The sequence below is a fragment of the Trachymyrmex cornetzi genome, unplaced genomic scaffold (genome assembly GCF_001594075.2).
Source record: "Trachymyrmex cornetzi isolate Tcor2-1 unplaced genomic scaffold, Tcor1.1 scaffold223, whole genome shotgun sequence".
Classification (NCBI taxonomy): Eukaryota; Metazoa; Arthropoda; class Insecta; order Hymenoptera; family Formicidae; genus Trachymyrmex; species Trachymyrmex cornetzi.
Genome location: NW_017296881.1, coordinates 173287 through 245375, shown reverse-complemented (window position 1 = coordinate 245375; position 72089 = coordinate 173287). Strand labels below are relative to the sequence as shown.

Below are 72089 nucleotides of genomic sequence, written 5' to 3'. Positions count from 1 at the left end.
ACGCGAATATTTTTTGTGTGCCTTGGTCGATGAAAGTACACGAAGTTCACCATCAGCCCGTAAGGTATCGACACTGCGATGTCCGAGCGAATGCAGGACGAACGCCGACTTCGAGCTTTCATCTCGACTTTGCTGCGAGAGGTGATCAATCGGTAGGCTTATGTGCTCGGTTTGGTTCGAGCGCGAACTTTTTAAACAAAAGATTAATACATCTTTTGAGTAACAGAAAAATAGAGTTTCAATCTATGAGAAACTTAAAAAATAAACTGCGTTTGATTTGGATACTCAAGCGCTTCAAAAGTGTACATTAATATTTCTACTTATTTTTTGTGAATCCTGACTACCTGATTATTTTGGAGCCTCGCGTATTTTTCGCTTAGTGTGCATTTACCTCTCCAAGAATGATATACGAAATTGAAGCGTCACGTAAAACAGGTTAAGCCGATGTTTCGTTTATTTTATTATCGTACATTTCGCTATATGTATCTTACATGTCTTATTCTGGATGCTATCTCATCATATCATAAACGTCAATTGTGTCGTCGTATTAAAAACTTAAGGGGGTATACATTTTGAAAATGCATTTTGTTTCGAAGATGAGGAAAGAGGAGGTGTCGATCGAAGTACCTTTAAGGGAAAGAATGATTCGGCAATGTGTGAATGAGAAGACGAAGACGTTTGACTTTCATGTTGCCCTTCTACTCGCAAATTATCGCCGCGATGAAAAAAACCAGCTGTTAAACCATTATCTTTTTTTCTTTCGTCTGTTCGTTATAACTATTCTTTTGTTCTCTTGTTCTCGTATCTCGCGTTTACTCAAAAATAAACTTACACACACTTGAAGTTAAGTTTATAGAAATATTCACATATTAATTTACAGAACTATTTTTCTTAAATTATGTTATTAACGTGTACCAACATAAAAATGCAAATATGTTATCAAATTATAAAATATATTATTGTTAATAAAATTTTCCGTTTAATATAAAGATATATTTACACAATTAGAGATAAAAGGACTAATTTTTATAAATATGCACAATTTTACATTTTCACTATAAATTGTGATTTTTTTACATATTTATGTAATTTTACATATTTTTTTACAATGCAGGTACTTGAACAATATAATCAAATTATTTATTAGCCAGACACTTTCGACAACTTGTATATATTTTTCAAGTATAATAAATCGAAAAAAAAGATAGCTCGAATTTGAATGTTACGAGATTATTACGGAACTTTCAACCCTGACAGTTACAGGGGTCGTAACATCGAAACGACATTCGACGTCGTAATTAACTGTCAAGTCGACATCGTATAGTACAACGATTCGATTAACACTGTAACCGTGTGCCAGTTGCATGATTTCTCAGTAACGAGTCAAATGCCATTTATTCCTATATCATCGGCAGCCATCTACAGCGTAGCTTCTCGGTGCTGCTGTTGTATCGCCGGTGTAATTTACAGCAACGCGAGTTTAAATAATGAAAATTTCCGACTGTCGAAGGGGGCTATCTTCAAGGTTTTTCGTGCCGCAGATAATGTTAACCGGGACTACAATTATCGTTAGCCCGAGAGCTCTCGAATCAAGGATGAATCACGGCATTGGGGATGCCGTGCGGGTCCCGGCGACCGGTTCGACTTTATTCAAATTATTTCGTCCCGATACATCATCATCGAGAGTCAATTATTGTTCGTCCCGTGCTGTATTCCATTTGTAATTAAATTGCACCTGCAATTGAATGCGCTCTGTCTCACTCTGCCGCAAATAAACGATTTTTCACGACGTTGATAATACATCAGCGTCGATCTGCGCGCGTACGAGGCCGCCAATTAGCGACAGTTATGCCTATTGTACACTGAACGTGATGAACGATGAGCGACGTGTGATATCCAATGAGAGCTCAGTTTTACGTCATCACGTGAGAAAAAGCAGAGCTTTCATTGGATATCGTTCATCGTTTATCGCTGATCGCGTCCAGTGTAGGTACAGTAAGCATTAGTCGTCGCAATCTATCGTGCGAATAGCTAAATCAATGTATCGAGATATTTTCTGTCGCAAAAAAAGAAAGGAAGACGGAACCAACGCGGCTTTTGTTAAGGGGGCGCCTAGTTTAGAAGACTGAAAAATAGATAATTTCTTTGTGATTTTTTTTTAAGAAATAGTAATGCTTATTGTTCTAAAACTTTTTGTACGTTTAATATACCTATTATTCAAGAATGTAACTAAATTTTTTGTACACAAAAAAGTATTGATAATGACAAAAAAATTAATATTGAACTTTGCGCCTCGTCGTTGTTTTGTATACATTCTGGCGACTTTAATTTTTGTTTAAAATAAAAAATTAAAAAACATTTTTTATTTTTACATAGTTTTATCGTAAATGAATCTAAAAAATTTTAGAAAATATACAAGAAATAAAATTTTGTGCAACTTTGGAAAAAAGTTACGGTTTTCATTAGGTAACAACTATTTCTTTATGTAAAAAAAATTTTTAATATTGATTTTTTTTTTAACATTTTAGGAGAGAAATTCACTATTATCTAACTTAAATCGATTGATTAAATATTTTTCTTGTAATCGTATACACAAAATTGAAAAAAATGCCAAAAACCGACTTCAAGAAAATCGCATTTAAAATTTTCGTAAAAAAAATAGTAGTTCTTGAATATTGTGAAAAAAAAATCGATTTTTACCTTATATACCAGGTGCTCCCCTTAATCTTCTCGCGCCGCGATTATTCCGGACTTGCGTGCGACTGTGCCGGTAATAAATATAGCTTTACGAACTTTTCCACTGTTAATAAATTAGACCGTTTATGATTTCGATTATCGTTCGGGAGCCAATTAGCGATTATTGGTCGATTGAAAAAGCGGAATGTCACGATGCTGGAATCCGAGAAATACGCGTTCAGTATCGCGAAAACGCGATCACGCATGCAACAGAAGCAAGTTCTGTTTTTGTCGACGTTGATTGGTTCATTATAATCTTTCCTATACACCGCTATGTAAACATTTCGGGCGTAAGCGCAATTGTAGAATAGGCTCAAGGAAACTTTAATCCTACAGCCTATGTTTAACATGTACTCTTTAATTCACTACTGCTACTGCCCATTGTAAATCACGTAAAAGGCTTCTTCCGACAAGAGGATTATCCTTCGCGATATATCATTAAGAGAATTCCTAACTTTGAGATACTTCATGCTTGATATTATTTACGTTGTAATTTATGTGTTTATATTTCAACGTGTACCGCTAATTTTTGATATAAAATTTAATTTGTATTTATAAAAATCCAGATTATAAATATTTTATCACGTTAAAAATGTGAAATATGTATGAAAAATTTATGTTACATTAATTAAGCGTGGCCTATTTTCTTAATGTGTGTAAAATTTCCGTACCGATGGCAGTACATATGTGACTTAATAGCGATAGCACTCTAGGATAATCCTTCTGTCAATTCAAGAGTACCTGGATACGAATTTTGAATTGAAAACAGTGTGTGAAAACAGTTTTCATATTCTCTCTGTTTCTGTCTCCCCCCCCCCTCTCTCTCACTCGTATGAATTTTATTTTTAAAAACTCCTTAGATTCCCACCCTTTAAACAACAAATAGTTTTGCACAGACTTCATCTTGTTTTTATATTTACATTTTTAGCGAGAACCTTGTGACGTGCGATAAAAAAAGTGAAAAATAATGCATTGACAGAAAGATTAAAGTGCAAAATATAATATGTTTGCGTCTCGCCTTCTCGCGTATTCGAGAATAAGATCCCGTTGAATCAGCGTTCGGTATACACTCGGCATCATGAAGCATCGAAATTATGATTATGGCGCACGCAAAATTTTCGTCCTCGACAGAGCGAACAACGGGTGCAACAAAAATATCAAATTACCATACGAAAGTCTTGGGCGACTTTAACAAATTATAACATGATTGTCGAGATTCTTTTATAGTCCTAGTATGCATGCGATAATCAAGAATTACTGCGCTATTAATGATAACCGCTCTCTCTCTCTCTCTCTCATTGGACTACTTACAAAAATATCTTGTCGAACATTTTGTAACGATTTGTTCCGATAATTTCAAGTGTGTGCGCTATCATTATAATTAAGTTCATTAACGACTCGAATACACGTCGTTTGCTCGGGGCGTTACAGATTAAAACCACATTTAAATTATAAATTTTTTTGTCCGATCTCCTTTTCTTTTTTATTCTCCGTCGAAATGTATTCTTTAACGTTCCTCTTTATTATCGCTTGACGCTCAAATTCTTTTCACGAAATTATGCACTTGACAGATAATCAAATATTTTTATTTTTGTTGATTTTAAGCATGATCGATTAATCTCGATCTCTTATTGTTTCACGATGGAACATCGAATGATTTGTTTCGATCTCTCTCCAATCTGAATTCGCAAAAAGCACAACGAGACAACTGGCGCCATGTAACTTTTCTTCGCCTGAACGATACACGTATACATGCAATAGATTATGCTAATTAATTGCTATACGCTACCACTTTCTGCTCACGGCTATTTTCCCTATAGGTGGTCAGGGCTATCGCATTTGGAGAATATTCTATTTTTGAGATTGTATTATCTGTTTTACGATCCGCTTTAAAAATGATTTTTATTACTATGTAATTCTCCTATACAGCCAATAAATATCACTTTTATAGAATTAAAGAAGATAACGTATCTAAGCGACGAAATCACCAGTTAATTTAGTTGAAAGTGCTTTAGATGACATTTTAAATACAAGGCAGCTTATCTCGAAATTTTATTCGATCTTTTATTGCATTTTTCGCAGCCATAAAACTGTGATAAAGAATGATATGATTGCAGATTTGAAAAACGTTGAGATTAAATATTAAGATTATGTGGCTGACATTGATTTTGTTTTAAAGTTTCTCATCTATCATTCATAAATCGAGAAATCGCAAGGCAATCCTCCGACGCGTCACTTTTAATTTTGCTGAAATAAATGGGTTCATGTAATCGAGCATCTTATAAAGTAGATAGGTCGTATATTTTTTGTAACATTTTCTCGTCCCACTTACATATAGGAATGAACGTAAGCTTGTTCTCGCTGATCGTGCTATGCAAATCAAGCTCGTCCAATTAATTCTTATTTGGTATGTCCTTTACTGTGATATGCATTATTATACGTTAAAGACAACCATCTCGTTCAACGTACATCGTAATGAAGATGAGGAAACATTATTCATAGAATGGATAATGACACGATGATTAATGACGAGAAGAAGCGTAGTTCGCGCGTGAACAATCGCAATTAGGACAATGTCATAATACATCTTTACTTTGCCATCTTGGACGTTTAAGAATATTTCTTCTAAATTAAAGATATGAAAAAAATTAATTTATTATCATTAAATATATATAAGGACATATTTAAAAAATTATCAAACTTAATTCTTAAACGTTTTTTTCAGTATGGCATTCGGTATTTATCAATACTTTTTTCGTTGCTTATAACTTTTTTTATTAATAAGTATATGCATTTATAACTATTTGTTACTTTTTTTAGACATTATAATACCATTATTATAAATGCATTCCAACGTTTACTACCAGTATTGAAAATTTATAGTTTACGTTGCATAAATGTATGCTACAGATTTCCAGTATTAACAGTGATTATCGGAATGCAACCTAACAATAAGATATCAAGTACAAACCATATTTCGATATTTAAATTTCTATAAGAGCGCGAACGTAGCATGGCAGACAGCGCACTGGTCTATCATGTCAGAGGTTTCGAGTTCGATCCTGGTAGGAACCAAAATATTTACGCTTCGTGTCTCCTCTCAGGAAAGGCCGGTAACCTCCCGAGAGTATCATTGCTCACAGAAACACCTCTCGAAAAATCCACCGTTTAGAACCGGTATTAAAACTGTAGGTCCCATATGCTTGTGGCAATTAAATAATCAGTGTGCGCATCACAAGCATATGAGAGAGGTGTAACACAACGTAAGAGGAAGAAGAAGAAATTTTTATTGTAAAATATTTCTAGTCAAAAATAATTATTAAATTATAAAGATATAATAATAATGGGCCTATTTCTATCTTGTGTGTATGTAATACTTTACTGTGGCAAAGAGTATGAAAAGGGATGGCGAATCATTTCTACGGGGGAGTTGCATTATGCAAATCGATTGTCGCCGTGTTGTCGGATTTTTTCACAACGTTAAAAAAATCATGTGCAGTCGGTCCGACAGAAATTCGACCCGCTGCTCAGGTCGTCTTTCCCGCGTGATATCGAGGTATAAGTACCGGTTGACCTTGCGAAAAATGCAGATCCGTGCGGCTCTTGTAATGGACCATCCAAATTATGCGGAACAACGCCCGTCACAGAAATTGGATCGGCTACGTCGCAATAATCCTTCGATATCATAGCTTAGCATGTTAATTCCCGCGTTAGATATATAAACATCTGCAGCCAGAAAAGCAGGTTGACGCTTCACGAGACACACGTCAACCAATATTATATGAATCGGTTTCGACGATCAGGGTCGAGAAGACTTATTTGAAATGTACATATACGGTAGCCAAAAGTACGATATAATTAAGCTATAAATTTTGATAAGTCAAAGTGTAATCGGTGTCCACAAATTAAAACATAAATTTATAAGATTTTTTGTTAATTATATTATGTGAGAACATAGTAATCATTTGGTTTGATAAATGTCGAGAAAGGTAAATTGATATGTACTTACGAAATGTATAATATATTTTTTATTATGTCAGGTTGTTTTAAAACATGTTATCTTCTCGATTATATCTACAAAAAATAATGTACAGGACGTCCAACGGTGTGCTGTATTGCGTGTCACACGATGCCCATCAATTCTTCGTAACGAAAGAGTGAGCGGAGGAGCAATGAGAAATAATAAATGAAATATTCATCGAGACTGATGGATGGTTGTCGACAGGCAAAACGAGCTCATGATCGAATAATTGTCTAATTAATCGAGTTGTCGGAATTTGCGATATCCGTCATTCGGATGTATTAAGATTTATAGTTCCGCGTATAATGAATATCGCTCTATGTTAATCATTGACGAAGCATATTAAGTTCGAACAAGTGCGAATATTTGCGAAATCGCGAATATAATTGTTGCATTTTCTACCTCTTCTTTTCTAGCTTTAATCATAACAAATCAGTATGATAAAAGCACGTTATAATAAGCTAAATTTTTTTCACATAATTAAAATTTTTATTTTTGGATATTTTTTTTATTTTTAATACCCTTTTTTAGGAATCTTTTTGGGAAGAGTATAAAACCTGTATTTGAATTTGGTGCATTTATTCTTTGACTTTTAAATGTTATTTACAATTTTTTTCTTTTTATAAAATACTTTTTTTGGTAATTATCTACGTACTTGTATGAACATTTTAAAAATACACGGAAATGTATAAATAAATAACATCAAGTTTCTAGTTCGCTATATTTGAAGCTCATCATCTATTTAAAATAGTTAGTACTGATTTCCAAACGGACTTTTATTTCACTCTGATTACGAACCCTGTGACACTAGATCCTCCTTCAAGAAGATCAATATCATTTTAAAATTTAATATTTTCAGGCTACATTCACAAATTCAGAAATACCAAGAGCCTATTAAAATTAAATTTTACGATAATCCGACTTTTTTTTAAATTTAAATTTTAGAATTGTGAGAGCAGAAAACCTTTAGAAAGCAAGTCTTTCATAAGCAACTTTGTTAGAAAGCTCCAGTCCTCAAAGGGTTAAGAGATATGCAATATAAAGAAGATATGTAAATGTGGATGCTATATATTTAATTCTATCGCTACGATTTCCACGTAAAACCGCGAAACGATCACACGAGACATATGGAAAGCGTCCAGGGTCCCACGTTCCAGGGCCTTGATCAGAACGCATATTGGAATCTCGCGGAATTCTGCGCGGATTTTATTTTAGTCGTCAGGGGTCATCGTATGTTAGAACGCGCGGTGGTTGTTCTTCCATACCGGAGGTGGAGCTTCAACGGACCTAATCGTGAACGTTAAAAGGATCAGAAGAGTGGAGGAAGGTTTATCGATACTTGACCTGATCCACCCCCGACATTCTCGTTCGAACGTCGGTACTATTTATAGAGGGACGAGATACGTGAGAGGACAAAAATCCGGCGCCACGTAAAAGTTGGTGTCACCAACCACGATATGTGGTAGATTCAAATTTCTTGTCGTCATTGGTTTCCATCCCGACGCGTTTTCCTTCTTTTTTTACAAAAAGTATCGTTTTCCAGAAGGGCGTAACCCACGCCTATTAAGTTTAGGATTTGTTGCGCAAATCCTAAACTTAATAGACGTTGGTTGCGCTAAATTAATTAGAGGGATATGTTACTTTATCTTATTTTCCCCAGTGCGTTTAGCAACGATTTTTAACTGAGTGTGTGGAATTATAAGATAGTTTGTACCGGTTGTGTTATATACAGTCAATGCAATAAATATTCATATACACACACATGGGAAGATTTTATTAAGAAGAAAACCATTTTTTTACAAAATAAATAAAATTAGGAAACAATTTATTAACAATTACGTTCTGTCTTAATATAAACAAAAGAGTTTCACGAAAGTAACCATATTCTTAATAATCTTAAAAGTTAAATTTTTCGATTGTACCTTTTCTGTGTCCAAATAATTTTTAAGTTTTGATTATTATTAAGATATATTTCTATAGATTATAATAATTAAAAATATATTTTAATTATTACATACTTTTTTTAATAATTTTGGAAAATATATAATCTATTTTATTCTTTATTAATAAATTGCTAATTAACGTTTATCTTTAAAAAATTTTTTTAAAACTATCTTCTCGGTAGAAATATTTTTTGCACTTACTGTGTGTAAATTTTTTAATATATTATTTGGATCTTATGAAATGATTGCTATACACATTTAATAATATCGTCAAATTTATCGCCACACAATCGACTTTATTGAGATAAACGCGAACTTTAGGGACACTTTGTATTAATGTATTACAGCCTAGATATATTATTTCATCTGAATGTTACGAGTTATGTTATTATCCGGCTATAATTTTAATATCGATCTAGTCGAATTGCGATTAGATTGTCTTATATACTTGATGCCGTTGCACAAAAATATATAATGTGATATATCACGGAAGTCAGACTACGATTTCTGTAGGCATTGCAGATCGATTTGAAAGAGGCATCTCCATTTAAAACGGCCTTGCATGCCCATCCCAATCCGCTCGTTGTGATTTAACGAACTCATTCTCATTTATCATCGATGTTTACCGAAATGACAAGGCCGTCGTGGCATCCTGCCACCTTCTCGACGTACTTACTCGTCGATTTTATTAACTGCTCGTGCAAGTACGTTCTCGATGAAATGCCTTCTTGATGCGAATGACGTTAACCGCGTCCATTACAAACCCGCTCTTGATCTTAATACAGATCTCGGTTTGAAAGTCACCACCGATATACTTACGAATATATCTTTCGAATTCATCAACGACAAGTAGTAGAAGTACTTTTTTATGTACAAACTTGAAGCATTTTGCAATTTTCTGGTGAACAGTTATTTAAAATTTTAAAGGTATCATATTTATTTTAATACAGAAAGATAAAATTAAAAATTTAAAAATAAGACAGTTAGAAAAGATTTAAGACATCAAGTTGTTAATATGTATAATATAATACATTGCCCATGAATTTATTCAAATAAATTGTAATTATTTTAGTAAACCGAGAGTATAATGAATAAAGTTACCAGGTAATGAAAAGCTAAGAATAAACGTTAAATTTTTTATTTCAGTAATTGATAATTTAATTCTCAGTTTTAAAAATCAGATCTTTTTATCGCATCGCGCAGTCAATTACCGATTAACTGGAGTTACTGGTGAAATTCATACGTTTTGAGTTATCAGACATATATATATATATATATATATATATATATATATATACATTTGTATAGTCTGCTAGATTTACGATATTTCAAGATATTCTTAATTTACATGCAAGACTTTTTGTTACGATTATCTATGCGTCTTCATGACCTTGAATATAAACGCGCAAGTTAATATATAACGTCGTTCTATGATGATACAGCTATTCGGTTGAGTGCCGAGCGCCAATCTTAATGTCAATCTCCTGTCTTGGACCCGCTACCGTCTTACGTGGAGATTCACGAAAACATAACGAAGTGTCGCGGGACTAACCGGCGGGGCCGGTACCACGCCAGCCGACCGGCGCGAGGATCCAGTCTTGCATCTCTGCGCCGATTAATTTCAAGAATGCACCGCCATTTATAACAAGCCGGCATCCCGCTCGCTTAATGGTTACAGATAGCCCGTGGCAGAGTTGCTCCGACCTCGTACGTGCAACTGCATCCCGTATGCGTCACCATTTCTCATACAGACTGGCGAAGTACGACGCGTTACTAATAGCGCTCGTAGGAATACCCGTTTCAACTCCTCGAAACAAGGTGGTGACTGTAAAAAAAAAAGCAGAAACATTATTTTTTATACGCGCATTCGTCTTTGACGAAAAGAGTCGAGAATTCGATTTTTCTCAAAGCGTTTCTAGAAAATAATTAATTAGAAGTATGATTAATGTAACAATTATGGGATAGTTTTATAAAATTTAATTTTTATATTCTACTCTATGACGCACTTTAATTTATTCTCTTTATAATCTCAGTTCGCCATCTTTCTTTGATTCTAATCTTCTGTTTATCATATATTTTTTACATATCATTATCTTATACTTCTCTTATTCTACTCCATTTACAGAAGAGAATTTTATTGTTTCAAGCAATGAAAATTATTTTACTAATCGTATTGATCAAAATTTTATTTTGTGAGATTATTTGATTTTAATGAATAAACTGCGTCACGCAGTTATGTCAGATTGGGATAACGCAATCATTATTCGAAAGTGCGGTATGCTGTTTCACAAAAGTTGCTACTATTGCAGACCGATTCATGCAGTTTCGTGGACCATTTGCGGCGAAGTCGACCGTAATTAAGCTAGTTCCCGTTGATTCATCGATATTATATATATATATACATATATAATATTTCGTTGGAAATATCTGTGCCATAATTTCTATCATTCGTATTATAGTCATACTTGCATGTATCAAAATTCACACATGAACCTATGTGTCTAAGCATAAGTATGAAAGCGTTCTTTGAACATACACAGCCGAAGGCGGTAATTTTGATAGATCTCTCAATGCAATCTTCGTTTAAATCAAGAAACATTTATTCGAGATCAATTTCTCAAGGAGATGTAGTTTCTCAGGAAACAATTTTCTAAAATCATTTGATAAAATACTTATTTCTTGTGAGTACATAATTATATGTTACTATCAAGCGGCTTGTTTGTCCATCTTGCGGCGCATATTTTCAGAAAATAAATACATGACTTAATCAATTGCTTTATCCTGATACATCTTGACTGTACATTTAACCAGTATGTAACCAGTTCTTATATCTTACTGAAAATCTATCAACGTTTGTTTTACATCATCCGATCTTCTCGCGAGATCTGCGACGATTCGATGAATGTTCGGCCGCGGCCGTTTAGAATCGAACGGACTTCAAAGTCCAGAAATCACGGTAGATTACGATGATTCAGAGAACGAAATTTGTCGAAATTATTTATCTATCTAGTGAGAGATCTTCCAGAAACTCAATTCTATCAGAGACCTAGCATTTCTCTTTTGATATCTCCACTAATTTAATGTATGCTGTTACCTTGACACACATATTTTCGCTCCTAACATATATAACATATATTATAGAAATAAAATCCAGCCTATAGAAAAGTAGATTTTTCGTGACATGAAAACTCAGTGATATATCCAAATTATTCCGCAATTCGAATAATTCACGGTATGATTAATTGGAAGTAACAGGATCTGTGTGAAAGAGCTTAATTATTCATTATTCAATATTCATTAACTTGATAGCTAATAAATTAATACAATCGTTAATAACCGGCTTATTAAATATTATCTCGTGCACACATAAACAAGAAATCTTATTAAAAGCGGATTTCATTTAATAATCCGTGTCGCGTTTGGACAAAAATAAAGTCGCGATTTAAATTGTCCGGCCACAAGATTTACGACTTCGCGCGCGCATTATCGTCGAAGATTTGTTTGCTCGATGCATCCCTCGCGAATACGAATGTACAATATAGATTGCCTCGAAAGCGTATGTATTTTTTACATAGGTATACATAACACGTAGAAAGAACGACAAGATTTTTAAAAGTCGCACAAAATACACATCAAATCTGACAAATTTGCTTTTTCACATTTATTTATGCCTTATTTAGTATCACACATGTTTCTCCGCATTTTATTTTTATATCAGGATTACATTCACTTTTAATGTAAAATAAGAGATAAATCTCAGTTTATAAATCACACTTTTTTGTAGTCATAAATTACGAATTCAGTAGCAGTGTTAGAGATAAGAGGTAATAAAGTAAACCATTAAATTTATATTTTCCTAAGTGTTGGCTAGTAGGACATTTATTGTCAGCGATGAAAACAACTATTTTTATGGGACTATATATAACAAAGGAAATCCGAGAAATGTATATAACATAGATAAAACTAGCGTTATATGTCAGGATAGCGTACACAATCGTACGCAAAATGTTTACGAATCCCATGAGAATTAAAACCCCGACTTTGTTGCTAGATGAATCCTCTTTCGCGGAGATCAATATTTTTCCCGATCTCCGTGAGAGAGCCGAGTGACTTACAGATACATTGTAGTCGCTGCGGAATGCAATTACATTGTCCGCACGGACGCGAGGAATGCGCCGAGAATAAATACGAGTTTTTACAACGTGGAACTGGACCGTAGGCGAGACTGACGGCCCTTGTTCAAACTTTTCGACGATACCGCGCCGCATGTTTAAACAGGAAGAGATGTTTGTTATTCTTCATCCACCCTCTCTTCTTCGCCCCTCCCACACATCAATTAAAATAAAATTATTTCTTAAGGTCATTTATTCATACTGCATTCACATTGTTTTTTATTTTTATATTTATCCTTGTTGTATTATATTTATTTATACGATAAGATTATTAAGTTTTACCTTTTTGTTCAATCATAAATCGCTTTTTTTTTCGTCCTCTGATAAATTAATCAACGATTATTTTTATTTTACGACACAGACTGTACGAGTGTTTACACGTCTGCAATAATTCATCGTGTAGGTACGGTTAAAAATATTACCGCGTTGCGCGATGGTATCTGAAGCACTCAGCCACCGCGATTTTTGCCGGGCACTTAGAAACTTCTCTTGCTTCACCGGGCGCGAGATGCGGATCCTCGGTCCTTCTGTCTTGACCTTTCACCGGCGAAATCATGAAACAATGCCGGCGCTCGCGCGGGAACAATGCGCGCGTGGATATTCCTAGGTCGCGGCTGACCTCCGATATAAGACCCGTCGCTTGGATTCCTGCGAAGGCCCCGCACGAGTAAATGCACCGGCCCCGGACGAGCACAGGCACGCGAATAATGCAGATAAAGGGAAAATTTAGCAGCCCGCGCGTACGGTATATACCATATAACGCTGCGTACAATCTCCGAAGCAGCCTCAATCTCTCTGTCGGCGCAACGATCTTTGCGAGATACGCCAGCATCACGAAAAGAGCATCGATCTCCAGTATATATCAATACTTTTCTTCAAAGAGACAGTGACTTCAATCTCTAATACCCATTTCCACCAATGTAGATTAACTTTAATCTCGGTTCAACTTACTCTTCGTCTTTTTCTAGCTCTAAAGATTAGAGTTAATCTACGTTGGTGGAAATGGGCATAAGTGACTTAAAATCTTAAACGAAGTTTTTAGGGTATAACATTTTAATGACATTTAAGTCACTAAAATTTTACACTCGGAAAAAATTTCTCCCTCGTTTCTTTTCCACAGAAACAAACGGTAGCTAAGTGAAAATAAAATCGCGAGGCGTCGAGACGGCGCCAATAAAGCTGCCCGTGGTTAATCATCGAACGACGTTCTGCACGATACGTACGTCTCACGTTCACTCACACCATACGTGATCGAGTTAAACGCGGTCCAAAAGCCCGATGGAACTTGAGTCGCGTTGAAGACATTTCGTGATCCGGCGTGAAAAACCTGAAGAAGGCGGGATTATATCCTTGTCTTCGTGAGAGCGCGCCATCACGAAGGTCGTCCCGTTCGTTCGCAAGGTCGGTTATTCATCCGCGCCCGTTGCACAAGGATTTCGTTAAATGTGCTTTATATTCCCCGCCAGTCATCGTTGTCATCATCCTCTATCGTAATGCTCGGAGAAATACCGGAACGAATGACCGTTTCGGGAATTTTACTACGTTGAACCCGCTGCAGTTCCGCATCCTCGACCTTCTGATTTTCCATCTCGTACAGGGTCGCCATATCTGATTCATAAGAAAAGAGTACAGATGTACATTTTTTAAAAAAGGACGAGAGGAGAAAAAAGGATATATTTTTTTTGTTTTTAAATGTTGATATTTAATAAAATAAAATTTCTAGAACATAATTTTTATTGATCCTTTTTAATATAATTTTATAAATATGAAATTTTAATGAAGTCGTTATATATTTACAAAACAAAAAATTACAGTTACATAATAAAGTTATAGTGCCAAAAATGACCGTGTGAAATCGTTCTTGCAATTAGTCATTAAATTATTGGTTATATTCCATCCTGTGAGAAACATAGAACGTTTGATTCACTCACTCGCTTATTTATTACATTTCTTTCGAGATATTTCGTAAGATTTATCATACGTTGCAAAATGACCTTCCAAGATATTTCTTTATTGATGTAATTTTGGGATTTTATATCATCTTTTTCCAAAAATTATTAATCTCGGCATTAAACACATATTCTTGTTAATTAAGGCTCTAAGTTACAATTCAATTAGAATTTAATGACTCATATATGAATGATAAAAAACTGAAGTGTAGTCGTTAAGGGCACGTGAACTGTATTTCCAGAATGCGGAGGTTTTATAGAGAGAGCGTCGTCTGTCTGTGACACCGACGGTTTACTCGTGACCTTCAGTTTACGGTAATGAGCATGTACTATACGACTAATTAACGTGCTTTAATACGCTATTCTTTTTGTAAGCTCGTAAAACCAACAGCGAGATATCCGCAAATCCGGGACGTAAGCGTAACGTACGAAGGCTTGCATTAATATTTATGAATTGTTCCGCGATCATTAATTATCATCACATTTTCTCCGACTGAGCTGACAACAGATGGACTCGCGCACGCTCAATTGTGAAAGAGTATAAACGTTTTTTCGACCAATAATCGTACTTTTTTATAATTTTGTAATGACAGCGACAATTTAAAGTTTTGTGTTACGTAGAAAAAAATTAATTATTAGCATTAGTATAGAAAGGATGGTTAAAAAATGATGAAAATATGCACGATGGCAATTAATTCTGCTAAGTTTGCATAAGATAAATGTCCCAATAATTCATAGTGCCTAGTCATTGAAAAATCAACAATATATTTATAATTATTAAGATATTTATTAATAACAGTAAAAGAAAATTGCATATTTAAAAGTCCTCAAGAAGATTTTTTTTATTGGCTATGGTTAACAGGATATTCATGGTTAAATTTGGGATCTGTTACAGAAAAGCTATGAATTAGGTCATTGACGGTTTATCAAATATATATCGCTTTCAATTTTGTTTATATAAATTTAACGTCGGATTCGTATTCAGCGGCTTAAAAAACCATTAAGTTAGAAAATGATATTTCTCGAAAAAGGTCACTTTTTATCGCGCGCCGAACAGTGCAATCAATAATAATAGAACTGATCATATCTTCTTATTAGTTTAGTCATTGGGATATTTGTCTTGTTAAGCGATTTTTAGTTCAGCGTCCCAAAAAGATATGTATTTTTCAATGCGGTCCGTAATCTTGTCACTGTTATTTAAGTTATTTTTAGAAATAGCAGATTTAAGAATCCTGTCAAAGAAGCGACTCAAACAATTCTTCACTCTAGGAAAAACTCATTCTTAATTTCTAATAAAGATATATATCCTATTAAGATATATTGTTGGAAACTCCTCGAATCTCTCAATAATATATGTATATTCTTCTACTCTATTCGTTGTTTCCAGGTATTCGAGATATTAACATAATCCGAGATCAGAGTCAATCAGGATGAAATCGGGATGAAATCGGAAAGAGTAAAGACTCTATAACAGTGTCTGGTCACAAACAATTTTGTCCAAACAAGACTGAGAAACAAGTATACCTACATATTGTCTCTTTTTATACATGCTATCACATTAATTTTAACTTAAATACCAAAGTTGATAAAAACGACCTGACGGATCGTTAAGTTTGTCATCTCGTAGCCAGATTCTGATTGTAGAGTCTCTAGGGCCCGATTCTACCAATGTTAGATTAACTTAATTTATCTCGGTTAACTTTACTAATTATCTTTTTCTAATTCTTAGACTAAAGAGTAAATTAAACCTAGATTAAAGTTAATCTTACATTAATGGAACCGGGTCTAGGAGGGAGCGTCTGACGGCACGACGGCTACGCGGCGTGGCGTAGAGATTGAGAATTGCACGTTAGAGAGAGGGTAGAGCATGCCCCCTCGCGAAGGAAGGAAGAGGGGGAGGCTGATAGAGGCGATCGGCTCTCTCAGATCAGCTGTGAGAGCGGCGTGGCGCCGTGTGCCGCGGCTCTGACCCGCTGTCAGTTGCCCGAGCCCTGTGCTACGGTTAGGACCGCGTATAATCGTCACCTTTTACACGACGACGCGTCGAACTAGCCACGGGCCATCGCGAACCGATCCGCGTTGTCCTCGACAGAAAGCGTCCTTCACGTCCTCGTTACGAGATCGGCGATCGGGTGAGCGATCGACGGTAATCGGCATCCGAGAGCGGCGAAAGGCCAGCAGCGTGCGGGGAGCAGCGATCAAGAGCGAATGTCGGACCTCCGAGAGAAATAGCTTTGGCGTGTCATTAAATCGTCTGTTATTATCACGGGCTATCGGTCAATTTCCGAACGAGCGTGTCCTCTCATTGGGAGTCGCGAGTCGCGGAAAAGGGCAGTTCGATCTAAGGGCGGGCGTGATTGTCATCCATTTTTTCCTCCCTTCCTCTTTTGTGTGACGTGGAGAAGTGATCATCGGGCTTCGATTTCCGAAGAGTCGTCCCTCCGCGGGTGGCGCGGGTGGAACCTGAGGAGCTGCGAGTTGACGACGCGTCCAGGATGGTCTGGTAGAGGAGAACGGGCAACCCCCTCGTTCGAGAGCGCGAGAAATGGCGTGCGGCATATCGGTCGACGCGGCCGCCACGAGCACGGTGCTTCTCCTGCTGGTAAGCCCCCGCGTATTGCTATTTTACGAGCGATCGGACCCCGAGAGGTCGATAACGCGCTCTTACGAGGGCGTACTCGATGGATCCGGTGGTAGATGAGAGTTTCTCGCCATCGCCTGTTACGAACGTCTATTGCTATTTAAAATATCTGGATTTTACGAGGCTCTGCGGTTGGACAATAAAACGTTTCGTGCAAATTAATGGATACGAAATGTTTTAGCGTGATCTCATCGAGCACCCTGTAAAAAAAGTACTGAGATTTATAATGATAAAAATAATATGCACGGTATATAATGAAATAATTACACGCCTGTTATTTTATTAGCAATAAGATCAATAATGTCGGTTGGCAAACTTGGTTCTCGCGAAAACTCAACGCGTGTGTACCTTCGTATGCAGAGTGGCATTCACAGACGGCGCGTGCAACGACTTGTGTACGTGGCTGGAGTCAAGGATAACGTCGTTATCTAGCCCGCTATACTTACATCGAGTATACCTCGCGGATACGTGTAGATACACAATAAACGTCGGCGTCGCGGGCGAGTGCTACTTTCGTTATGCAAGCGCGGAATGTTAACTTATCGCGGTTCCTGCGAGCGGTTCATGCACTTTTTCTTACGTAATGCGATGTAAGATGAGACCAGCGCAAAAATTTCGTGAGTTGTACATTTTATAGGCAAGAAAGAGAAAGAAAGAGAGAGAGAGAGAGAGAGAGAGAGAGAATTTACATAAGCAAACATCAAGCGAAACATCAAAATGAATCCGTCAATTGATCGCAATCGGAATGTGCCAAATCTGAATTAAATTGTATAAATAAATAAATCTCACGAATGAATAAATCGCTTATAATTAATTAATTTGTAAGTCATATTAGATAATTTATGAATAAGAAAAGAGATATCGAAAGTTGATATTATAAATAATTATTTATACAAATGCATATGTATATATTTTTTATACATGTTAGATTTATATAAATCTCAAGCTATTTTACAGTTTTCGATTCAAGGTATATTAATAAAACAGACATAGATTGAATAGGTCAAGAAAGACCATGTTTCTTCATGACATTGAAAGAATTCATAAAATGAAGATTGTCTGTAGAACAAATATGTACACATGTCATGATTCATGGAAGTACCATGTTAATTTTCTGTGCGCCATACACATAATCATTAGCAGCCCGTAAATAATTAGCGATGCTACTGATGTCTCTTGAAATTAATTTCAAAGAGGTAGTGGCATTAGTAAAGTCTCCCACTGGCATTAATAATATATTAAGCTGTATCAAAGTGGTATAGCTTAAGTGAAATGTTCTGTTTATGAAATCGATTCGATTACTCCTAAGCGAGCATTAAATTTATATGTTCATATAGACTTTCTTTGAAATAAATTAAAATATATTTTTTAAATTAATATCAAATTTTTAAATGGGTGAATTTTGCAATAATATGCAAAGCTTCTTTGCATATTTAATTAAGATTGAATTAATAACCAATATTTACTCGTAATGTGTATGTGTGAATTATGAGCTTGTTATTCATGCTCAAGATTATTTACATTTTCCTTGTCGCTTGTATTGATCTTTTACTTTTTTGCTGGCGAGTTAAAGGTCCTATCACAAATTACGTGTTTGCGCACGATTGAACTTAAAGCGAGAAATATTTCGCATAAGTGTTAATTATCAACTAGTAGGTATACTTCGAGGTAACACTCAACGATCCAATTAATTAAAATTCACGTATGACAATTACTTACGGAACCGCCGCACCGCGCCGATTGCAAAGTGATCCGGTTCTTAACAACTGGTTCGTTCGCGCCAATATTTTTTACGAGGTATGGAAGCGTTTCGAATGCACAACTTCACAATGTACTTGGAACGCACGCCGCGTGTAACTGTCATTTTTCTCAGTAACTGCCTGTCGTTTAAAAATCCTGTACGATAAAGTGGAATTTATAAATGCCTAAAGTACAATTCGGAGCACATGTGTGTGCTCGTAACATTTAAATATAAAATAAATAATTGACTAAATTTGCATTATGATTTGAAGACGGACGTGAGATGTCCGGATGTTTGAAATTGAAAATATGCCATAATATGATATAATGTAGAAATTGTTAGAAAAACGAGTTAATTAACCTGTAATTGAAATATTTGGGTTTCGATAACCCGAAGACTTTTCTAATTTTTAAATAGAAACGATTTGGAATAATTTTATGTTTCACAATCTTACTTTTCACAGTTTTGAGTATTAAAAAGTTCCTTCAAAAGTGAAGTAAACAAAATTGTGTATATCGTTGACCAAAATTGTGTACATTAATGCCTACTATTGTCTAGTAATGCCCAAGTAATATCCAAATTTTATGGCCACTAATGGTCTAGTAAAATCCACTAATGCCCATTAATGCTTTTGTAATGCCCTAGTAATGCCCATTAATGCCTTAGTAATGCCCATTAATCCCTCAAATTTGTACACCGTAATGTCTTCAGCGGTTTACTCCTTGAGTGAAACAAATAACACAAAAATTCTGTGAATTCCAAGAGCCATTGTTTTTTTTCGCAAAAATATGTGTTCCTGTTATAGGTTAAGCAATTTATAAACGGAGAATTTAATGACTAGTTTCAAGAATGTATAGACAATTAAGGTATGCTTTTGAAACACCTTGAAGCGGAGTTTAAAATTAATTTGTAATAAAACGGTTAAAATAAGATTATAAAAGTATATTCGAAAAAATGAAAATTGTTTTAGAATCAGGATAAATTTTTTTAATATAAAATTCTAGAAACTGGATTTATATATATAGCTTTTGTTTGTGACAAGTATTTTGATCCCCTACATATTTTTCACATCCTACTTTTATTCCAGGCATGATATGTTATGTAGGTGAATGTATTAAAATTAAAAATTCAAGATGCAGTAATTTATCTGTAAATATATGAAAAGTTGACCACGTTGTAGGAGAAGCTTATAAGAGAATCATTCGGTCAAAGTAAATAGCATTCAATTAAAAAAAAGTTATGAACAGTCAGTTGTCTCGTCTACCATGGTTACATGCGTATAAATCCTAGTATAAAATGCAAAAATATGCGCCACACGACGCGATGATACAACATTGTGTAAGAAACACACAGGTGCGCTCCTCGGCGTACAAAATCCTTTAGCTTGGATCTCGTTTCAACATAAATACATTTTCCGAAGCCGATTTGCATAATGATCATTAGTTCGGAATCTTTATGGTAGTTAATAAGAAAAATATCTTGTAACACATTTGCAAAAATTACTTGGTGTTATAAACAAGCGATTACACTAAATCCGACATTTACCCGCTGACGTATCGGATTCCGCATTTTTTCCCGCAAACTCCTTCAGTAATTGCTGATGTTAAAACGGATATATGGATTAACAATGTTGAAACAATTTCTTATCTTCCACGCACTCCGCTAATTAAGATGCCCCATAGAAGCACATAGTAGCAATATGAAACTGTACTGACGACACCACGGGATGTCCGAGTCGTTTCTTTAACTCGCAACGCCAACCGAGGCAGTCTCTTTTAATTAACACACCCGCGGTCCGTTAGAAAGGCCTAAGGTAATTGGATAATGAGAGTTTAAGAATTAAGCTACTTGTAAGACACGCGGATTTAATCGGCATCGGAAGTGTCGGAAATCAATGCAGTAGCATCTTCCGTTTAATTAAATATACGTATACCACAGTCGGCAAAAATCAACAAACTCAAAAAAAATAGGAAGAGTTTAAAAATTACGAATGACAGGGCTATTTGAATTGTGTAACGATTTTTTTTTAATTACTCTTTTTGAGTTATGACGATTTGGTAATTTTTTTTATAAAGTTACATATTTTAGTTTATTTTTAACGATTGATATGGTAATATTTATTTAGTTTATTCATGATAATAATTAAACGTCACGTTTTTTTTAATGTGTCAATTTCGAAAGAAGGGAGTGATATATAATTACCCGATCGATTCGCTCTTAATGCCTACACAGCGCGATATTTATTCGCATATATAATAATTAAGTTACGAAATCGCCGTTACACGATAAATTCATCATTAAATTTATCCTACGTTTACATCGAATGAGAGTCACGAAAAGAGGCGGGGATGTGAACTCGATGTTTAAATACCGATTTACGCCATCTGAATCCAGTGTCGCTTGAAAAATTGTTTTCAAAACGAGATACGCCCGCGTACCATACAAGTAGCTTTCCGGCGGGGGGTAGGCACATAAACATACCTCTCCAACAGAGAACGCAGAGAAATTTACGATTTCGCATAACGGACGAAAGACCGTTTTCCACGTGCGCCACGACACTCGTTCGCGGTTATTGCGACCCAAGGTCACGGTCAAGCTGGATAACGCTAGGCTTCCAAGCGATCGGCGTACTGTTTGCAAAATTTATGTTCTACGCCTGTCTTGTTTGCGTGGTGGGTTATTATAAATCATCAATCCCGATTCACCCGATTGACAGTTCTTTACGAATCCATTGCGCTTTGCCTCTCTATTGATGATTTCTTTATTGATTACTGATTTTGTTCAGATTCTTGGAATATTTAAAACTTTTCTATTATAATTGTATTCAAAAGGTATGAATCGCAAGAAGCTTTTATTCTCTATAATTGTATACTCGCTCGTTACTTTCTTGTATATGATATTTTTCTTTTACAAATAATTCCTTTTACGATCTTGATTGAATTTTAATGCTAAGATATGAATAGCTTTTGGAAGCTTTTAAATACTATTTTTTATATTTGTTGAAAAAAATTGACATTTTTCTTAACTTCCCGGAGCTGACGCTAAAGTTTGTAAGATTGATTACGTTTACATCAAAAGACCTTTATGCGACCTGACTTATACTATAAGCCAAGGTACACTGCAATGTTAAATCTATAGTGTCAAATTTAATCTAATTTAAGTCGCTACTGCTCCTATTCAATGTATCGTTATATTAAAACAATGGATAAATTTGACACTATAAAATTTCAAATTTCCATTAGTAGGAGTAGTGGCGACTTAAATTAAGTTAAATTTGATATTATAGGTTTAACGGTGCTATCTAGCCACTAATCATTTATACCGTTATGACTTTACTTTAACGAGAGAATTAATAAGTATTTATAGGTAACGCGCAAGTCTCTCAGAGTTATAAATGACCTATTTTCATCAGATCGTAAAAAACGAAACAAAAAATCAAGTCGGGCTATCTACCAAATGTAATTAAAATATTTGTAATTAAAATATTTTGGTTTTTATTTAGAATGTTTTAAGTTTGAATTAAATATCTCTTAATTTTATGTGACAGATAATATTTATAATAAACGTTTTTTTGCGTATTTAGATTCGTCAATATTTAGATCAACATTTTATTATATTATGTTCACATATATGTGAAATATAACTGTATGTGAATGTAACAGTTTTGGGTGGAAAACGCTTCGATTGAAGATACGAGGTAATCATGATCGCAAGATGACCTGCGCTCCATAAAGGACGTTATCCAGGACTCGAAAGAGAAAGAGGCTTTTTGCACGAACAACCAAGTCGAGGCGCGTGCTCATTGTTACGAGGAGCTATCCACAAAACCGGTCCAATGATATTACAGAAAATTTATCGCTCTCGCCTCTCTCGGGTGCCGCCTCAGACTGGAAGTGCTGCAACGGTACACATAACCGGGCATATCGTGGGAGATTCTGTCAGGATTTCTGAAAGTTTACAGAAAACTGGCGCCACCGTTCTGCAGGTCGCAATCGCTAACGATCAAAAGAAAATCGATGTAAAACCTGCGCGTCAGCCACTGAAACGGTTCATCGTGGAATCTAGGATAATGAGACGTCGCGGTAAAAATTCCATTCTTGGTAAAACGACCTGAGCATTTCCGCTATATTGCGCAGCGTTTTCACGCCCCGCATAGCATTTAAAAGTGTACACACGGCGAAGCATGTAGAATGTTAAAACTTGCGCAAGAAACAGAGCTCATGAAAAATTCATTTTGTAGCGAGATGTGTATTTCAAAATCAAAGTATTATCTCTTTCGCACCGTGATACAAAAAAGTACATTAAAGTATTGTGGTTTTTCAAAGTGAAGTGGGGGGATCAAAAAAAGGTTAAAAAACTTAAGATAATTTATATAGTTCAACACAAAATCTGTTTTCTTTGCGAGAATTTGTACCAGTTAATCCAGTATTTTCATCTCATGAAAAAAGCGGATTATTCAAAAAAGTAAAACGCACGATTTTTCTACTTATGGTTATTTCTTGAATTAAGCACATATAATGTGAATTAAACCTAAATCGTGTCTCAAGAATCTCGCAGTACCTCGCCGCAGACTGCACTACCATCCATGCATTGAAATCACCATTCTTGAGATATCGTGGCGCCGTTGTGTGAATTGAATGTTAGTCAGAAGCGGCGAACGACACGTTAAACCGCATCATCATTTACCACATACATCATTTATCACTGATAAACAAAAATATTTCAGTAAATCAAACTTTTATTTTGAGCTGAGTCAATATTCTTAGTACGAAAAAAGACTTTTGCAACCGTTTACGAAAAAATAATTTGAGATGCAACAACGTTTATTCTGAATACTCTTCAAGCATCGAGTGGCTTTAACATCTCCTTTCTTTCATACTTATATCACTTTATTTTGCATTGTGCAATTGAGTCGATCGTCAATGAATTAGTGTCCAGAGATAAAGACGAATGATTCACTCAATGTACGTAAATTCCGATTAATTTGAAGCGTTCAGCTTCAGTAAGTCAGTAATCTCAGGACAATCGGTCTGTAAATCTCTCGGCATGCAAAAATAAAACCCTTTTATACCAAGATTGTGGGGAGCCGGTACGCAGCCTCGGTCTTGGTTGAAGCATGAAGAAGATAGTTTGAATAATGTGTGTGTTTAAATAAAATTATTTTAAAATAATTTAAGTAATTAAAAATGTATATTCATATTATTGGATCGTTTAAAAATTTATGTTTAATATTTATATTTAACAGAATACATATATATATATATATAATATTAAAATAAACATTACTATATGTATATAATTCTGAATGAATATAATATACATATATATACATATTTTAGAATTGCATATATATTGAGAAATATTTATTTTAATCTTCAATTATAATAATAATAATATTTTGTCTTACATGTATTGTAACATAATTTGACATGTAATATATAATAATTCTGAAATAATTACATATGAGTTTATCGGACAGCTAAATATCTTTTAAATTTTTATTTTATTCTGCTTAAAAAAAAATTTATATTTTGTTTTACATTTATGCAAGAGATCTTTTACAAAAATGTTGGCTCTTTCATAAATATTGGCAAATAATTATCTCGTGATAGGTTTATTAATGTACAAATTACTAAACTATCCAAAATTACATAAATGATATGTTGTGAGTATTCTACCCTGTATTCATACATGACAATATCACATTAGAATGTGATTATTGCAGTCACAATGATAATGTCATAGGTGACTGCGAGGCTGTGATACACGCTTCGCTGATGAAACTAAATCACGATTAACAGAGAAGGTGCATTCGCGAAGAAATGCGGAACCCGTTTCGCGGGAACGATTCGACTAATCGCGCGGTACCGTACGAGTAGAGGAAATACACGAACCGAAAGATAGCTCTGTGCGTCTCGAAATACCGTTAACGGATATAAAGCGCGGAATTCACGTTGCATTGTGACGAAGAGGCGCATTTAAAGTACGATGGTGCTTCGATAACGGTATACTGTAACGTAGAGAGCGTTGTTGGTTGGAACTGCTTGGTGTCATTGTCCCAGCTTAACAAAAAAAAAGTAGAAAAAAACTGTAGCAGTTTTACAAGGTTCTTCGATGGCATTAATTGAATTAGAGATGAATCTTCCTTACCACATCGTAAATTCCATTGACACAAAGAAAGCGAAAAAGTGACCACTTGACTAGTAAGAACGGAGACGAATATTCTATTAAGGAGACAAAAATGTGAGACTATAAAAAATATATAGTAGGAGAAACTTGCCAAACGTACTTAAGTTATTTTTTATTATATTTCTCATACGCAAATAAATGGGAATTGTAACTTGATGTTCAGATATCTGTTATTATATGTCTAATTTTTCACCAATAACAAATTAATTTATTATTATAAGCTTTTTTTACAATATGCTGTAAAAGGTATTACTTATTATTTAATCAATCATCTGTATCGTATCCGTGGGTCTCTTAAATTTCATTGTCTTTGAAAATATCAAATTTATGAGTTAAAATAATTAAAAATATAAGATTGATAAAAGAAATTATAAATTATTATTACTTATATTTTATTAATAACTTATCGAAAAAGGGACCAAATATTTAATAATTAATAAATAATAGTAATAAAAAAATAATTATCAGCACTTAACATCTAGCATTGATTCATAGCCTATCTTTTTTGGCAATTTAGATTTTATAAAAATATTTATTTAATATTTAGTCTTTATAATAATTGCAAATATGTATGTACAATAAATGTGAAATATTTTGCAATAAATCTTCTTTTATGAAAACTTAAAAATTCAGAATAAAATTGTATGATTACATTATTATCAGCTACATTAATTGATCAAAAATTAATATTAGTTGTTAACGTGATTTTTAAATTGTCAGTGCGCACAAAACGAGATGTAACCTGTTAAATTTTTATCTGTATTATTTATTTTTTATTTATTTTATATTTTTATTACTAAATGTTGCTTATATTAAATAAAAATATAAAATATTAATGAAGTACGATTTAGACGACTGATACGCATTCAACAACATTCCTCTATATCAATTACAGTAATATATATCTTTCTCATCGTTCGATGACGTTACAGAAAATCGAGATTGGTAATAAGAAACGGATTGTCCGATCCGTTTATTATTTTTTTCCTTTTTTTCCGTCTTAAAGCCGTGCCGGTAGTTGCAGAATTATTAATAATAATTTCGTGTTTTATTAATGAGTATTATTGTGCGCACGTTTCAGAGCCGGAGAAAAGATAAGAATCGGGTTTATTCTGATATCATGGACAGTGATTTTGATATCGTGGACAGCAAGTGGCATAAGTACATCAGCCGGGTGTGAATTATCGTTGGCCGACAGGACAATAATAACGAATGACATGTCAGATTCTCAAGGACCTCGTGATATATTATCCCACGTCGTTCTGTGATAGTCATTCATCGAAACGCATCGTTAATGTATCTTTAACGAGTCTTTTTACATTCTTGAGTATTCGATCAAGACGCAGAACGCTAAATAATTTTTTTTCCTTGCTTTTTAATCATATTTTATTAATATTCATATTGATATTAATTGTTACTCTTTCCATATCTAATTCGTTGTTGCAATGAACAATCTCTTGCGATGCTAACATTCTTAATTTTACAGTTCAGGAATACAATCTTGTATACAAATGTCGAACGTTTAACCGTATCGCTATTCTGTGGGGACTAGTTCGTAGAGAACGAATCACATTCTACGCGCTCTTATCCAATTTCCTGCGGAGTTAATAGAAAATTTCCGTTAACTTTTTTTATGAAGCAAAGGGAATGCTTCTCCCTGTAGGCAATCCGGCTTGATGCATCACGTAGTTCCTGTCACACAATTAACTCGTCATCATGATTAATTCAAACAACAACGCAATACCAACGTCGTTATAATCTCCCCTTCACGTTTCCTCCTCAATTTCTTCCTCTCACTCACAAGATTGTACGATTCGTTTCAATAATTAATGCTGTAGATTATGTCAGAATAATATAATATTTGTATTCTCTTTCTCTTTATTTGATTCCTTTTTTTATATTGTTTTTATAAGCCTTGGGGGCAATATTTAAATTAATATTTCCCTGCATACCGTTTAGCATTAAAAATAAAAACTAAAATTTCTCAAGAAACCATGAGACAACCGCTTTTAATACTCTGGACGAAATCCGAAACACGATCTCGCATTCCGTTAATGTCATCACTCGAAGGAGCTTCGTCCTATATGTGCGAAATTTTTATTGTGAAGATAATTCAAAAGACAATGCGCTCGTTTCAAGCTGATTCGAGTGGCGCCAGATATTTTTAAACCAGTTCGATAACAGCGGGTTCCAACCAACCGGATTCTGACTGAACCACTATCTCCCAATCAGGAAGAACTACCTTGCGAAATCAAAATCGCCAAAAGAGAAACGTCACATCGGTAAAGAAATCACATCGGTAATTTTCGAATTAGTCCTAAAATTTGCAAGATTAAAAAGAGATTTACGAATCTAAGAAAAACACAGTTTTACATGATATCTTCGATATACGCCATACAAAACAGAAAATAAAAATTGCAACGAATATAATTTGACTCAAATAAACGAAGAAAGTCATATTCGGTCAAAGCGGGGTTTTGTCTAATAATATTTTTATATTGTATCAATTTTCATAATTTCCAATTTAAACAAACTGCGCGCCAATTAATTATTTATCGGTATAGAAACACAATTCTAAACTGTGTGGAGTACGAACAATATTCGATAAAAATTACAGTTTATGAAACTAAACGCTCCTTCGCACACGTTTTTTTTTTTCATAACGAGATTATTTCAAACACGAAAGCGCATATCTTATTTTCGATTTCTGTTTATAAATTTGGGTAGTTGAATAGTTATCTAATAATACATAGTCTCTTTCATGAAGATACCGAATTATTCTCGGACTATCTTCATAGCTCATTGCTAAGTGCTCCATCGGTAATGTAATTCACGAGGGATTGCATTAACCTAAACGACATTTCCTTACTGGAGGAGCATCATTAATTCTGGGTGATTCTAACGTATAGCTCTGGCCTAACAATTTAACTTACCAACGTACTAAGAATCTCACATTAAGAAGCTTTAATCGCAGAGCGCTTATCGCCAACGTCATTTGCATGCAACGTTTCACAGGCAGATCGTCGATCATAAATTTTTCCGGGATAACATCCTGCAGAAAATACGACAGTGCGTAAAAATTCTCATCTCCCTGCGAAACAGGTAAAGGGCCCAGCACAAATTTGCTCCCTCCACCCCTTCTCCCCAAAGCTGTAAAACATTTGTCGGCAAAGAAATCAGGTAGGAAGGGCGAGGATTGGCGCTATTAATAGAATTGTGCTTATCTCGTCGTATTCTATATATAGCTGCAGGGTGCAATTTCAAGGGGGTGTGTGTCGACGAACAGATTATCTGTACCGGTTTTCTGGTATGGTGTGCTTCAATCGTTCGATAAACATGCGGTCGTTTAAACATATATAGAATAATATTTGTGGTGCCCGTGTGCATTTCTAAGCTTAGAAGTTCAGTTGAGGTAAAATTGGAAAACAGTCACACGGAACGGTCGAGAGAAACTTGGTGATTAATTCGATCGTTTTTAACATTGGCGGACTAGAATATCGTTTATTCGTGTACATTGCTCGTTGGTCGAGATTGCATGTAATGGTAGCGTCGCGAACTCATTGGCAGTCGCCGCGTTATTTATACCCCTCGAGGCAAGGTCGAGAAAAATGGTGCCGAGCACCCACATCTCGTGCTCTCGTGTACGACCTTAGCTCGTAAATCCTCGCGTTCGCTGGGAAGCAGATCGAAGATTGCGTCGGCCGTATTCTCCGTTGAATCCCGGTGAACAGGTTCGATGTTCCTTGATCGAATCTTTTCAGTCCCGAAAGATCCGGCGCCGAACAGTATTCGTTTTACTTTGCCACCGAATTTCCAATTCCAATTGCGCCTGCGAATCGGCGGGTTCATTTATTCCCGCGTGCAGAAAGCGAATTCCGCTCTCTCTTCAATTATTGGTTCTAGTCTACTTCGATCTATGAACTAGTTTCGATATGAGTTAGATATGAGTTTTTGTAAAGAAAAAGTCTGATTAAGTAGAACAACAATTACAATACCTATACGATGTTAAGTACATTATTGACCCAAATTATTGAATATATTTATATTTGGAAAGTATGCTTTTTGAGATTGTGTCAGCGTTTCTCAATTCGCGGTACATTAAATATATAAAACGACTTTGTCAAAGTATATTATTAGGTGCATATGCTTCAACACTCAGTCTTTTATCAAATACTGTCAACACTATATTAAAAAACAAATAGTTTTGAAATTTAATTTTTTTATTTTATTGTTTTAAAAGTAGTTTTATTGCAATGACGATACTGCTTTGGTTAAAATGAAAATAAACACAATATAATTTAGGTAATTTTCATAATTTAAAATGATATTTTTTACTCAGGGCTGATTAGTATTAAAAACTAACCTAGGCTATGTCTAGGGGTGGCAAGTTTTTGAAAAAAAAACTATTCTAAAAAATAGTTAATTTTTGCCAGACATGAATGATTGAGAAAATTATCCATCGATCACTTAATTCGGGGTTTTGCGATCTTTGTGTTGATTTCGTTCTACCAAAGAGAAATCTGAGAAAAGAGCCATGTTGGCATCAATCATCGATATATACGTAGAATGAAATGAGTAGGTTTGCGGCAAAATTTACTGCAGAAAATCTTTTTTTTTGTTGCTCGTCGCGAACACAGGCATCCCAATTTGAGAGTTGAATAGGGGCGGCAGATATCTTAACCCGGTCTTGTTTTTACTTCGTGCACTATTCGCTCTTTTACTTATTTTTAAATTTTTTGTTTCTTTTTACCTGCTATAAAATTTTTGTGACACACTTGAAGACTCTTTGCGGCACATTAGTTGAAAAATTCTGGTCTACATCGTGTACCTTCCAACAAGCGACACGGTGCGACACATTAGGCCTGTTCTTATTGACTAAACTTTTGCACCAGTTCATCTTTCTTCCTCTTCTTTCCTCCTGGAGAAAAAAGAAAGAAAGATGAACTAGTGCAAAAGTTCAGCCAAAAAGAACAAGCCTATTGATCATATCATCTTTGTTTAACATTTGCAAACAACAAGGATATAATGATCCATTGTGTCACACTGTGTCACCTGTGTCGCTTGTTGGAAGGCACACATCATTATCAAAGTTTATGTCATTATTAGCACTTAAATTGAAATGATGATGTTGTGATACATGCGTGAATCTCTTCAGTCGACAGTAATATCAACTTAAGGATTGCTGATGACGGTCCTTCAGAATACGTCGTGTCGAATTCCATCCCGGTTTCTCTCTTTTTCCCCCTATCCTTTCGCAGGAATCGAGTCACGCACTGGGCCGATTTCATGGGGATTTTCAAGAGGAGCTTTATAGTACCTTTATCTCGCGGTTATTCCTTGCGTCACATATTTGGGCCGTTGACGCCGCTCGTCGTGATGGGTTGGAAGACCTCGGCAAGGACGATGCAGGCAAAGGTAGATTTGGCAAACCACCACATACATGCCCATGCCCCGTGGTCATCTTCTTTTCGTGCACTTTTTTCTTTCGCGCATACAAGACTTTCCCTTCCACGATTCCGATCGGTCGTTGACAGTACTTCTCGCGAAAACTATACGATTTGCGCTAACTCGTCTGCCAAACTTGAGAGACTTGTTGTCAACGGTTGCGGAGGGCTAAACTTAACATTTACCAAAGTTTTTATTTTTTAATTATTTTTAAACTATTTTGGATTTACAATGCTTAAAAAAACCCTTTTTAAGTTATGACGATTTTTACAAAGTTTTGATGATTGATAGAATAATTTTTGCTTAAACTTATTTATTAACTTGAAAATTACGTTTTTAATTATCACTTTTGAGAAGAGAGCAATATTATTTCTTTTTTATCCCTTCGCTTTTCTGATAACCCTAACATTTTCGAATGTAATGAAAATTTTGACAGTCCTCTATGTCTCCATGTTTCTTATGTTCCTTGTAATATTTACGGAACTGTTATTCATGAAACCTATCAAACAGTGGTGAAAGGTGCGTAATAACGAAACGTCTTTTTCCAATTTTTGTTCCTTTTTTTCTGAAGAGAGTAAAGAATTGACTTCATCCTCAAGGTGAACCTGGCAGAGCTTCACTTAAACCGGATGGATAACCTTTGGCTAAGCGAGCGTGTAGGGATCTTACGGGCAATTAAGCGGTCTTTATGAGCATACAATGTGACATATTCCCCGTGTAATTTCGTCGGGCGAATGGCAGCGATGACCGCGCCGGATAGAGCGCGCACATGCGTCACGTCGTATTTTCTTCGTTTTAGCATCTCTTTGTGCTCAAATCCGTTTCCAAGGAATTCCGCGGTGTAACCTCTCTTGGACCGAAAGATTACGATGCCGGATCTCCCCGGTTGACTCGCGCCTCGCGCTTCGCGGACCTCGAAATTCTCGCGTAAGTGCGCGACGATGTTAATCCACTTTGAAATAGTATAGCGATACGCGACATAATTCCGTATTAATTTAATCCGAAGAGCACCGTGCGAGCATTTTTCAATTGCTCGCTATCGTAACGCGACAATAACAACCGAGAGGCTTCTTCGATAAAGTACACTCGTAAATACTTATCTAACTACACCCTCTTGCTTTCGGCGGAATAGTTTCGCTTTTAAGCTTATGTTCTTTATTGCTTACTAAATCGCTGAAATATCAAACGGATTGGACGTATATACATACGAGCGACAAAATTATCGAAAGGATGAAGCTGGATTTATATAGATTATTGTTGAAAAATGCATGACAAATTGTACAGTTAAGAGTAGAAATTACTGTAATTTTTTACAACAGATGGAGGTAAGAATGCGTCCGATGAATCATTTAGGGTGCTTTAGAAAAATGCAAGAATCCGAAAGGAATTATATAGGACCACTTGGTACGAACGGCATTGAACGACCTTCACAAATCGGGGTCTCTGTCCCGTAAACGACCTCACGCGGGAAGAGGATTTTTACGTTCGGCAACATCAACGGGACAGCGCACACATCGGGACACACAAGCATCATAACTGAACGCTGGCGCCGCTTCAGTCGAATTATGTGTTATTCTGACTATATTGATGATCAGAGTACCTATAATGTTGCAAAGCCTGCGATCGCGGCCATGAATATCTTCATCGGCAGCGACAATGTGGCATTGATCGCGTCGGACTCAAAGAACTCGCGAGTATCCGTAGTTAATGTCATTCGTCGTGCCTCGGAATAATAGCGAAGGCCAATACTACTCGTTCTTGTTTCCAACTTATGGCCGTAAATAAGGATCGGGAGGGTCACGTGCCAAGTAGATTTGTAATGTGGTGTTTGGACCTGGCTACTAGTTCAGGATCGAAACGACCAGATGGTGTCATCAAGAAATAAGAATTTCGTATATCACATATTTTTCTTCTATTTTCTATTTAATCCTGTTCGATGAGGAGATAATATTGGAAGAGATACTAACGCACCGTTACAGGTTCGAAGTTAATCCGTGTATCTATTATTTTTTTCTATATTCAGTATCTATAGAAAGAATCAATGTCAGGTGAAGACCGCAAAAACGTTTAAGGATAGACACCTGAGATCATTTTGAGATGAAAATTGTAATACCAAAAAATGTCGAGGTTATATTTTTTTAATTATAAGCATTTGAAGTTAGCGAATCATACCGCCTATAGTTTGTACTTTCAGATATGATATTGTACAACGAAAAATCTAACCGCATCTAAACACGCAAACTTTAGGCGGTATGATTCGTTAACTTTAAATGCTTATAATTCAAAAACTATTGTAGCCCCGCCATTTTGGTATTAGAATTTTCGTCTCTAAATGATTTCAGGAATCCACCCTTGTTACGGTTTTTATATAAGAGAAATAAAAATCTTTTCATTAAACACGAACTTTATCATGATTATTCAGCTTGAATAGATTCTATTATATTATAGTTTGAATTAATAAAATTAGATATGTCGTAAGAAAATACTTACTTAACACGTGATTGGCGCATAAAGTTAATAGAAATAGGGGAGATTCGTTTGTGCAGCTGCATAAGAGCTATCAGAAGGTTTCAACAATCCAATTCTGTTATTCAGTTCAATTCGTCGCGAAACGAGTCGTCGAGACGTCGCGTCATCGAGAATGATTAGGTTCTCCATTCGTTCGGTTAAACGCGCTCGGCTGGTGACCCTTGATCCGGATGTCGTCGCGTTCGAACACGCGATGTTCCCCACGAGATACATTATTACCATATAGGCGCATCCGGGGCAGAGTAACAACGAGCGACGCGATTTATGGACCTAACTCTTCCGGTGAGACGAGAGCGCGACGCGGGCACTTCTCGATGAGAGCACGCGAACAATACGAGGAAGAGCGTGCTTTGTTGCTCGCTCCCTAATTGGACGAATGATCGTATTTTAAAAGCTCCTAAATGACCTTGGAACAGGGCGCGAATAAATTACATGACCACCGTTCGATATCTCGCCGAAGCGCATTTGTACTCGTTGCCAGCTGATATGTGTTATATACGTACCTATAATTTATATAGTAATGCGCTCATGAGACTAGGACAACAAAATTTTTGTTAAAGCCTTACGAGCTCGGAAACATAGAAGATTTACTATGTCAATATATACTGTTGTGCCGTTTTTCCATAATTTTGTATTATTATTTTGTTTAATTTTTTTTCAAATTATCTCAAATAATATCATTTTCATAATATGTGATCTTTCGAAAGTGTGAATAAGATATTCATGTTTAAATCTGAAATTATTAAATAATTTTTCTCTTCACGAAAAAAACTTGCACAGTAGAAAATACTTTGTACTTGTATTAAAATCGATTCATTCAAATCCTTGTTAAAATTTTGTGTTAAATTTTTAACATATCCGAGTGTTAATTTAACCCTGGAATAGTTACATTCTTTTGCGTAAATGATCATGTGGGATATTTTTATACTCTAATTAAAAATGATTGTTGTTAACAATATATGTATATATATTGTATTTTATAGATTATATAATTTATTTCTAAGCTCTAAGGATATTATGTATGTAGATTTATTCAATATTTTTTGAAAGAAGATATTTGAGAAGAAAATATTAAATAAACGGAAGAAGCACATTAAGCAGCGTATTATGACATTTATGATATAAGTATTTCTAAAAAATGAACATATGAGCGGATGTGTACAAAGGAGGATGTTTAGGCGTTCATACGGCATTTTCGAGTGTATAAGCAGCAATAATAATTAAAATATTTATCATAAAAGGGAATTATCCTCCGCGCGGTTGATAAACACAGAATATATGTTGAGTAATGTGTTATTAAAATTATGACACGAAGGGCCAGTTGTCGTAGTAAAGTTAATAAAACGCTTTTATATTGCAGATTTCGATGGGATTGCATATTTTAAAGGTTCTTAAAGAATAATTATTAGACAAAAACAAAATAAATTATGTAATATCCATTCTAGCAATTTAAAATAAGGCTAATCGTCTTATAAAATCATTTATATATTGTATGTTTTTTAAATTATATTATTTAAATATTTTGTGTTAAATTGTATTCGATATTTTTTTCTAGTGTCAAAATAATACAATTTATGAGAAAGTGAAAGAGAATAACATTAAAAAAATATTTTTTAAAACGTAAATTTTAAGATAAATGAATAAAGTATGTTAATCTAACATATAAATATTAATTTTACTAAAAAATAATATGCTTCCCCACAGTTTGCTTATAAATATTATTAGTGTTTTTTGTGTTAATTTTTTCACATAATATATTTGTTATTTTCTATAAATATATTCATCTTATATTAAATCAACACAAAAATTTGAAATTTGAATGGATGATTTGGGACAGGCACATTACTATAAATTTTGCAACTGTGTAATGATTTATTCGAGAATCAGATAAGAAATTCTTATGTTGTATACTGTCCACTAAAAATTTCTGGACACATGTTATCAGTGCGAAAGATCTGGAACACTTTTTCGTGTATAGCGCTGATAATTGAACTAATATGTTATAGTTATATGGGTTTCGAAACCGAATACTTGTACAAAATACATTTTAAGCACGTATGTTCCTTGGACCCTATGTGCGTTTATGAGATAAAAAAAATGATTTAAGGTGTCGTAAGGTGTCATTTACGCCATTAAATTAATTCACAACATCCATGGTCCATATTTAACAGTATTCCTCTTGACTTTACGACGTACCTTGAACACTTTGAGCCATCGAAAAAGCGCCGTTAGAACGAAAATTCCGACGGGCGATCCGCGCTTTCATGTAAAGCTAACTTTTACTTTTCATGAAGCAGGCTATAACCGGCCAATATAAATATCTTTCGCTTCCTTAATAAATTTTAATACCCTCGGTAAATGGTTTAATTGTTCATAAATCGCCCGCGAATTCACCAAAGTAATACGGATATAACGGATTCGTACAAAGGAGGATATTTAGGTGTATCGTACATTATTCTCGAATGTATAAACAGCAATATAATTAAAAAACTTGTCGTAAAATAAAATTATTCTTCACGCGGTTGATAAATATAGAATGTACGTTGTGTAATATGTTATTGAAATTACGACACGAAGGGCCAGTTGTTGCAGTAAAGTTGCATTAACCTTCCGACAATTGCTGCTTTTTGCATCTTACGATGGTGTTGTGCACACGGTGACATATCATCAAAATATATGACTTAATCTCTTATATAATGAGAAAATAAGTAAGTTACCAGAGACTGGGAATGTGTGTCGGTTTATTCAATAAAAAAAACCTAGCTGCTACCACGACGACATATTTGAAAAAAGCGTATTAAAAACATCAATATTCAACAACTCCATTACACAAATTTTGTATAATTTTCCTAAGACCTCGCGAAATCTCAAGAATTAAAAAGACTACAGCGTTTTAATTTAAACAATAGTAAGTGAAAATTAAACAAGAAATATTCAACACAAATTAGCGTTTATATATAACAGGCCTGTCCAATTTTACCTCTGCAGCCAAAACACAAAGCCATTGACGTAAAAAATTCAATGTAGGGTAAGATTTTGGGGACTGTAGTATTGATACGCATCTGATTGTGAGTGACGCTTGTCAATACTTTGCAATCCCTGAAATCTTACTCACATTGAATTTTTTGCATCGATAGCTTTGCGTTTTAAATCCGGAGTTCCAATTGGACAGGCCTGATATATAATTATGCATTGTGCATTCAAACACTAACATATCAATGGTTTTAATTTACTTGTTTGGATTTTGAAATAAGCAGCACACATTTGCTCATGATCTCTCGCGTGCTCCAGACAGAGAACCGCGTGTTCATCGGATATGGTATATTTTCAACACTTGAAGTGCAGCGAATTACTTTTTTCGTGTTTGCCTCTACGCGTAAAGACGCAGCGCGCATTGACAGAGGATAAAAATCACAGTCGCCATTAAAGTCACCTCGTATTTCCCGTGATTTACGATCGCACGCAATGCTTGGAGCACGGATGCCGTTATGTATATGTACATGTACATATATTCCCGCACCGTTCTTTCCAATGCGCACGTGTCCGTCGATTCTCGGTACGCCCGCACCAATGTATACGTATTCGGCTTTAAAAATAACTTACGTACTGTGCAACGTAAGCAGAGGTTACATTTTAAGCGAAAGCTACAAATTTTTTTTTACGCATGTAAAATCACGTAATTTAGAACACAAAGGAAACAGCCATTATCTTTTTCTCTCGGGATTTTTCCTGGTCGGTTATCATTGAAAAAATTAATAGAAAGTGTACACGACGACCCTTGCACATTTTGATTTCTCGTAATCCTTCGGAGATCGTTTTTCAAATACCGAAAATTGGGTTCCGCGCGAATATGATACGGTACAAGCTGATCTTTATTCATGCACGCGCTCCGTGTCACGGTCGTGCAAAGGCGGAAAGCAACAACATATATTATGCGCCAAATAGTGGAATGTTGTCCATCAGTCACACCGAAATCTGGACCTGGTAATCAAAAAAATTTTCGACACGACGAAAGAGCCTCTTATCGAGCGGCGTGATCGGTCTCTGCTTCATCCATCGGACGCATTTAAATTGTATACATTAGATTGTATTAGTAAATTTATATTCCACGCAATTTGTTACGGAAAAAGAAAAAAAAATTATTTCGATAACCTGTTACGCATAAGTGACATAATGACTGTCGATGATGCGATACCAAACTTTATGGTGATTGTATCTTATTAATTAAATCCGGAATAAATTTGCAATGAAGAGGCATAATGATATATGTATAATGCAAATAGTTAAAAGTATATGAAAAGAACGATTTTGTTAATGTATTTAAAAATTTTGTTAAATATTTACAGATTTGGAAATAATTTTGTTACACCGCACTAAATAATTATGTAGAAAATTCACATATGAAAAATAATGCTGCAAAAAGTTTCGACATTCAAGTAATCAGCTTGAGCATTTCTACATAATTATTTTGATGGCCCACCAAAATTATTTTCGAATCTATAGACATCTAGCTAAATTTTTTAATACTTTAGTAAAATCATGCTTTCTCTGTAACTAATTAGTACAAAATTCTCATTACAAATATTAATTATTCAGTTATTTATAATTTGATTCGCTTTAATTTTGTTAATCTTGGAAAAGGTGTAATGCACTAATTATGTAAATATTTTATAGTTTCTTAAAGATCTTCTCAAAGAGCCAATTCTTATTTTTATCGTATTCTTCAATTGATACTTTTATGAAACGCACATCAGTGCCGATTTCCATGCATGAGAACAAAATTCCGCGAAGTGATGCGTCTTCAGGTTTTGCATCTTTGCGCGAGGGAATGGAAATCGCACTTACTCGAGTATACCGATAAGGTCCGCGACCCGCTGCAACCTCGTGTATTGAATCACCGCACAGGTACCTACTTCGCCTCTAGCCCACTTAACATTACTACCTGTAATCGCTACAACTGTCTGATACTCGCCGGCAACGAGCGGGACTGGATGATGTGAAAATAAACATTCTCCTCAGGATTGGCACTTGCTGATTGATTATGAACTATAGAATATTTCCCTTTTTACAATTATTATTATTATTATTATATCTCCTGGAGTTAAAAAAAGAATTTTAAAAATTAAATAAAATTTTCTGTAAAATATATATTCATGTGCAAAGTATCTTTATATAATTAAATCTCATTTGATACTTCAATCTCGATACTTTGTATGCATTTATTTTTGGTTAAGTACACATTGATTTTACTCACCTGTCGCACGCACATAAATCTGTTCAGTAATATGCTGTGTACATTTCAAGGCATTGTAGTATTGGAAAAAATGAAGTTCATTAATTTAATTAAAATGTTGGGGTACGAGGAATTATTAATAACGAGGTTGTTAATAAGACAATTTGTATGAGAAATAAATTACAATATTGAGATCTTAACCAATGTTGTTGCAGTCGTTTTAATAATTTCAGACATACATCTGTAATTCATGTTCTGTCCACTTTCGTCTGTCCCAATTGAGTTACAATGAACAATTAACAAAATATCTACATCAGTTGTCGCGATATTATTTCGCGAAACAACGAATTATACCGCAAAAATATGTAGACAGTCTTACAAGAAAACGTTGAGGATGAAAGAAAGAGAGAGAGAGACTGACTGCGACCAATCACGATTTCTTTCTTCGTTTGACGACACGAGTGGTTGATCTGTGTTAATTAAAATGTCAACCGAGGAAAGGAATCACGCTCAAGGCGACGCGACGTACGTATCGTACTGCGACAGTTTTAAAATGGGCGCTAAATTATATCTTTGTTTCGCTTCGGAAATACAGCGATTAGGCTAATAGGTAGTTTTATTATGCACTGTTTTGCAGTGTGGGACTTGCAGATTTAATCCGCGTTGCAGATTTAATCATATACTCGTTATATAAGGATAGTTACTGTTAGAGTATCGAAACTGACTTACTTTCCAGTTCTACGGTTCATTTCGCGCGTCAAATGAGCCTGAATAATGAGATGTATAAAAGTGTCTTTTCATGCTAACACTCAATGTTCATCTTTAGTGTCACATGATCAAAATTGATGTTTGATATTCGTTAATTTTTATGCTAAAAATGAGTGTTGAGTGTTAACATAAAAACGCATTTTTACACGAAAAGCGCATTTGCTCATTTGAAAGATCCAAACATGTGTCATCGACACATCGCATTAGATATGTACGCGGCGCGAAGAAACGCACGATTGACACGCCGGATTTATGTCGATCGATGTACTAAAAATCCACGACGGAGTGATGCTTGGCTTAATTGTAGCATCTTGCCTCCGCACGGCTATTAGCCGTTGAGACGAGCATCGGTCGGCCGCAATAACGGCGGTGCATGGTGAGGTGTATTGTGCAAGTGTGCGTACTACGTAGGAGTACCTTGGGCACCGGGCGAGATATGCCTTTCACATAACTGTGAGTAAATGCCAGGCCGAGCCGCGCGCGCTGGCGGCTCTCCGTGCTCCACCTCCCAGATGAGACCTATCCTCTGTATCTATCCCGTCGAGCAATAAGCAATAACTTGTTCTCGATGCTCCGCTACATCGAAAAACTACGATTTTGACCCATATCCGTTCATATCCCATGGACGACTTTAGTTTGCTGATCCTTTCTTGCGCCGCTTTCTTAAGGTTTCTAACGGTTATGTAAATTAATTGTAAAATTGTACAATTATTACTATTGATCTTATTGTATTAAACAAGTTATTAACGTGGACAGGATTACCTTGAAATCTTGCTGCATTGAGAGCTTAACTGTATCTCTTCGGAAGATCTCATTATAATGGACTTAGATAGAATGACTTATTTAATTCTCCATCAACGTCTATCTTGTGTAATTCAATGTGTAATGAGATTTTAGTGCGACAAGCTTAATATAAAAACCAGATGGTGGTCAGTGTAATCAGATTTTATCATGAAGTTATGGAATCTCGATAGACTTACAATATTCTTATATACAAAAAAAATGATGCGACACTACAATTTGAGTAAGAAATCTCTCAGAAAAAAGATTTCCCAAAATCTGTATTGTCTTGCGTTTATAGGTGAAAGTTTTGCTTGTTTAATTTTATTTAGCAGATAATACCGCTAATGGAAAAGTGTTAACATCGCGCATGGAAAGTATCGGCACGATGTACTGCAACAATGTCGACAAGGCTGCATCACGGAGTCGCATAGCTTCGCGCGATACAGCTGTGCTTGTAGAACCTCGAGGAGATTTCTGCTCTTCCACGTGACGGTATAAGTATTCCACAAAATCGCAATAACAAACGCGATGACTCCCACAAAATTCAGAATTGACTCCACGCGATACGAATGTGCATTTATATTCGCGTGTCGAATTGAAATTATGATCCACCTTCATCAACGCGTAATTATGTACATCAAGAAGATGATATAACGTTACGTTAAAATTAAAAGCGTTGTATAACTGTAATCATAATTATAAGAATCACAGTACCGCTACTCAGATTGTCAGCAGTACGTCGGCAAGCTCGAGATGCATTTTAAGATGTAATTAGCGGTTGCGACGTTAGCACCAAATTTACATTTGCATCATAGGACCGCTTAGATCGTGATTTGCGTGACCTCAGACAAAAGTTACACGTGTTCTATATTCGAAATGTCGCAATTGTTGCGCTACGGTGACGTTTTTGATGATCAGGCATCAAGAATGAAAAATCTGCAGTTGGCTGTAAAAGAGAGTTAAGATTAACGAGATTTTCAGTAATACAGGGCAAATAAAAAAAAGTTTAAAATGCTAATTTTAAGAGATTGTAATATATTATATTTTAACATTTTTAACGAAATTCTTTCAATAGATTTTTCGCTGCATCATTAGTTGTATCCGTTGCAAAGGATTTATTTTACCTTGTAAAATTGTAGTCACAAATACCAAACACTTTTCTCTCACAATCGGTATTGCTACAGAGTAGCGAGTTTGATTGAAACGTATTTTACATTATAAATCAAGCTACGTGTTAGCGCGATAGGATAGATAAGATGATGTGATTAGTAAGGTTGGGATTGCATCTGCAATATTATTTCTTGATCTTCTTACCGCACAGAAGTACTCTCAGTACTTTACACTTTACTTTCAGTGAATTTTTTAATGATGAATTTAGAGTTCCTTTGTCATTTGTAAAATTTCATGAATAAGTCTTATATTAAATGATAACATTTTGTTAATTAAAGTACGATATAAAAGCGCATGCACATGTCTTTTTAACTTTGACAATAGGAACGGATTTTCTGTATACGTTAATCATGTTTGACGTCATGGAACTCATTTAACACATGGCTAACTTATAATTTTCTTTACGACACTTGCGTAACGCTAATATCATTTATATTTCTAAAGACAAAGCTTCCGCTAGATATAAAATCGGACATCCTGTTATAGTTTCGCTCCAAGTGTCTTTAGTACCGCGTGAAGGCCAGCCACACACAATGGACACATACCGGACTCTATTATAAGCGAGACGCACAAAGCAAGGGAAAAGTAAGTACCGACGGTAATAATTGATCGTTAATGTGCCGGCGAGCGAGCCGTTTTAATTAATTCTTTCGGGGTACGCGTGCGATTACCCCGTGGCCCAGAGAACGATGATTAAAACATCCTGCGGTGCGACCGCATAAGAATATACCGAGTAAAATTATCTCTTGTACGCGCCTGTCCTTCCAATGTCAGGATCGTCTGACACGCGTCTACCGCAAACGAGCCTCACTTTGTCCGAGCCGAAAATGCCGTGAGACCGTAGAGAAAAGGAAAAAAGGCATTAAAGATCCTCGAGGAGCCGCAGGGTGCCGTTGACGAGAGCGCGACGTCTTTTCCACTCATTCTCGGGAACGTTCTCGAGGAGAACCTTCGGCGGCCTTGCGCGAACACACGTTGCGTATCCATGTCTCAATTAAATTCCGCTTCTCACCATATTCTGCACTTTATAGACCGACGAGACAAACCCGGATCGTTCTTTCATCAATAAAGTATACTAGACGGAATTCTGTACATATCGAACTTGACGTTTCTCTGTTTACCTGCGTTGTCTGGACGAAGTTTTTACTTACCGGAAGAACGGCGCCAAAGTGGTCAGTTATTATGAAATTGACGCTTCGTGATGGATTCGACGAAAAGAAATAGAAATATTCTTGTTGAAAGACAGAAACGTGAGATAGCTTAAGTTGCGAGGTCCTTGAAATAATATGGGTTACAAATAATGAATTTTTTGCGGAATGATTTTATGTGCATAGAAACAAAAAAGTAAATAAAATATAAACATGAAAATATGTATATGAGTGTCAGACGCCTAAATAACTTCTTAAAAAAAAAACTGTCTGACAGATTTTGTTTTTGTTTGTGGAACCAGTCAACTAAGGCTCATTTCTTAGTTGTTCTTAAGTGCAAGTATGGCAAAGCCTTTCACGAGCGCAATTCGTGCAATCGTATTTACCTTCGACCGCACCGCACTCGCTCCGATATATATATCGATATATATCATGTGCGAAACGCGTTTCTACCATGTCGGTGGCTAAACGTCCCTCTTCTTGCTCTGCTTTCTTGACGTAATCGCGCAAGGCCGCGACGAAGAAATCGTTCTCTGAGTAAGGCGTTGTCCACTTATAAAACATTTAGAGTAACTAATTCTCAATAATACCCGACGATATTGTGATAGGCGCGCGTATCGCATTACCATAATCATTCCGAAATTGCATTGGAGTGACATGATTTCCGAATATCAGCAGCATCGTCGATGAATTAAATTTTTTTTAAAAGAGAGATTCCGTATTCAAATTTTGTAATAAAATCCCAATACCTGATAATACTTATTGAGCGAAACAATCAAAACTTAATGAGGGTGAATATTAGATTTTTTAAAAATTTATATATACATTTATAAACTATATAAAAAATTATAATAATTTTGTCTAACATATATTTCTATATATTTCACTGTTTTGTTGATATAATTAATTGGAATCGAATATCTATATAAGCGTTAACTTTAAAAACTCTAAGTCATTTCAATCTTTAAACTCCAAATTGAGTCGATATAAAAAAAAAAATACATGTCTCTTAGATTTTTATGTTTAATAACATATTTTAAGGAGATTGATTGTGATGATAAGTTAGTAACTAGTAACAAGTTATATGAACAAGTCCCTTGTTAGCAAAATTATTTTTTTTTATGTATGTATTGTGTGTTTTTGGTTACATTTTTTTAAATTGTAGCTGTACGTAGACCGCATCTTACTACTCGTTCCCGTTTATTCCAATAATTGCCGCTTCATCGTCGTCGAAGTTACTGAGGATCGACAAGGGCTACAGCAAACCGATGGCAGGCTACTTGCCAATTCCCGACCGGCCGACGAGCACAATAATCGTTTATCGCTTCATTCGCCGACCATTATAAGCAAGCACCATCGGTAATAACGTCTCCCGCTGCGATCATATATCGTCCTGCCAGAGTTACACCGCCACGGATATCGAACGGCAAACGATTTATTAACCCTTCTATCGGCTCCGTTTCGCGATACCGTATCCCGAGTAATTACCTGATGAGTCTATATTGCAGCGTAATCAACCTGTCACAAGCATGCGAAAAAGAAAACGGCGCCTCCGTCTCCACCGCCGTCGTGATGTATACGAATTTCTTTATTATTCAATTGTACCGGATTATTAACCCCCCCCCCCCAACTTTGGTTATACGCGCACACATAAATTTACCGTCGCGTGTACCGCGCGATGACGTTTGTCTGCCTGTGTAAATAAAATATGGCGTGCATTTTTTTTTTCTTTTTGCTTCTTGTCTTCTTACATATCTCGCATATAATATCCATATTTAATATCTCATTATTAGTACGAGACACGTTTCGGTCGCTTTATATTAAGCTTCTGAACACGTTCTGTAATCTGTGTTACACAATATTATACATGAAAAATAATTTATTTAATTTAAGAATTATTTTTAAGATTCGCGTTTTATATATCAAAACAGTGCTAAATTTGCTGTTCTCAAAAGTTCATTAATAAAAAGTCGATTGGGGATAACTGAATTTTATCATATTTTATTTATTTTGCAAATTTATTATTTCTCTTTTTCTGTATCTCGTAGTCAAAGGAATATTTCCTAAAGTATATATTTGACAATTTTTAAACTTATCTCAAAACTTACTGATCCGTTTGAATGAAAAGAATGTTAGAAAATACCGTCGAAGAGAATTATTATTCTTCGTAAGTCATCTCAGATTTTAAGTCCTACTGTAGCATCACTGAAGTATTTTTATTCATTTTAGATCGGCGAAATCTTCTTTCCACATCCGAACAAAAAAACAAAACTTTTCTTCACGTAATCGGCCGTAATTTTCGAACTTTCACTTTCGGAGGTAACGCCTCGCGTATAACCGATCGCGGACGAAAGAATGTAACTCCAGCGGTTCCTATACCGCAAATCGATCTGCGAACGAGTTGGCATTTTCGTTTTTTACGCCATAAAAATGTTTTTGTAAAATTTTTATATGATATTAGGCAATCACAAGAACGAAAGATTTACTGCTAAATATATCGAGATCGTAAATTAGGTTTATAAAATTGCATTCTTTAGTACAAGGATGCCTATATGCAGATAATGGATGCTTTTCATTTATTGACACAAGTTAACACAAATGTTTTCCTTTGTATTCCATAAGTAACAAAGGCAGAACGATATTTGTGTCGACTTGTGTCACCTCATGGAATGCTTTCAATAAAATAACTTGAGAGAGAGAGAGAGAGAGAGAGAGAGAGAGAGAGAGAGAGAGAGAGAGAGAGAGAGACGTGTTTTTATTACGGTCGGTCGGTCGTGTCGAAAAATGACCACATATAGTAAAACAATATTATACTGATGTTAAAATTTTTATGTTGAATTTTTAACATACCTGAGTGTTAATGTAACATAATGTAGTTACGTTATTTAAATATTTTGTATTAAATTAATATTTAAAACATTTCTTATATAGTATTAAAATAACACAATCTGTGAGTAAGTGAATAACATAAAAATAATGTAGTTTTAAAACATAAATTCTAAAATAAATAAATAAAAAATAAATATACGTGTTAATTTAGTCTACTGTAAATATTAATTTTATTGCAAAAATATGCTTCTGCAATTTGTTTCCAAATTATGTCGAAATATTACATTTTTTGTGATGATCTGTTTACATAATGTTACTTTTTAACAGAGGCAAGTTATATTAAATTGACACAAAGATTTGAGCGTATATATACATATATATATAACCAAAATTTTTTAAATAATTCAGACAATGAACGGACCATTTGAAGATATGTAAAATATGTTTAATTTAACACAAATTTTCCAACTATGTAGCAGATCTGCATAAATGCACACGAGTTTGTAATTCGTAATATATTCTTTGTTAAATCTTCATTAGAGGAAGCAACAAATAAAGTAAAAGTTAATAAAAAATAACTTCCTTTGCTGTTCGATTCACACGTGTTATCACATCACTGTTATCTATCGATAATATCTGTTATTTAAACTATATTATCGCGTACGAAAATCCAAATACACGCCCACGTCTATAAGGAATAAGGAAGTCATTAAGGATGATGTATCTGATGCAAGGCGCCACGACTCGACTCAACGACCCGAATACCTTCGATACGCGTGCCCGTTACTTTCTTGTTACACAGGACTCTTCCGTGACACTGTGTAACCTTGTGATTATTCAATGCTGAAGAAAAAGTATGCGTAAACGTTTTTTGAAAACGTAATGCGTTTTCACTTTGATTCTTAATAACGAGAGATTTTATCTGCTTTAAGCAATCTGCTCTCAAAATCAGAATTGCGAAGTCGTGATGGTATCTAGTTCAAGCGTAGCAAGATCTACACGCAAACGTATCATTTCTCGGCCAATGTACAGAATTCATTTGAAAATCAAACGTTTTTATCGTAAATGTAGAATTGGAAATGTGTATATTTAAGGTAATAAGTTATGAGAGATTCAATTTTAAATTTTTAATAAAAAAATTACATTATTAAAAGAACGTTTATGTATTTCGCATATAAAAGTAAATGGCTTGTTTTACTCTAAAAATTGTTAGAACTTAATATTCACTATTTTCGTAATATTCAAATACAATTATAATACCAACTGTAATAGACATAATTTAATAATAATGTTTATAGTAATATTAAGCAATTTCTGTGGAATTTATGTTACATAAACTACCGCAAACGCGTTACATATCGCGGATATTTTGTGTGGAACACTTTTCCCAAGTTTGCTTAATGCAACGATTATTGTTGAAAAATCTCGCGGTTTCTTTTAGATATCGCTTGCCGTGTCGCACTTATAAAACGCGCGAATGCGCTCGCCCGCGTCTCTTACGTAAATTATTTAGAAGCTGCGTGTGGGAGGGCATATTTATAAAACGGCGACTTCGAGTACACGAAATTACGCCACTGTGTTCATTGTGTAAGTATTGTCGACGTACGCAGGTTAGTTAAACTTTCGCTCGACAAGCATTGAAAACTGACCCTTAACTGTCTTGGCGATAGAATGCGCGATAAATCTTCTACCAATCTCTGATACCAATCGAAGTATATACGCTCAATGTGAAAAATATGTCAAACAGATTAACGGCACAGATACGTTCTCCACAGTAAATAAGGTGGATTCCGAAAAGTATTTGGATCACAAGATAGGCATCGAAACTTTGATTTTCATCCGACATTTTTTTATTACTTGTATTGACTTGCAAAGAATTAATTGTGATAGTAAATCACTTAATGACAGTATTAGCTCTTGTTACCGTGATCTATGAAATTAATTGCAATTATGAGAATTCGCGAGATCGTTGGAGGCTGGTGCCATTAAATAAAAAGGAAAACGCGAAATTATTTAGAAAAAGATTTAGAAAAAGATTTAGAAAAAGATGTTTATGGAATAAATCTATGAAGAAAATTATTCTTCATATAGAGCATTTCATAAAAAACCGACAAACGAGATGAAACATAAACCTCATATCGTATCTTTTGAATTAACCATAGACGATTTCTCAAATTATATTTCACATATATCTATTTGGGCGAATGTAGGATTATGTCATATTTCAGAGTAATATAATTACATTTTCTGCAATTCATATCCTACTTATGAGACTAATCAAATACATACCATAGAATATTAAATATTATACTGGATTGGAACAAAAGCGCTTCTTCATTTGTATTATTTACATATTTAAGAAAAAATTAGCAATTATATATACCATTCGATAGAACAATATTTCAGCTTTAAAAATATGTCTTTTAAATTGCGGTACAATTTATTTAGATTTTTAATAGAGTTATAAACAACCAATGTTAAAAGCTCTTTATTTAATCCGCAATAAATCAATAACAAAAATGTTAGGAACATTTTTAGAAAACGATTTTGTAGGAAAAACTTTAAGTTTTCATGTTAGAAAGTCGAAAATTTTATCAAGTTTTTTTGGGGCAAACAAAGTACAAAGAAAATTTCCTGTTTTGTCTATTTCATAGATTTTTTATACATAAAAATGATCAAACTCACAAAACTCAAAAGACGTAGTAACTTTCGAAAGTAAAGATTTTAAGTTTCAAAATCCTTTTTTTAAATTTAAATTTCATTTATTTTTAACGAAATTACAGCTGCTTGAATTTTAAAGTTCGTAGTGTTACGAATTTTGTTTCAACCACATCTTTGTATCGAATGAACTGTATAGAAATCTATGAATGACATGTTCTGAGTTCTGATACGCTCGTTGCAAATATATAGGATATATATTTGCATAAGTAATACGCTATAAATATAAGTTATGGATAGTTTCAGCTCCGCGCGTCATCTATCTTGACTCCTACAAATCGATACAATAGCGATTTGTTATGCGCTTTTTACATCGTAATTTAACCGGTAAGAAGCGTGAGAACGTCGCATAATCCATGTTATATTGAGATATTTGCAACGTAACTGTTGTCATATTAAAATTTAAGTCTAAATTACTACGATTATAATCTTGAAATTTCTAAATATACAGATAACGATATTTAAAGAGGAAAAACATAATATTCGCGTACCAAAAGTACTAAAAAAATTACGTAAATAAGAACAATATATCTCTTGAAAGAAACTAAAATTCATATTTGTTTTGATAGTAATTTAACTCTTTGTAGACCGACGACCATTTGAGATATTTTTTTTATTTGTAAATTACTTGCTTGATATTTATGAAACCTGGCCTATAATTTGGTAATGTTTTATTCAAACCTGAAGTAAAAAATAAATTAAAAATGGTTGATCTCATATAGCTAAATAAATAAAATAATAAATCATAACAAATGAATTCGTACTAATGTTCTCCAATGAAATAAAAAATTGACTTTTCATGAAGAGACGGCTAACTCTTCTGCTGTGCATCCCGTATAATGCTAGGTCTAGAGACGTATACACTTACACATATATACTTTAGAGACTTATAAGTACCACACCCAAGCGCAACCTTGATCGGTCTCTTTCGCAGATTCCTCAGAACCTTATACGCTCGTGTCATTCACCGCTTGAACGATTCTTCGATCACGTGCTTCACATTGTCACGTCCGCGTCAAGTAGAACCGGATATACAAGAAGAATTCCAAAAGACAATTATCGGTCAAGAACGCCGACGGTCCATTTGTGTAGCAATGATATGCACTTTACCTCGTTTACCTTCGCTGTGTTTCGAGTCCATTAAGAAGAGCACTGAATTATTACTTTTTGCGAATCAAAATAATAATTATACGCCGTATTAGGCAGTGTACATTAAAGATGCTTATAGTATAAGATAGTTATAGCGAATTGAATCCTTCATTTATAAAATCTATCTGAGATGATGCGCTTAATATAGATCTTAATCATGAGTTACGGGTTATTTGATCCATTTTAATTCCGAGTGCTTTAATATTTATCTGCTAAAGAGCTAGATGCACGAAAAAATTGGAGGAAATTTAACGCGTTAGGCATTAAAGAGAAACTACTTCTTGTCTGAGATTGTGAGATAAAAATGGGACGCGCAGGTCAGCGCAAATATTCATGAGGAGACGTCGAAAGAAACGAGGGCGACGGCATTAACTTGATTCGCGCCCACCTCGCGCTGGTTCACAAATCCGTGATTCTTTCGCGATGATCATCTTTTAAGACCAGCCGCACCTGCATATTGTTTATAATTCATCGGATAAATCCGTCTGCCCGAGACATCGTTATGTTCTTCGTCACTTCGTGGTACCCACGCGAATTCCTGTGTGAATTCCTGCTTATTAATCGGTATATCACTGATTGCTGCCGATTTCGCGTGAGAGCCGAAATATACCATCACAATCGCATATCTTGTTGACTTTGATTCAAGTACGTTCACCTTCGGAGAATGTTCTGAGCGTCTTAATTTTAATCAGTTCTGATTTAAAAATAGAATAATTATCGCATGAAGATTATTCATAAGTTGTATTTGTGAGGAACTACAAGCGATTTGCAATACGATACAATAAAACGAGCTTGTATTAGAATGTTTAAATTTTTTTTCTAATGTTATTATGATAATAAATGAACATCTTTGCTTTTTAATTTAATTTGAATTAAAATTTCATTAACCTCCTGGGCGAATGTTGTATATTTGCAATGTTTATGATGTAATTAGGTTGATAAAGATGTGCGATATTTATTAAAAAAAATGTTTCATGCGTGAATATACATAAATATGTATAAACATGCATAAACACGTATGAATATTCATAAACATATACAATTATATATGAAATATGTCCATACGTCCTTCTTTAGTGTAATAAAAAAAATAATAATAATAAGAAGAAAACGTCAAAAATAATTAAAAAGATATTTTTCGCATTGTTTGTTTTCGAAAAGATCAAATTTGGAGAAGTGTAAAAAAATTGCTTATATATAATTATATTTTTATTGTTTTTATATTATTTTTTTTTATTAAACTAAAAAATAATTTTACAAAAGAAAGAAGGATGTATGGACATGTATGGACATATTTTATATATAATTATATGTGTTTATGAATATTTATACATGTTAATGTATATTTATACATATTTATGTATATTCCTGCGTTAAAAATATTTTATCAGGTATTTTATTATTTATGACTAAATTGCTAATTATCTAGCAAGAAATACCGTCAATTAAACGTCGAATTGATGTCGAATTGGTGTCGATACCATCGTATCGTACCAACATCAATTCAGTGAGTCATTTTTCGCGGAATAATGTTCACTTTTTAAAAATAAGATTTTTTAAATTGTATTTTCCCTGTACGAACTTTTTGCACTCACTGTAATGCATTTGTGTGATAAATGGATCTACAGGGAAGTCAATATAATGAATTTATATATAACGACTTTGTTAGCGGAGGAATCGTTCGATCTCAGACATCAGCGTGACAAAATAAATTACCCCCAATACCATTGGTGTCGATACACCGCTCGTATAAATATATTAGCACGATTTATCGCAGTCGGGCCAATCTCAAAAAAAAAGAAAAAAAGAATTTATTATCCATGATAAAAACAGTATCGCGGGCGTGGGTTATTTGTAATTGATTATGGACCTTGACGCGTCTCTGGATAAACTTCGCGTTCTTCGGTAATGAACGTATCTCCGGTAGATACGGCGGAGAAAAAAAAGAAAGATGTAGTGAATAAAAAAATCTGATATGGCAATACGAGAACGCGCCGCGCGACGTGTCTAATTTAGTTGCGCTAAAAGGTCATCAATCATCGCGCGTATTATGCGCCGGTAACACGAGCGGCGGTAATCGCTCTTTCATTTATAATAAACGACACTGTCGCGTGGGATGCATCGATTACGAGAGTGTACTCATAAAAAACATGCATGCGTACGTACGTGCGTGCGCACTCAAGCAGATACGTACACTCGTGATATGATTCGACACCGTCACGCCGTCGGTGACCTCACGCCGAGGTGTCTGCACGACAGTACGTGTTCTCCTTTCAACAGGAAACTACCATTCTCTATTCCGCCAACCAACTAGACCCGGTGCGCGCCTTTTAGCATCTCAGTTGCCTAGCCGCTTTATAAATTGGCCAATATTAATTCTACGTGTATTTACAATACCTATCTATGCGCACGCTGCAACTCCGATTTATAGGAGCATGTGTGAACCGAGGACAGTATGATTAATCCTGATATACAATATCGGGTAAACATCGAATCGTTACTTAGCCACTCGATCATCCCGAGGGGCCTAGTATTAATTTTCCGTAAAGAATTAACCGTATAGCAAACAAACAACCATGTTTAGTATGTACGTCGCCTACGGGTTGGAACTTCTTTTTATCGCAACAAATATATGCATAGATATGTCGCTTCGAAAAAATTAAGATCTGACTAGGAGAATTCGTTTAGGTGTCAATGACCGCGTTCAAGAGAACGTTTTTGTAACTTATTTTGGAAGTTTCTTCGCTAAGATAGTTTTTGCCTCAACGAAAAAAGGCTTCAAAGCAGATAACACAGCAATTATTACTAACATTTCAGTAGTAATAAATATAAAAATGGAACTTCTAATCAATTATGCAATTATAGTCAAACACTGTAATGTTTCAGATAAATATTTACAGTACAGCTTTATTCAATCATAATATATGTTCGTATGATGGCGTGCAGAAATTGCGGGTCTATTTCTGAAACACGGGCGCATTTCCCATCATTGATGCAAGAGTATGGTACTGGTGGTACCGGTTTGCGGATCTCAGTCTCTTTATTCAGAGTAACTCTTAACCCTCCTCCTTTCCTCCTTCTCTTTACCTTCCTTTTCGCAATCGCGGGGGCACGATAAGTAATAAAAGCGAGAACAAAGTTCTGCAAATGCGCTGTAAATCAATATTGAAATAATTGTCAAAAAGTGACGTTAATAAAATAATTCATAAAAGACAGGTATGGTCACGTTTATTCTGAACATTGAATCTGGACTTGATTTAACGGAATGATCTTTTGATTTTTATCGTTTTTTTTTTCTCCAAAATACAGTTATTAATCGTTATATGATTCTATATTAACAATTATTTATTATGTGTTAAGATTCGACGTTTTAAGTAAAAAGTGTGGACGTCGGAGTCAGGCGAAAATAATGTGTCGCCACATGTATCGTAAAGTAGCTACGTATACACCCACGCTACAGGTTTCTCCTGCCACCCTTCTCTCCTGTCACCTACACTATACCCCACCCTTGCTCTACAGCTTCGTTTCTCCTGTGGCAAGGAACGCGACATGATCAGTAGTGGCTTCATGCACATTCTGTCTGCATGATGGGTCCACGTATAAAAATAGAATCATTCTTATGATCGAAGAAGTTGAGCGGTGGGAAATTCGAATATGAAGAATAGCTACCCCCAGGTAGCACCTATTGATTCATATACGTTTTATATACGTTTTCTGAACATATCTAATATATGTTCCACAAACGTTTAAGAAAGTATATAAGACCAACATATGTTACTGTGGACCTTTAATATTAGAAAAGTATGTCTGCAAAAATTAACGTGCACAAATTACTAAGATTTTCTTGTCGAAATAATAATTATATCTGTTCGATAGTATGATTTATTTATATTATATTTAAACATACAAGATTTATAAGTATAAAATCTGATATGTATACCGCAGAAATCGTTAATTATACGTTTAGTAACTTGTTCTTTAATCACATCACTTTTCACGGATTAAACTGTGAATTAAAAAGATTCTTAAAAATAAAGTAATAAGATGATATAACTGTGAGGTTTCTAAATAATCACACGGTGGTGTGCTTAATCTTTACATACACATTCTATTTACGAATTTACGTATAAAAATCGAATTATTTTTATAACTGAAGAAATCGACCTGCAAGAATATGAAAAATAGTTAATTTTTGTCAGAATTGTGGAGAAATGTGTCTGCAAAAATTAGCATGGACAAATTTTAAAGATATTCTTATGGAAATAATATATTTATATCTATATATATATCTGACAGTAAATTATTTATTAAAATCCTATATATATATATATAGCGTAGAAATTGTTACATGTTTGATGGCTTATCCTTTAATCACGTTATCCGGGAATTGAACTGTGAATTAAAGAGATTCTCAAAAATGAAATAATAAAATGAAAAGAATCCTGGACAATTATACGGCGGTGCACTTAATCTTAACCATTCTGCCGGGCAAACTGTCACTTGGTTCGTGGCAAGGACGGCAGCGACCTTCCTGGAGTCGCAAAAATCCGATGGCGCGCTGCAACACGAAACACGATGCGCCGTAACGCAATGGCAAGAGCCCGGCAATAAAATCAACTCGGGAGATCCGGACATTTTTATACTCGCTCTTTAAATTCGCGCAGGTTTTACACCGTCACGTCCCGTAAAAGAAACCTCGTGTTCTCAACGCGAAGAAAAATGTAATTCTTTTCTCTTTTGTTACTTTTTCGCGCAGCTATCACGCCACGATATCGCGTAATAACACCAATAAAACGCGAGTCGCGAGAAACATGTACTTTGTCGGTCGAGTGCATTGATTACTAATCGAAATTATAGCATGTTCGTGAAATCATTTCCGTTAATTTGCTCCGACGCGAATTAAAATAATACCCGGCACGTCGTCCTTAAGTTTTCCAAAACACGTCTGTACTTCTTATCTCGATTCGTAAACGTCGTCAAGATTACAGGAGGATCCATGGGCGCCAGTACTTCTAAGAATATGCTTTAAACTTCCTTATTGTTTATTTTCAAACAGTTTGGTATTATAATATATTGTTATATAATATGTTCTCTCTCTCTCATTGTAACAAAATATGATTTTTTAAATATGTATTTTATGTTCTCTTGTATATTTATATAATTTATTGTTTTTTAATAAATGCGTACCACAAAATTCATATCACTTTATTTATTTATTATTTATTTTTAATATTTAAAAAGATTGATAAAATCTTTTTCAAAAACATTGTTCAAACAAATTCTCCGCCCGAAAATGTAAAGCAATGCCTGTGCATCTGGCTCGCATCTCTTGCGGCGCCCATGGCACCTCCCTGTGCGTCCTTTCTCCTGTGTCGTCGGGCAATCGCGTAATAAGAAATAAATTAAGCGTTTATGTCCGTGCGCACTGGCGGTGGCCACTATCTCCTGGACGTGGATTCCCGGCACGTGAGAAGCACGCACGCCTAATTGCTGTTGGGATGGTCGCCGAATACTTGAAACACTCATAGTGTCGAACGCCTCATTACAATCGCTCTCTCGTTTCCCGCGTCCGAGGAATGTCTTTCCGCGCGAATCTCTAAATTCTTTTAAATTTTCGCTGTCGATACGTTAAAAATCGATTTTCCTTATCCGTTTTCCAACAGACGATCAGTTTCTAGAACGTCACGAACGTCAATATTCTCGCACCCGAGACTGTGCGTCATTGCGCGAAACCTATCGCTCAAGTTCGCACGATCGAAGTCACGTAGCCTCCACGATGATCACTATAATCACAATGTATGAATGTAGATTGTGTTTCTGCGTATACAAGTATTTCAAATGTGGATATTAATGGCGAAAAAAAATGGTTAAAATCGCTTCAAAGTTCGCATAAATAGTCACGAAATTCCTGAACTCTGATGAGGACCCTATGAATATAAACAATTAATGAAGCGTGTTTTTCCACGGTGATTATTACCTGAATTTTTGCGCTTCGTGCAAACATCGATACCTGTTTTGTTCCGAGATTCTCACCTACAGATAACGTTGCGCGAAGATTCTGCTTACCTTCCGTCAATCGTCATATCGATGCAATGGCTCGCCATTGTTTGCAAATGCAAGTCCCGGGCGCGTAATGGTTCCGGCATTATTAGACATATAACTTTTATGTTTGAGCGATAATCTCGTGTGCGTATCTTCCTGAAGCGAGGATCCCGATAAACCGTTCACATAAATATTATATTCGTGACGTTGTTGGCTCCTTATACCTGCGCGACTCGTCAAGGTCGTGTTTACAAAGAACTCGAGCACGCACAGGTATCTTATTACACTCGCAATAGCCACGTATCTTATTATACAGATAGGTATAGAACCACAGTGAACAGTGAGAAGAAATCGATTAAGAACGCAATCGATAAGCTGGCAACTAAAAATTAGAATTGACGATAATTACCCGCGTCCTCTGGGCAACACATAATTTATGATTAGAACTGAAAGTCACGGAACGAGTGACTATTAGAATGGTACATAAATAAGCGAAAACCTAGAATGTGCTATGATTAGTTGATTGAAACCTGGAAGAGTCATTTGTCATTTTGTCGCGCATATAAAATGCATTTATATAGAATAATTTAATTTTTATCAAAGTCTTCGTTTTAACTCTCCGAAGCTTATCTCAAGCTATGTAATACAGTTACTGATACTGAGTCTATTAAACCCATTTAATTTATGTTAATTAAAAGATATCTTGGTAATTTAGCATAAATGAAATCTTCTTTAGAAATATGTCCTATTTAAATATGCAGCTCATTAATCTTTAGTTCTTACAGAATTAATAACATTATACAACTTTGAGAAACAAAATGGAAATTAATGTTTTTAATTTTATTATGAAATAAACGATCTTCTAATTAAAATTGCAATACTGAACTGCGTGATTTTTCAGGTACTGCTTCAGGCGGCACTAGTCTGGGAAGAAACTCACGGCGCTCCAGCGAAGAAGAGCGACGTAGTTGCCGGTTCGGAATTTCTCTCAGTCTTCATAAACGGCGCTATGGCGACGCCACCGCAACGACGCCGAGGTTTCCGACCGCGTGGTGGTCAAAACGCGGCTGCGACAGCAGGTGACAGTGCGACCGCCGAATCGCACCAACATGAGGCCTCGATCTATCGAATATCTCGGAACCCAAGCAGCGGTCGACCGATTTCAGTATCGAGGCCACAGACGAGCGGTCGCGACGAGATCGTTCGTTTCTACCCTATCAATCAAAAAACGTTGGAAAACCGGCAGCAAAATTTAGCGTCGTTGATCGACGACCTGAGCACGCCGGGTGGCATAAGCTCGACGCATTTAACACCTTCGAGCGCGGTAACAACGACGATGACGAGCGCGCCAACGTCGATCTATCAAGATCGAACAATCTCAAGGTCGAACGGGACCAATGGAACTATCGGTAGAGGTATCAGCCGGCAGAAGGTGATCGGTGTCAGCGTCACATCCACGGTTGAGGCCACGCCGTACAAAGTACGTGTCGAGCATTACGACAGCGCTGACGCCGTGGTAGTTACGCGACCACCAAGTTTGGACTCTATGGTGAATAGAGAAGTTCCTAAAGAATCAACCAGGGAATCAATTAAAAGTTCAACGAGTATCAGCAGACCGTCGACGTCACTATCGTCCACGATGACGACAATGACGACTACAACTACGACGACAACAATGACGCCGCCACCGCCGGGTCGATTCGTTACCGAGGAGCTTAGCAACATCGTTTCGGAATCAAACAGGAGCGAATTCTCCGTTGATGAGGACTCGCCGAGAACGAGTTGGCGCGGCCGCGTAACCATGACACCACGAATTGAGAACAATCATCAGGACGAAGAAATTAATGAGGCTGGGCGGATTATTGATGTTGATGCGATTACTCTACCGACGGAAGAGAATTACGAGCTACCCGTAGAGAACTCGGAACGACGAGAGTTGAATGAGGAATTGCCGGAGATGTCAACGGATCGGCTTCAAGGACGCAAGATGGGACGTCATTATGACGCGTCGCTCTACAACCGATCGGGCCCAAAGGCGTACAGCCAGTCATCGAAAGCGTACAAACCTTCGCGAACTTACAACGAGCCGCCTAAGGTATACAGCGAGCCGGCCAAAGTGTATGGTGAACCTGAGCGTATGTATGGAGAACCGGCTAAAGTGTACAGCGAGCCGGCTAAAATCTATAGCGAACCAGCCAAGGTCTATAGCGAGCCTGCGAAGGTTTATAGCGAGCCGGCCAAAGTCTATGGCGAGCCGGAAAAAATCTATTCCGAACCATCCAAAATCTATTCGGAACCAGCTAAAGTCTACTCCGAGCCGGCCAAAATCTACTCGCAGCCGGCTAAAGTATATGGCGAGCCCAGCAAGGTGTACGACTCCGAGGGTCAACCAGTGGATCGTCAGGAAAGCGTTGAGCCCCACGAGCAAAATTATGAAATCGATGAGTCGGTCAGCGTCGGCAGCAACGGCAATGTTCATGGGCCACAATTGGTTGTCACGGAGGAAACCCCAGGTGCGACGGAGGATGGTCACAAGGTCGGTTACGTAGTGGAGGGCAGAAACTATAGGAAGTACAGGGTCGAGGAGAGAACGCCGGACGGCTTTATCGTGGGCGAGTATGGCGTCGTCAGTCACGACGACGGCTCGCTGCGTGGCGTCAGATATACCGCTGATGGTACCATCAATCCCCAACTCATCTACGACGCCCTGATGAAGTTCCTCGCATTGTGAACGCCGTGATAACGGAAAAAAGTGAAAGGAAGAAAGACGAATCGACGAATCGTTGCGAGACACCAAGGGAAACCACGCAACGCTGCTGAACTCATTTCTTCACCTATAATTCATGCTATGTTTCAAAAATCAAGAGCAATTTGATCTGCTACAACCCACGCGATATTTTTACTACAGTTGTCTGTTAGACAATGTCTGGTCTGGTCTAGACCATTCAATGTCAGCTAATAATGGGTTATGAAAACTATTATTGTTTCCTTCTTCAGAAAGACTTGATTCCGCAGCGACGGCGAGTCGGCAAATTGCGGATTTCTTTGAGGTGACTTCGGCAACGTCGTCGATGAGACAAACACGACTGATACTTTTGCTCTTGCCAACTCAACTGCCTCAACAATTAATTTTAAGAACGACGATTTAGGATCTAAGGGAGAACTCACTCGACCAAGGCAATCTGCGCGCGCTATCGACCCGAGAACCGAAAGGTCGACCGGGACCGATGCACGAAAAAGTCAAATCTCGATGCTCATTGCGAAACGCTGACAGATGAAAGTTACTCTTTGGACGGCGAAAGTACAAACTTTTGTGTGCAGTGCCGCTCGATGGCCTTTGACGATCGTAGTAGCCGATCGAAGTGATTGTCGAACGTTTTTTTTATCCGCTAATAGCTACTCGCAAGCATTTGAAATGAGAACGCAGCTACTCGCGGGCTACTAAAAATATATTTCAGTGCATAAGAAGCTCGTGTTTGTGTGCATGACACGCATCGACTTGGACGATTTTCAATTTTAATGTAATATTGGTTACGTTCAACAGAAAAAGCAGCTTTGCAAAAGCTGTTGTATTTCCCCACTGAACCTAAATATATAAATTAATCATATTAAAAAAATTTTACGAAACACACACACATACACAGAGTTGCAAAGCTGTTGTTTCTGTTAAAGGAAGTCATTAACAGTGTCATAGAAAGTTAGTAAATTTTTGCATGCTTTTATATAACGTTCGACGCGGAATTTACATTTGCCTGAAAGTACGATAACAATTAATTAGTAACCGCCCAGATAACGTAAGGTCCAAAATCGGGATGCCTTAAAGATGTCTTAAAGACATCTCTGTGAGAAACGTTTTGAAAACATTTAAAAGACATCTTGAATATCGATTTTAGACTTTGTGTTGTCTGGACGTCATTTCATGATCATGGCTACAAGATAAAATGGGAATCGTGCCTGACGAAACATAAAATTAAAGACATGTCCGATCCCAATGCGATATTACGCATCTAAAGATTGATTAGTTGACACTGACAATGATTCCCACGTGCGCATATTGATACGTGTCTTTGCAACTGAATATCTCGCATAACGAGAATCGTACCCACCTTTGTGCACTCGTCGAGGATGTACCAGCGACAGACCCTCGATCCCTGATCTCTGATCTTTGATCTCCGGTAAGAAAATCTCGAATCGCACTCGCTGTGAAGGCTCGGACCCCAAATATTTTGACCGCAACAAATACTTTGGCTGAAAGTGTGTTTTAACACGCACGTTCCATAAAAGGATTTGCATCGCAACACAGAAATAATTCGTGATATCTTCCCACATGCCGGTAATTTTTCCATCTATTTTTTAGAATAATAAACATCAGAGATCGTCGATCGATCGATCGATATGATGCGATTTCGTGTGACATACGAGAGCAAATCTTTTTTTATATAGTAAAGAAATGTTATCTCTCTCATAGTATCGAGGGATCTGCATTGATCAGAGATTAATTTAATCGCCAAAGGGAATTTAACAGAATTTTTTACTGTTTGTTATATCGCAGTTAACACTAGAACAATCGGAATTTTCTCTTATTGCTTTTAACGTCTAAAACCCGTTATACAATAGGGTCGTAAGCCGTAAGAAATTGGCCAATCACAATTGAATATAAAAAAAATAATCGACTATGATTGATTAATTTCTTATAACTTACGGCTTACGATCCTATTGTAGAACAGGCTTAAAAAATATTTAATATGTATAGGATGTCTACCAACAGATGAAATAAAATTTAAGGAGTGATTTTAGATGATAAAATAATTGGTTTGTACTTCGAGACATTGATTAAAAATATAAAAAATAAAATAAATAGCATTTAAATGAAATATTCCATTACGGGATGTGTCAAGATTGTTAGCGTATGAATCAATCGCATCCGAATGTTCTAATGTTAACAGCCTCCAAAATCATTGACTGAGAGTCCCTTTCGTGCGTTTTTATCGCGGTTATGCTTCTGTGATGAAGAGGTAGATGAAAAAGTTGCAACTGCCAGGGCCTTTGTCCGAGAATGGTCGACGATTCTTTAAAGTAGCTAGCGGGCCCCGCAGCTGCGATGGACAGACCGACTTGTCACGGCAGCGTCTCCACGCGTATCCTAGTTCTATAAGTTCCCTAGATTTTAAGGCTGACAAAGGAAGTATCTCGATCAACGAGAAAACTCGTTTTTTTCTCCGTAGCATCAATTATATTATTTAACGATTACAATTAGCTCGTTCTCTCACATTACCTCAGTCCTTGGAGATAGTTCCTCTAGCCATGCAATATCGAGCACACTCATACCCCTAAGCGCGAATAAGCATTCCCTGAAACTCGGAAGAAACATATATGGGGTGTTCCGAAATCATCTTTGCCTCTTTGATGAACGAGCAATTACGGGAAAGTAAGTTTCAAGTTTATCGACGAAAGGAAAGAAATATGAATGAAAGCATCGATATTAATTTCCCGGTAGTCTGTATACGGATATATCTTGCGGATACATACATTGCTCACGTTTGTAGACTATAAAGGTCTCGATAATATTCTACTTTACTCTCCCGTATGTACATTTCTAAAACATTTAAGTATGTTACAGACGGTATCTCTAAGAATTCTTGTATAAGACATGCATCCTAAATAATGTTTACTATAAAAATATTATATGTAATGCTGTGTGCAACCCATCGCCATTTTTTAACAGCAACTTTGTAATAAAGACATTGCCATGAAAAATATTCTGATTATTATGACCCGAGCATTCTTGTGATCGAAAACTTTATTAATTTATCTTGATTTTTGCTTAAAAAACTTAATTTTATTATACGATTATAGCAATTAAATTAATTTAATAAAAATTCAAAGTTTCACTTCCGGATATTTTAGCATCCATCGATGCAAGACGACCTTAATTAAAAGTTGAATTATGCTTATATACAGACTTTGTCGTGCCAGAATCGTAAGTTTGATAGCATCAAAATGCGATTCTCTGCATCTTTACATATCGTATGAACATTTCTAAGCCGATCTTAATTTCGTTATATTGTACATATTTATTCAACTTTGCTCACGGCGATCGAAGAGAATCAAAATATTCGCGTGCGGCAACATTGACCAGTTATTCATTATCGTGGCGCCAGACAGGAGGTGCTCGTGAGGTACTCGTGCAATTTAGGGAGTAATGAACGTCCTTGAAGACCAGACAATTTTCTCCACCGTTCATCCGTGTCTTGATAACTCGGCGATCGCTAATAACAATCTATTCCGAATAATAATGCGTCTATGACTGGAATTATAATTAATATGTTTCCTTGTTTTCTATTTTTGAAAAATATTCTGGATTTTGTGAAAAGGTTGGTAACTTTATGAAAAATGTTTAATAAATTTTTCCTCTCTCCACCCCTGTCTCAAAATTGTATTTGCAATTAATTATCTATTATTATTTAATTATATATTAAGAGAAACATATGTTTCTATTTTTCGTGTATAGTTATATTTATTTAAAAGATAAAGATTCTTGTTGTTTTTCTATAACATTATTACATTAAATATACATAACAGCATTGTTTGAAATTTTCTTAGTATTTTCAGGGCCGAACTCAATAATGATAATAAATTCATCGGACAAAATGTCGAATATGTTATGAAAGATATAGGCATCTCGAAATCGAACTATTCAATGATTCATATTTAGTAAGATATGTACAAATTGTACTATGCATGTAGTAGCAACTGCCTTGACAAATTAATCGTAATTTTCCTATAATGATAACACAGACACATGAAACAAAATTTAATGTTTGACCGGAGATTAAACCATAATATTCTTATGTATTTTGACGCTTCGAAATCTAATGTCCAAATTGCTTTATTTGCAATTTGTACATTGAATTCGGTTTTAGGGCGTCAAAATACATAAGAATGCCATTGTTTAATCTTCGGTTTAAAATTTCTTTATGTGTCTGTGTAATTTATAGGTAAAATAAAATTTTTTATCGAATATTTCTCTTGTTCGAATAATCGATATCCGATCACAGTCTGATATTCCACTTCGAATAATTCTTGAGTTAAGACTGTACATAAAATCTTTAACAAATTCAGCTTATATATTATTTTGTTATTATTTTTTGATATTTAGAATATTCTCAATGTTTGTAAAAAGGAAATGTTTATAGAAACGAGAAAGTTGCTTATAATTGCAAAATACAAAGATAACAACAATGTAAGGTACTTTTAAAATATATATAAATTTTCTGTAGCTTTTTAAATCTTTTATAAAATAATTTTTTTTTCAAAAATATTTTTTAAAAGATTTTTACACGGTGTTTTTCTAATAAATCGCTATCTTGATGCTGTTTAAACGTATAGATGGAACCAGGTAACCGTCACCTAACACAGGTGGGAGCCGATAAGTTAGGAGAAGGTCTTACCGTTACATGGTCGGATTACCGATGTGGTGTGCTCGATTTGAAAGAGGAATGGCGTTCAAAGGAGCAATCGCCGATGGGTTTCGACGGTGAATAAACATGGTCACGCGACTCCGCCACTCGATATAGCGCTTGTCCACGCACGCCGTCTGATCACGCTTCTTATTGTGCAAATAATTGAAACACTAATCCCCTTTGCCCTCGCATTGACAGTCAGGACGTGATCGGACGTGACGCGACAACCCAGCTCTATTTAGGAGTGCGTGCTCGAGGGGGTGTAACCCCGGAACGGGATGAGCGCTGTAAAAATGCAAACTCAAACGCACGACACGCATTTACCCCGCAGGGGTACACGTGACTCTGGTACACTTTCGCTTTAAACTATTGCCTATAACAGTCTCGTATATTTGCTCGCGATAGAAGATATTTTAAATTGCATTGCAGTTGAAACAGTGAAGCTGCCTGGCGTAATTCTAACAATAGAAGATTAAAGGATGTGCGAAAGGCAGAAGGTTGTGGGTTTTATGACTTGAAAACATAAGAAATAAAAATTTAAAACAATGAGAAAAATAAAGGGGCGTGTAAGAGAGTCAATGGTTCACAATTAAAATTTGAATAAATAGAAATAAATATATTATAATGTAAGATATAAGAAATAGAATTAGATACACATTATTACATGTTTCGGCATCTTTATCGTGCCCTCTTCAGATAAGTAGCAAATCGAAAATATAAGACCAAGTGACTGCTTCTATGAGACATCGTTGCCAATCGGTTAAAAGACCGAGTGTTGAAATTTATTTTCAATATTTACATATGTGGTTTTTTGGATATCATTTCGTAGAAAAATCGTCGGTCCAACAATAAAAATCAACACTATAATAAATAAATGCATAGCACTAGTCAGATAATTAAATTAGTGAAGGAACGAAACAATGAAATATTTAACTATGTGTAATCGTTAAATATTTAATTGTTTCTTTCGGTTTTTTAAATATATTTGTTTCTATTTACTCAAATTTTAATTGTGAACCATTGACTCTTACACGCCCCTTTATTTTTCTCATTGTTTTAAATCTCAATAGTCCTTTATTATTTATTTTCTAAATAAGAATTTATTTATTTAATTTAAAAGGATTCGGAATTTCAAATATTCCGTAATTCATACATCTATAATACAAAAGATTTTACATAAGAGTGAATTCAGTTTAAATTTTATTCTAAAATAAAGATCCATAAAAATGGATTTCGTAAAATCTTAAATTTTACAAAAAATTAAAAACATTTTATCGATGAGCTAAGCAAATGCGGAAGAAATGTTCCTCGGAAAGCACGCTGAATGACCACCTACGGAGGATAACGAGTAGGAAATTAGTGGTGCGTAAGGGTACCAAGAAGCTGTACCACCTGTGCGCAGCTCCGTCACAACGAAAAAATATCCACTCAACGATGAGATAAAGAGGGAGAACCCGGCATATCCTTCGTTCTTTGCGATTCGTTACTCCTCCCACTCTCTTATTCCACAAACGAAGAAGGATCTCGCAACGCGATCTAGTACAAAGGTAGTCGACGGAGGTATTCAGCCAACGTAGATCCTCGATAAAACATTGAATGCTGCGCCCATTCAAAGCCTATCCGCTTCTCCGCCCCTCTTCAACAGCCGATCCTATGTCCTGCTCCTATGGACTCCTTAGGACGCCCACAAAACGAAGTGAAAATGTCGTCGCATCTCTATCCGGACGGATCTCCGGCCTGGCTTGAGATTCGATCTAACGGCTGCTGCGTGATATAAAGACGAGTGAATTTCGATGATGGTTCTTCAGGTCACTAATAGTGACACTAACATTGGCGTCGAACAGATCTCTATTTTATTATACAGAAAATCTGTGTTAAACCTACTATTTTAGGCGTTGCCTATGACGTTTTTCTTAAATTTATATCGAAGATTTAATGAAAACTTTTAACAACTCTGCATTTAATAATCAAAAGATCTATATGATATTACGTTGTTCCATGGCTATGTAATTAAACTTCAAAAACTGATATTAGATAAGATACTATCCATCATATTAAATGCAATATATCTGAAAATCGAAGCACTCTTAGCTTTTTCATCCGCCACATTGGTTCAAACATTTTAATTTTGTAGTATTGAGAGTCTAACTTCGGAATCAACGACCTTAAATACCCTTTAAAACTACATTTGCCGAAAGGTGATTTCAATACTAATTTGCATTTGCATCCGTCATATTAGTTTAGCCATTTTTTAATTACAAATTTAGTGTCCGGTTTAGAATCATCGACCTCGAAAACAATGTAAAACTATACATTTCGTCAAAAACAAAGGATTTTTAGCATTTTTGTCCGCCATATTAGTTCAGCCCTTTTATCTAAATTTTTTTTCCGATTCGGAATCAGCGATCCTGGGAACCTTCTAATACTATGTTATTTTTTGTGCTGTCTATCTATTCTATCCGCTTTTCAGTGAAGAAATCTGAACTATAATATATCAAGCCTATAGCTCGCTATCGAACAGCAAAGACTATCACAAGTGACCACAGTAAACTCAACCAGTTCTCGACCACCGTATAAAGTATCGTCTGAGCAAGTAATTAAAAATGGAGACTCCGAAATTTAGTTTTCTTTCGATTTGCATATGCAAACGCTTCAATATGTTCGGTTTATTATAATTATTTGATGTTTGGCAATTAAAGTCGCGCAAGTAAGCGAGCCTCCATCTCATTAAGCCGGGAACACATAGAAAAGCGTAAGACCGTAAGGCGTAATCAGTAAGGAAATCGTAACATTGGATTCGCTACTGGCCTTACGGTCTCTACTGTGATTGGCCAATTCACTTAGTGCTTGCGTGCTACGGCCTTACGTTCTTGTATGTGTCATGGGCTTTACTGTTAAGACGCGCCCAGACACTCTTTTGCTAATTAAGTCTCGACGGGTGAACGCCTTCCATATTTTATCACCGACACTGCACGTCATCGGCGGACTTATAATGGAGGAGTAATTTGTCACATCGCGAGCTATCGAGCACCAGCGCCATACCAACGTCGCTCGGCAGCGTCGGATCTTAAGTGATTTGTCCTTGCCATCCCGAGGAGCCACCATTATGCGCCGTTGTGAATATAGACGTACGATCGTCGGCAAGAAGGGACCGCTTTTCGTTCAGAAAGGATCCGCTAGCAAAATGAAAATCTTTATGTCGGACGTTATTCGCACTTATTATGAACGAATCAATCATCATCCACTGCTAATTACTCAAGAATATTTGTTTTCACTTAGTTTTAACGTTAATTGTTCCATGTTTATTTGATAAAATTAAGAACTTTTTTTTATTAATGTATGGAAATTAATAAAGAGATAATAAATAGCAAATGAATAATAAAATAGAATATTAAAATTAAAAATAATATAATAATAATGCAAGAGATAAAAGGCCGTATATAAAATTAAAACGAAATAAGTAATTATTTGAAAATCATTAAACAAGTTACATTTCTTTAACTAGTAAAATTTCTGCGAAATACAGTTTTTGAATAATATTATTATTGCAGTACTATAATTATTTATACATATAAAAATTACAAAAATTTCCATTTCCCGATAAATATTTCCGCGAAGAATCGACTAAGAGGCAGGAGGAAGTCTGACAAACTTTCCCACAAAACTCTTCAGAAAGGCGAAGACATGCGGGCCGTTGTAGGCCAAGGTGTTTTTGTCTTTCGAGTATACTGGAGAGGGCTTTCTCCAACTCCGACTGAAGAACTCCCCGACCTCGCGTATTCACGCATACGCGCTCACACACGTGCACATTATTATTTCTCGAGGTACTCCATCCCTCGCAGCAACTCGCACTTGCCCTGGCACCCTCTCGTGCTCTCTCGTGAGACAAATATTTATATCGCGAGCACCCGCTGCGTGCTATTGTGGAATTTGCGTCGGCTACTCTTGCTTCTATTAATTCCAGAGCGACAGCTTTCCACTGTTGCTTTTTCTCGCGATCACGAATTCTCTCGTTTCAATCATAGATCCGCTAAATTTAATTTTTTGAGTACATTACACTGGTCAACAGAAAAAGCTTTAATCAAATAACTAATCAAAATATTTGATATGCTGAATCCGTAAATAAAGATGTTCTTTCATATTAGATCTTTTAGAAGCATGAGGTTGAAACCCTCAAAAATGTATTCCATCCAAAAATTTGACGTGATAAGATATTTTTATTTACGTATTTAAATTTAACGTTAAAAATTATAACACCTATTGTGCATGTTAGAGTTACTTGTGACCAAAATTTTTTTGTTGCAGCAAAAATAGCAGATGTAAGATATGCTGTACAATATTCTGACACACCCTGTTGAAACTAGTACAGCGATTCGCCAAACATTTATCAAATTACAAAATAAAATACGTCATGAGTTTCTTTCTTACTTATGATTTATGCAAAGTAGAATACGTCATGAATTTCTCTCTCACTTATGATTTATGTAGACACGATAAAGTTGCATGTTTGAAATCTGAACACGGTAAGATATATTATAAAATAATTTTACAGATACTCTATTACTTGGAGAAACATTTTGTTACATATACGACGAATCAAAATTTTGCTGTAACAATAAAAATTTAAAATATACCAAACACAAATTTTTTATTAAAATGTATTAAATGAAAGTGTAATTTTATGCGAATTAAATTGTTCAGTTGGTATAAACAAATACTTTTATTATTTACAAAGTAGAAAAATGTATTTTGTAAAAGCAACTAAATTATTTATTGTACAAACAAAATATTTGGTTGCTGTTAAAAAGTGCCTCAATTAAACAGTTTTTCTGATGAAGGCACTAAATTTTTTTCTGGTATAAAGTAAAATTTTAGAAAGCGGCGTTTAAGTCTCTTACTTAAAGACAGTTTGACAGAATAATTTTTTTATTTCTATATTAATTTAAAATTACAGGATGCGCACTGATAATTCGCTCAAACTACTTCGTTGATGCGTTCATGTATATCGACTGTATGAGCACTCAAGCGTGGATGGTATCGCGCGTCATCGGCTAGTTGACTAATGAGCTCCATATGACGATTGCACGGCATCGCGAGTTCTCATGAACGTTCATGTGAGCCACGTGTGTGGAGGCGAGGGTGAATGCGTTTCGTGCAAGCGGGTTGCATGACGCGCTCTACAATTTCCACCGCAACTTCGTACTCGGCGACGCTAAAGGCACGGCGCTTCCCTCGTATTTTTTCCGTGCCGGTCGACTCTTCACGGTTTTCGATACATGACAGTACGATAAATTAATAATTACCCATACATTGTTCCTCGTAAGCGAAATGATAGACAATAACGGCGTAAGATATCGATGCGCGACATTTCTTTTTGCATCGTCTCTCTGTTCTCCATATTGCTCCAATTTGGTGAAATTATATTCTTGAAGAAAGAAAACAATGTACATCAATAAATAAACGGATGTGGTTTCCAATTCTAAAAATAAATTAATGAATGTGGTTTTCAATTTTAGAATTGAAAAGAGATGACAAACAAGTTGAACCTCGATTGAGAGTTAATCATGAGTTGGGCCTTAGAAGTGCAATTGAATTACTGAGTAGTAATATCACACATTAAATTGACAAGCAATTTAATATATTGTAACAAATATTTAAATTTATAATGTGTATATATTGTATATATCATTGTGCGTTGTGAGAAATTCAAAACGGAGTTTCTAAAAATTGAAGGGTAATGGCATTTTTTGGAAAACATCCTTCTTCGGTATCAAGTATAAAATGTCCTACAATAAATATCTCTTACTTGTTGAGAAATAAAAAACTGATCAAAATTTATACTGTATAATTAGTGACATTACCAAAATTTAACCACGGTTCAGAATTGTGCGCTATTTTCAGAACACATATATTTATGTACATATATATTTATTAAGCGTGATGATATAGAATCCCAAGCACATTGTTGCACGAAGTGCGCCGGCAGAAATTCACACGTGGGGTATGCGAGGATACGCCCCCGTCGAACAGGTCGCATGTATCGCGTACAGTTAAGTATACGTCACGTGTTATACCATTGTGGCACGAACGACCACCACAAGGCACATCGCAGAGCACATCGCGCATGCGGGTGTCGTATAGGTGGATGTCACGGAAGGCGTGGTGAACTGATCTCTGGCGGGTATACATCCCCTTCCTCTTCGATCCTTAACGGCTCCATTAACACCTGGTACTACATCTCTCTCGCTCTCCTCTATCTCTCGCGTCATCAAATTCACATCATACATAGCAAATTTGAAGAGGCAAGTGGATAAAAAAATGTTTGTATACAAATAGTTAATTAATTTTGAAAGGATTATAATTATATGGAAAATTGGGTCTTGGTGAAATGAGTTAGTTTTCACATATAATAGCTTATAATGTGATGAACAAAAGATGTCATAGACATAAAGCTGAATAATGGATAGTTTTTAAGTTATGCTTTGTATGTGAATACAAATTCTACATACTATAACTTTATTACTAACATTACTCAAAAACTATTCATTATTGATCCTTATGTATCTATGACATCTCTTGTGCACTACATATTATAAGCTATTATACATAAAAACTAACTTATTTTACCGGAATTTAATTTTTTATAGGTATGTTTAATGCGGGATACTTTAATAATAAGTTCAATAATTTAATCGTCACACATATTGATATTATCTATTATATGATATATTTATATTTAAAAGTGGATTTTTTCAATATTCTTTTTATATTGCATTAATTTTTCATAGCATATAAATTTGCCTCAGATTTCTCGATTTTTAATAAGGTACGTAACAATTGAAAGACAAATAATAATTTTTCTGTAATGAATTTTTGCTAAGACCGGTATTCTCGCTTTAAAATATATATTTTTCAAGGAAAATACATTTAGTCGCAGAAATTTTTAATTAAAAATCATAAAATACAATTAGGATGCATCCACGATGCATTTTGTGATTCTTAGTTATTATAAAAATTGATGTATAATATCACATTCGGGACACATCGCGCGATTCCCAACCCGTCATTTTTTCGATCACTATAAATCAGACGATGTCCAACCGCGTAAGGTCGCACGGCGTGAAAATAGCGTCGCTTATGGAAACCACCCACGCCCTGCGACATACATTCCACGCGCCATCGGCGAGGCACAAAGGGGGACCAGGATGATGATGCTCGCTTTCATCTCAACGAGGAGTGCGCCGCACGTCATTCGCGAGTCGGGACGGGCATAAATCGTAACCGCGATAATGGAATTCTCAACGGGGGTCGCATTGACACGGCTGCGAAATGTCGTATGCCGCGGGAGCGAATAGAGATCAGGCGTCGTAACCGAGGGCGGCGTCGCGGGATAAGGAATTGGCAAAGGAACGATGCTGCACACCTTAGTATACAGGCTGTTCCAGATTTCTCGTGTCGCAAATTAAATGGTAAAGTAATAAATTAAGAATTATATCGAAATAATTAATATTAATATTAAGGACATTTAGCACTAGATGAAAAGATATTTATAAATTATCTTATCTTTTACCGTGCAAATGAGGGTAATTTTTGTTCACACATGATTTTGAAAATTATGAATATCTTGAAAATACGCCGGACATTAACAGTTCCCATTTACGCTAAATGGGTATTGCAAAACATTTGCACGGCAGGAGTTAATCGTCATATATGTCTTTTCATATATATATTATATTCATTTATTATAATTAATACTAAAACTTTTTAAAAACTAAAATTTTTTTGTTGCTATAACAATAAAATTAGTTAAATTAAATAATCAGCGATTATGTTTATAGCAAAGATTACATTGCAAATTGTTTATAAAGAATCTGTAGATAGTAAGGAACACCCTGTATACATGATATACCTTATATTCGAATGATTAGATTAACCGACGAGGACGATGGTCCTCGTGTGAACGCTCCCATACAAGAAACACGTGCGCTCCGTTTTCCCTCCTTTTTATACATTCTCCCCTGAATTTCTCTCTTCGTCACGCCATCCCTTGCCTTGGAACGCCTCGTGCTATGCTTCGTATGAATCACGTCTCACCGCGTGGATTCTTCCTATCTTTCGTTTATCTCGCGTCATTCCGTCGACAAAATTAGAAGATTGATTGATAGCGACCGATTAGTAAAACCTACTACTGGTTAACAATTATCTGCTTCTCGTTAATGATACTTACGATAAGTAATCTATCTATATAGAATAGATGCGAAAGATCTTACTACTCGTTCACCTTTGCCAAATAATTTTTAATTTAATTCGTAAAAATTATTTTAAGTTCTCAATTAATTATATAAATATTTTATAATTCAAATTATAATTAATTATAAAATTATATTTTTTTAACGCGTGCGCATCTGCGCGTGAGCTTGAATAAATGTGTAACGTGACCTAAGTTATACTAGTTATACTATGAATCATTTTCTGTTATGTTTTACGACGTGCCGAAGATTCTCACAGTATCTTATGATTCTTATGGCGCCGATTTTTATGACTGTCCGTCAGTTATGTAACTTGGCGAAGGTTTCACAATCATTAGTACCTCAATATATTTTTCAAATATTTTGCCCTAACACTCGCTTTCTCTTTGACATCGCAAGCGCCTATTAACTAAATATTTTTTTATATCCTCTCGGCCGAGGTGATATTTTTTGCAATAAATTTATTTACGGTTTTTCAATATATTAACATCTTTTTAACAGGATGCCTGATTAAACATCAAATTATACATGTATAATAAAATAACGCTTTGTTTTTGTCTTTTTTAAACGAAGAAAATGCGTTTTCTTCGTGTAGAAATTTTCGTCGGTATACAGGTTTGACGTAAAATGGGTAAATCAGCATCATCTACCTGCGATGTAGTGAGATAGCTTCACGGCGCTTCCGGAAGCTCTTTGTTTGGTGTGGGAGTATTGAATGACCCGCGTTTCCAAACTAAAGAAGCACTTCGTCAAAAAGCAAATCGCCTTGGCGAGGACACGAATGAAAAGGGGAAGGCGAAACGCCGCCAGTGGAAATTCGAGAACCAGAGAAGAAGCGAAATGGGAGCGAACTACGGGGGCACTCGTTAATAGGGTAAGAAGAACCGGCGAAAAAAGGCGCGCAACTTGTGAAAGGGATGACGAGAGTTTGTTAGGAGGAGATTGTGGGCCCATAGAGAAGAGTAGATGAGACAGAAAAGAAAGAACTGCACAAAGAATTACAAACAAATAAAAATAAACACAATATTTTGAAAAAGAAATTATAATGTAGAACGGTAGATATAATCTTGTATATTAATAACGTTTTTTAATGACAGAACTGGTGCGCACTTAGTGCATATCAAAACCGTTGTATACTAATCTAATCTGAATGTAAAAGTCGGATATTTCA

At 35.6% G+C, this 72089-nt stretch overlaps 1 protein-coding gene across 1 annotated transcript; it reads left to right on the top strand.

Moving 5' to 3' along the window:
• Window positions 1–17163: 17163 nt before the first annotated feature.
• LOC108760209 (uncharacterized) lies at window positions 17164–59582 on the top strand. Its single transcript, XM_018506020.1, has 2 exons — window positions 17164–17423; window positions 56108–59582. The coding sequence occupies exons 1-2, from the start codon at window positions 17367–17369 to the stop codon at window positions 57935–57937; spliced, it is 1887 nt and encodes a 628-aa protein (XP_018361522.1). The 5' UTR covers window positions 17164–17366; the 3' UTR covers window positions 57938–59582.
• Window positions 59583–72089: the final 12507 nt, after the last annotated feature.

What these genes read in the sequence shown, in the direction of transcription:
- LOC108760209 (XM_018506020.1), top strand. Translation starts at nt 17,367, where the DNA reads ATGGCGTGCGGCATATCGGTCGACGCGGCCGCCACGAGCACGGTGCTT. An exon ending in GCACGGTGCTTCTCCTGCTG is followed by an intron (nt 17,424 to 56,107) that starts GTAAGCCCCCGC and finishes GTGATTTTTCAG; the next exon opens with GTACTGCTTCAGGCGGCACT.